The sequence below is a fragment of the Ixodes scapularis genome, unplaced genomic scaffold (assembly GCF_016920785.2).
Source record: "Ixodes scapularis isolate PalLabHiFi unplaced genomic scaffold, ASM1692078v2 ptg000312l_1___fragment_3__unscaffolded, whole genome shotgun sequence".
NCBI lineage: Eukaryota > Metazoa > Arthropoda > Arachnida > Ixodida > Ixodidae > Ixodes > Ixodes scapularis.
The window spans coordinates 840,943-913,031 of NW_024609958.1; the positions used below are offsets into that span (position 1 = coordinate 840,943).

The 72,089-nt window shown below is 46.7% G+C and overlaps 2 protein-coding genes across 2 annotated transcripts; both read left to right on the forward strand.

The window, feature by feature from the left end:
• The first annotated feature begins 8,485 nt into the window (after positions 1 to 8,485).
• LOC120850889 lies at positions 8,486 to 22,256 on the forward strand. Its single transcript, XM_040223579.1, has 4 exons — positions 8,486 to 8,558; positions 10,160 to 10,242; positions 17,656 to 17,757; positions 22,155 to 22,256. Exons 1-4 carry the CDS (start codon positions 8,486 to 8,488, stop codon positions 22,254 to 22,256), a joined length of 360 nt encoding a protein of 119 aa, XP_040079513.1.
• Positions 22,257 to 52,158: 29,902 nt separating this feature from the next.
• On the forward strand, positions 52,159 to 66,677 carry LOC120850888. Its single transcript, XM_040223578.1, has 4 exons — positions 52,159 to 52,210; positions 62,283 to 62,374; positions 66,370 to 66,462; positions 66,576 to 66,677. Exons 1-4 carry the CDS (start codon positions 52,159 to 52,161, stop codon positions 66,675 to 66,677), a joined length of 339 nt encoding a protein of 112 aa, XP_040079512.1.
• Positions 66,678 to 72,089: the final 5,412 nt, after the last annotated feature.

A 72,089-nucleotide genomic window follows, 5' to 3' on the forward strand; every position in this document is an offset into this window, starting at 1 on the left:
GTTCGTGGGAGCTACGCGATGCCGGTCCAATCTTTGCCGAGTGTCACGTCAGTATCGAGTTGCAATCGTAAAAGATCGCTACTGAAGCGCTTACCAATTCGCGGTCCAACGGCGCGAATACAGCACTTCCATCAAACGCTCGCGTCCACTCCGAGTGTGAACAGGTATTTACGTGGCTCTTGCTGACACTCTCGTTGTTCAAACGTATCTTTTTTAACGTCGGATCGCTCCTGCATCTTCGAGGCCGCGAAAAACGCCGCGGCACTTTGTTTCCATCTACGTCGCTTTGCAAACGACTGACACGGGCCGTCCTTTACCAACGATGTAAGTTGTGTTGACTTCGTAGCGATCGAGTACGTAGCAGTCAAAAGAGGCTGTTACGCATCTCGGCCTCGGCATTCGGGCGCGTTTAATTCGTGTTAGCGTCGACATATCACTGCACGGACACGAACGCCAGACAAGCGGTGGAGGAAAGGCCGCCTGTGTTTGTTATTAAAAATTCACGTGCTCCGAACTGCTCCGAGCCATAGCGAGCTCTCCGATTGGTTGTTCGTGCTGCCGAAGACGCCGTCGCCATTACAACAGCACCGGTAAGCTCTAGTTTGTCAGTACGAAAACGTCGCTTTCCTCCTCTCACTTAAGAACGCGTTACTGAATACCGATTTCTCCTCTTCTTAAGATGTTCTTAACTTACGAACTTCTTAGCTAAGTTGTCGTAAACTAAGCCGCTCTTCGTGAAGCTCTTCGCGGACCTGAGGCTATACACAAGAGGCGTATGGCCTCAAGTCACCGTCACAAGAGGCGTATAGCCTCTTGTGACGGCTATACGCCGTCACAAAAGGCTTAGAAACCGTTCTTGTCTCCCTCGGTCATAATCGGTTACAAGTATGTGAACGGGGCGTAACGTTCCTGACGTTTGAAATAGTGTAGAACCAAGATTCCGAAAAAAAGAAAAAAAAGGTATTGGACGGTCACTATTAATAAGGGGATTTATAGAAGGACATGAATCTGCCAAGAACATTTGCTTGGTTAGCACTATACAAAGGTGGGGGTAACGGAATTACAGCTAGTAATTTTATTACTTATAGAAATAATTTCTAATATAATGAACTACTCTTAGGTGTAGGTAAATCGACAATGTAACGAATTACCTAATGCCGGCAATGGTAATGAAAGTGGTGAAATACTGTTTCGGTTTCAAGTGTATTTTCCTCAAAATAAAAACACCCCAACAAATTGCCTGCTCAAAAAAAAAAAATGCTGTTTGAACGTTGCTATAGAAAAGTAAATATTAAGAAATAAAAACGGTATGTGCGACTCATGGAGACGTCTTGAAGAGTTCAAATACCTGTAGCTCGTTGGAAGCCTGCGAGAGTTATGCGTGAGTGTTAAGAAATACAAAGCCATTTGTAAAAAAAATAAAAAAAATAAAAATGGTAGGTGGAATTTAAAAGGCTTCGATCTCGAAATAGCAATGACGACCTTTCATGATAATGTGCTTAGGCTACATTATCTATTCAACCTAAAACAATAGGCAAAGTGAAGATATGAATCATCTAGATTCGTTGAGTTATCCGAATATGGACTGCCAGAAGACATCTCTCGTCTCTAAAACTCGCGTCTACATCGTCACAACAAGCTTCGCCTTGCTTCCAGTGTGGAAGACTGCAAACAACGGAGTATGCAAATTAAGTTTCTATAATATATATATATATATATATATATATATATATATATATATATATATATATATAGCCAAGAAGTAACAATTAATTTTTGTACTGAAATTAAAAAGAAAATTATTGAGCAATTCATTTCTTTTTCAGTAATTTGCAATAGTAATTAAGCACTTTTTTGCTGTGGTAATTTTCAATGTAAACTAATTGCGTTAGTTGTATCAGGCAAAGTAATTTGTAATGTAATTTTTAGAAAGCAAAAGTAATTTTGGCACGTCTGGCCGAGTGCTACGACGCGGATAATTTTCTCCGGCCCTGAAATCTCTGTTCTATTCACATTGAAACCAAGACTTTTTAAAATGTATTTGTCTTCTTGTTTGAGGTATTACTGGGCCTTTGAACAAGTTTTGAGTTTATTACTCGTGGCTGCTCCACCGAGAGAACGGCAGTGGTTTGACTGGCGTAAGAGGATAATAATTTGGAGACGTATCCTCTTTCTCTTGGTTTACGAATAAAAACAAGTGAATGTATGGCAGGTATAAAAATACACTTATCATCATTTAAATACACAAACCAGAAAAATAATCAACTAAATCTGTAATGATTATACTGTAACAAAGATGTAACAAGAAAAAAAAAGGAAAGATTTTTAACTGGTTCTTGCAACTCAGTGGCGATTGAATCATGTGGAATTCTAGTAATCTGTAATTGTTATATAATAGTATAGTTGCACAATAAAAATGAAGAAATACGAAATGAACTTTGGATGGCGATTTGCAACTTCGTTACGATTGAATCAGTTCAAACTTTATATATTTCTTTTATGGAAGGGGGGCCCGGGGGGGGGGGGGGGGGGGGGGTTGCAGCATCTTTTGTAGGAATAAGTAATTTCTTTTACATGCCATTTCTTGATGTTTTATTCGTAAAGCAAGCGGAAGTGATATGCACTCCTACTATCCTTCTTTGGCGCTTAGGCGTCGGCGTTATGTCGGTGAAGGAGCGACGACGAATAAACTAATGAACGTGTTTCAAAACACAATAACGTAAAAATTGCGAGTTTGCGTCATAAAAGTATGGCAAAAAGCAAAATAAAAATTTATAATAGAATCTGGTTTTGATGGGTAACAAACCTTAACCTTTCAGGGTTGGAGCCTACGTTTGGCGCGTGTAATTATTCAGCAAACTCGTAAATTATCTTAAAGGGTCTAGGACGTCTGATACATCACCTCATCGGACGTAACCCTTCAATAGTATTCTTCTTCAATTTTAGTTTCAGATAACTTCTACATGCAGTAACTTTACAATTGCTTCTAAATTACATGGACAACTTCAACAAAGCATATTTCACATATTTCAAGAAACTTAGCATTCTTTTCCCAGAGCTAAATCCAACTTTTACGAGCCTAGCCAGCAGGCCTTCGTGTCATTTATTTAGGTACTTCGTAGGTGAAACAAATGATGCTTAACGCGAAAGCATTAACTTTCGCATGAAGCGAAGCCGGCGTTGTCTGTAGCAGCGAAAGGAGCAGTAAATTGCTATTGGCTGCGACGCGTCATATCAGATGCCTCATCACGGAAGCTGGTGGGGCCACTTTAAGTCAAAGGGGACGCGTCTCAGAAATAAAAAGCAAAGGAAATAAAAGCAACCCAGATGCATCATTCCGGAAGCCGTGGAGCCGGCGGGGGTGCCGCGCATGCGCGGTGAGGGAGTGTGATGTCGCCGCCGGAGTGCCATGTGAAAAACGAAGACGTGACGCGCTGCTTGTAGGAATGCGCTGGGTGTTGGACTGCTTTCGCATTCTTACACATCATCAGTCCTAAATGTCTTTAGCGAATCAGTTATCTGGCAGAGTAAACAGACCCAGGGATCGTTTCTACCCTATTCTTGGGAAGCTCAAATTGTTCCCCTTCGCGATAATGCTCACTGCTTGGGGCCTTGGGGCAGCAGCACAAAACTGGTTGACAGTGTGTAGCTCACTATTAGCAAGTCCAGCCCTCTGCTCGCCCTCTCGCGGACGAACGAAGTACCAGAGGAACGGGGGCGACGGCAGTGGCGGCGCGGAGACGCTGGCAGCAACTGTCGGCCTTGGTGCCTTGGTGCTGCTGTCATTGCATGGTTCTGGTCGCCATCTTTGTGCGTGATGCAGTTTTAACAAAAAAGTGGGCGCGTTAAAATAGGAATTCTTGTGTTCCGCCTCGCAGTGGCGTTGCCCGAAGAAACCCACATGTCTAATTTCATTAGGGACTTTTCGTATGCCGCGTACGTTGCGGATTTCTGGTCTTGTGGTTGCCAGCCCAATCTGTACTCAACGGGACGGCAAACGCTCCCGCTTATGGTGTAAACCTTTAGCGTGCTGTCTACGAGAAGTCTATTACTTGCCATAAGTGCAGGATGAAACTGATCGCGCATCGGTATATCGAGCAATAGATATCGGCAATGGGTTTGCGTTCTAAGGCCGTTAAAAGGAACATGACCCTTTGCTCCAAGCACTTTCCAACGATAGAATACGCATATTTGTTTTCAGGTAATTGTAAAGGCAAATAGAGAAATGCACGGAGATTTTTAAGCGCGTCCGCGTTAGACAGCCGTTCGTGACGCGAGCTTAGAACGGGCAGATTTGGCGAGGCGGGACGCGATGTTACAATTATCACGGTACACAATAGTACGGTATATTAAAAGTTTTCTTTTTGATAGAGCAATAAATAAAACTCCTAATCACGCCGATGATAGTAATAGGCATTTTTAGTTTAGCGTTACCTTAGGCTACCGTGAGTACGGCAACGCACCCGGCGCGCGTTGAAAATTATGCTCAAAAAATGCAGCGCGAGCTTCCGGTTGCAATGCTGCTACGTACGGTATCCAGGGGTCCCCACGCTATCCCATAACTTCCTATCAATAACCAAGGCGCAGTTGAATCACGTGTTGCAATACTAAAACCACGACGATAAGCATCGAGTTGTAAGCCTGTGACACGAAGACATCAGAACTGTGAACGCTGCTCTTCCGGAGATTTGACGGTTACCGTGCGCGGCTCAACTTTTAGAGCACAATTGACCAAACAAAGCGAGAACACCACGATGTCTTCTTCACCTTCAAAAACATTCAACCACAAACAGTTACGTGGCCGGTACCTAGAACGCGATCGCCCTCCACAAAGCTTCGCAAGGTGAGGTTTTCGCAACTTTTAAATGTCAACATTTTCGTTTTATGCTCCTGTTTTGAACGCTTCGCATTTGTAGACAAAGGAATTACTTTTAGCGCGGTGACGAGCGTCAGCGAACCCGCGCACGGGAAATCCCAGAGAATCTATCCCCGTCTCTTCCACCATCTCGGAACTACCGCCCAGCCATCTATAGGGCGTTGGAGTTGCGAATAGGGTGGTTTCACTCACGTGATTTCGTTCACCATTCTTTTTTGTTGTGAGCTGTCTGGCGTGTACTAAAGGCGAGCATTCCAAGGACATACATGATTGCTCATATGCGTGCAGCATCGAAGCTTATCTTACCTCGCTGACATCTCCTCGACAGGTTGCGACGTAATCCTTCAAATTAGTAAATTTGTTTGAAAAAGTAAACTAACAACAACATGGCGGATGGACGTCAAGTGAAAACACCCTATACTTCATTTAATTTTAGGTCCGACTGCAGCCGATGCTACGAGTTTAGGGAGCCAATCGAGCAACGCCAAAATCGCACGATCACTGCTCTCGTTGTTTTCGTGGATTTGCTGTCAGCGGGCAAATCGATCGCGCACCGAAATAAGCGCAGCATCGGGGCGGCATTCACTCCGCGTAATTGGTCTTGTCGTTTATAACAAACGCGTAAGAACGATAGGCGCCGTGACGATGCACTTTCGGCGCTGTGTGATTGGGTACATATGGTCGTAGCGTCGACGGCTGTAATGGAACTCGAAGGGGAACACACTATACTTCGTTTCAGCTTCGGTCCGAGCGCGGCCGATGTTATTAGCCGAAGGGCCAATCAAACAGCGAAAGAGGCACAACGTCATGGCGTGCTCTCTGCAGTTGATAGGACCGGCCGGTATTCGCCGCCTCTCTGTGCGCGTTCCTCCGCCGGCTAGTCCTATCAAGCGCAGAGAGCACACCATGACGCTGCGCTTATTGCGCTCTTTGATTGGATCTTCGGCTCATAACATCGGCCGCGCTCGGACCGAAGCTGAAACGAAGTATAGACTGCCCTGCGTTATCTTGAAGACTACCCTGGGCCTCTCTGGAGTTACCTAACAGTTCTGTAAGACAAATCCCTGCATACTCTGCGCCGCGACTCTAGATTGTGCCGACAGCGTAAAAAATGATCTTTTAGAGGTGTATCGTACTCTTCTTACGAAAAATATTCGAAAAACCAAACGCGGTTGCAAAATTGAAGAAAATAAAAGATGCGGCAAAAAAAAAAAAGTATATATATATACGTATATGTTTAGACGCACATTCTTTGCTGTATTGTTTCTTTTTCAAGGGCGGCAAAATGATCTTCGAATTGAGTGGAAGGGTCAAGTTTACAGGTGCCGTCTTTGTCTCCTACCACCTGCTTCCGAAGCTACGATTGGCGAGGTAATGCTCACGTAATCACACGCTGCGAGGCACACGCCTACAACCAGGGATATAAATAAGCCAGCAAACTTTCAACACCTCAGACTAGCAATCGCCACTTCAAGATTCTTGAAGCAGGAAAACCTTAGGTAACTTCTCCTCGACATTGCAACGCTTTTGTTTTAGTGTTTGTCGCAATGCCGCGCTCTTAGAGGCGCCTAGATTTCAATATGTGCTCGTGAAATTGTATTCATAACACCCTTTGTGTAAAAAACGGATTCCTGTCGATGTTGTTTTTTTTTTAGCCACATTGTTATCTCATTTTTGGTATTTAGGGGATAGTTTGCCCTTTCCAACGATTAAAAAACATAATTGTATATCTTAATTAGAAATACCAATTGCGTACTCACGGACCACATCTTTTTAGGGGGTTCTCTCGGATAGCTGAGGAAATAAAAAGTCAAGATATGTTAATGAAGTGAATGTAAATGCGCAGGTGAGCTGGTGTATATTTGATCATGATAAGGAACCCCGATAATTCAGGTAAAAAGGCCGACAGATAGTTCAGACATTTCAGCTTTTTTTTTTTCGTTTTTTACCTCCATTCTCGGGTGTTTGGTCCAGAAATGTACACAATGCGTTACTAGTAACGAGTGCTACCTAGTTACTTGTTTTTGGTAACAAGTAACCTATTTAGTCACTTTTTCAGAAAAGGAGCGAGTAGCCTACTTAGCTACTCTTAAGGCCAAGTAACGAGTAACGGTATTTCTTTACTTTCGACGAGTAACGTGCACAAGAACTTGGATACAGTCTTATTTTATTTCTAACCTGAGTAACCGTTTGTTGCGACAAGGGCAGGTGGGCAACCCGAAAAACAACTTAACAGTATGAGGGCATAGCAACGTTTATCCCGGAACACGTCAGTCGAACTCTAGAGCTGGAAATATCCTTCACCCAGAGAAGACAGTAAGGTTCATTTGTCGAAGCCTCTAGAATCGTGTACAGACCGCATGTAATCCCGGAGGTTGCCAAGTTCAACACGGGAAGGGACAGGACCCATTGTCAACTTCGAACTTTAGAAGTAGAGAGAACAAATGTGAAAGGAGAATTCAGATTTCACCAGCTCTTCCTGAAGCACAACACTGCCGTTCCTTCGAGCGCGCCATGAAACGTCAGCGTCCGCGCCATGAACGTCAGCGTCCGCGTTTAGTGAGGCTGTTCCCGCTCGGGAGCTCTGCCCGCACCATCTTAGCCGCGTCTGCGCCTTCCCGCGGCCGTGTTTCTCGATCTCGCTCCGGAGTGAAGCTGTGACACCTTGAAGTTCTAAAACCTACCCTAATCCCGCATTCTCGGCTTGTGATTGTACTTCATCCGACCCGTAGGAGTTGCTCGGAACTCGGGTTCATTTGTGCGTCCCGCAGTTGTAAACGCCAACGGCGGCAACACGACGCCATGTTTCTCTTTTACCTGCTTTGGAATATGCCGTAGCAAACCGTTCGTGTTTTCTGCAGTGTGGAAATCCCTACGAGACGACGTTCATCAGAGCCAATAATTGATGAAATTTACGTGAAAAGCGTTTTTTGCTCCTTTTAATATCACATTGTTTCTCGCTTGCGGGAGGACTGAGTAGACGTGCTGGAATTGAGATGATCGCGACAGTTTTTGTCGGCGCATGGAGGGGATCTGTGTTCTGGAGTTCGAAGTCTCGCGTAAAAAGAGTTAGCGCCGAGTGCGGTCCTGAATGTAGCGCTGTGCCAATGGTGAGCCAATCTTAGAAACTAAGGTTAGCTGCTACACAGAATGTATATGCCAGTCTGGTCGCGTTAAACGCGAAATGCCTCTGCGAGGAGTTGCACCGTGGCGCCACTGTCTTGTCGCAAACTTCGGATTGCGACAACGTACAACGAGGGCAAAGGATCCGCTCTTGGATACAACATTTGACGTGAAAATTAATGCCGCCACTGCTCAGTGTTGCCAGTAGAGCGGAATATCGTGATGCAGATGCGTAAACTTCAAAAATTGTTTTCTCGAAAGAAAATAAATATATTTTGTGGGATATTTCATAGACTTATTCAGGGGAAAATATTTAGTGCACGCTGAATGCTTGATAAAATATCGATGACCATTAATATTTCGCCGGAGCTCTGCTTTAACCACGTTGACTCTGCTTTCCGAGAAAAAGATGGCGCTGTCGAGTTTCGAGGCTATATTCATATTAATTGTTCTCTTTTAGGAGGACGTTGCCGTTTGACTATGATTATGTATCGCGATATATGCAACATGCTGCTCGTACTTTTCGCCGTGGTGCCTATTCTAGTGGCATCTCAAGAAGGTAAGTCGTATAAAGATATAGATATTTAACGAATGTAACATTTTTTTCTGCTTTCTTTCGAAATATCTTTTGGCAGGTTTACTTCTTTAAGAAACACCTGTCATTGAATGCCACCGCTGCCTTCTGAACGTCGTTTGATATGGCAACAATGCTTTAGAATATCAGGTGTCTGACGAGGGTCTAACAAATAGTGATAATACACACCTGACCAAAACGAAGTCACTACATCGCATATCTTTTATAGGTGCCCTTAAAAGGTTTCTGAAATCGCCTAGATACGGCGATAACTCACTCTGCGAGCTCAAAGCAATCTAAAAATTCATAAATCATAGCGATGCGCAGCCAATTTTTCCATTAAAAAAAAGCTATAATTGAACCCACCGAAGTCAGCCCCGGCGATGGGAGGAGCATCGTTCCAACAGCCAGGACATGTGACAAAAAAAAACAAAAAACGCGACATTTAGTTAAGATTGCAAGCGCTGCTACTACAAAATGTGTATGCTGTTGTAGATGATAGAAGCAGGTAAGAGAGCATTCGAAAAATGTTATGTCTTCGCAGATACGGAATATATTGTTGGCAATAATCGTATCAAACACAGCGCACTATTTTTTTTTTCTTGTCTTCCGCGGTAGTGATGTGTCCGGTCGCAGTAAGCCGCACGCAATCGAGATATCACTCCGCGGTTCCACCGGTCGGTATTTGCCAGGATCCTTCGCTTGCTATTGGCTGACAGTGCTTCTTGTTTCGGAACATGTATACCTCCCATCGCCGAAGACGACCTGGGTGTGTTGCGATCTTTGATTGCATTTTTAATAGGGAAATCGGGCACGTATCTTCCTGATTCAGAGATGTTTAGAATGCTTACAGTCAGCAAAGTGAGTTGTTGTCATATTGAGACGGTCTCAAAAACCTCCTCAAGGCACCTTTAAGAGCCTCACACAGGCTGCACTGTTGAACCGATAATGTTTTGTCTATACATGCGTTCAAGGAATTGGATAATCTTGATGTAGCAAATCCAGCTGTTACGACACCCCGGGCTTTTGCGGTTTTGGAAGCTGCAGAGAGGGTTAAGCAATCACTTATTAAATATGCCCCTAATGTGTAGTGCTAAAAATAACGAATGATGATGTTTATCGACATCATCGGATATTTTGTGCAGGTCGCCCAACTTGCAAATCTGACAGTAAAAAGTTTAATTGAACAACTGGAAATGATTATTGTTGCGAATAAAAATGCTTGACAAAGATGAAACCTAATATCAGTGTTTACTTGGGCGAACTTGTGGCTACAATACTAGCAATGTACCCGCCTTTTACGCAATGCTGACGCGAACGCACAGTGCATGCTATGATAATGAAATTATTACAAATGTGCAAGCGAGCTGGATAAGAATAACGATAACAATCACTTGAGAAGGGGAACAAAGGGACAGAGGGTAAACACAAATCTCCAAACTGTGTTTTGAGATTTGTGTTTGCCATTTGTCGCCCTTGTTCCCCTTCTCCAGAGATTACTATCAGTGCTTGCGTTTGCTCGTATACCTAATACTAAAACTCACAATAATCTTCTTGCCTAAATGTATCTTAATTTTTTTTTTCAGAGGGGTCTACACCTTCCTCAATAGATTGCTTGCGTGCTCTTAGTGGAGGAGCAAATATATATTGCGAAATTTTTGGATATTCTGTAAGTCTTGCGAACTATGAAAAACAAATATATCTCCAAATAATCCAAAGGGTCTTTCCATTTTTTATAGCGCAAAGACTAATTATTTATTACCATTTTTACTAAAACCCGGCGTTTAGCATGAAAACCCGTAGTATTTTTAGAAACACTAACAAATTTAACAAGTTAAGGCGCGTTCACACTCTTGCAACCGAGTACGACCGAGAAAGACTTCTTGGTACCGGATGCACTGAGCGGAGCTGGTCCTAAGAGATCGCAAGAGGCTTAAAAACCGGTTTGGTCTCTCTCGGTCGCACTCGGTTGCAAGAGTGTGAACGGGGCTTTAGTGACACATTGCGTAAACACGGGGGCACAAAAAGCGAAAAAATACACGGCGGTCTTTCCATATCGTAATTTCTACTGGTGTCAGGTGGAGCGAGTAATTAGACAAGCTCAAAAGTGGTAGGTATTCAAGAGAAGGAAATTCCTGGACCTAAAAAGTTTGAAGGGTTTCATTTTGTAATCTTTACCTTGCGTAAAAATATTTTACAATTCTTGAAACGAAGAGTACCTAAGGTTTCTGGTGCTCATTTGTTTCGTTGCGCTAAGGTGACGCTTGTTCCTTCACTAGCATAATATCCCCCATTCCCAGGTTATTTAACACCTGGCGCAATCTCACGAAGTTCAACGGTGTGCTTGACGACTGCCAACGTCTCTGATTAACTCACACACTATACTCGGCGACAACCTTTCTTGGCGATGCAGAGGAAGTTGACGATAGCCCACGCACAGCCTTATCCAGCGCTCAAAATTGGATAGAAAACACGTGCCTGTACCCTCCACCCCATTGCCAAGAAAAGTTGTCGCCGAGTATAATAGCCCTTTCCTATACCCCAACATTCGGCTATGACGTCACGCAGCTGTGGTGGCGCTGCTGTCGTAACAGCACATTCGCAGAGACTGACGCGGATCTGGTTCCTGCACATGCGCAGTGCCCACCCCTGGTTTGGGCAAAAGCTAACTTGTTTGTAAAGAGGTCTCACCGGCACACCGCTGACAAACAGGTCGGCGTGTGGCGTGGGTACTGCGTGTGCACAGGAACCAGACAAGCGTCAAGTTATACATCTGCTCGTGCGCTGCGTCAACAGCAGCGCCACCTCAGCTGCGTGACGTCAGGCCACGTGCCGGTGTATACATCTTTCCACGAAACACGCCGCCACAAGAAAGAGAACCTTTTTTGAGCCCACTCACTGGGTTGGAGGCTAGTCTCTCACCGCTGTCCCTGCTGACCCTAATCGAGCCGACTGTTGATTTCCATAGGCGCAGCCTGCGTAGGCGCAATATCAAATATTGCTAGCGGCTAGGTTCCCGCCTTTTGCCGCTTTTTTTTTTTTTTAGTTTCACAGTGTTTGCATTTTTCTGTGTAAATATAGAAAGCACTTTTTCACAGCAAAAAAAAAAATGGTGCATAAATGTATGATGTTGCACAAATTTCCGTAGAACTACATGCGGGTGGCACAAACAGTGAGAGGGGGGCGGGGAGGGGGGGGGGGGGGTTCACGCTTGAGAGTCGCGTGAATTTCCTGTGCCGCCGAGGACGCGAGCTCGGCCGCTGTCTAGAGTGCTGAGCGGAGGTTATGAAATCACGAATGCCGGAGCCGGTCTACCACCGTTTCAGTTAGACAGGAAGGAGCGCGCCGCGTTGAAGCTGGCAAACGAGCAAGCCAGCAAATAAGAAATTGCTTCAAAAACCACTGTTGTTGGTTCTGTATGAATTGCGATCGGATTCGTCTAGGACAACCTCGAGGACAACGTCTAAGACGACGGCGAGGACGACGTCCTAGAGGACGACATCATGATCAAGGACGACATATAGAAAGATTTCCAGGGCGATTTCAAAGACGGCGTCTAGGACGACGTCTTTAACGACCTCTAGGGTTACCTTAAGAACGATCTGAAGAGGACGTCACAGAGGACGACGTCAAAAAGGACGTCAAGAAGGACCACTAAAACGACTCAAGGACGACCTCTAGGATGACGTCAAGGGCGACGTCAAGGTCGTGAGCTCCTTCGAAGAGGGTGCGAATGTGAAGGAGCAAGAATATGAGCTAAAATTGTCTACTGCGCATACCTACTACGCATTAGGAGGCCGGTGTTATCTGTGTGACGTCACTTCCGTGATCATGTTTTTTTGGCATCGATCTCCCAACTTTGCACCCGCTTTTATGAGCGGAGAAAGACGTAGTTCTACGTCAAAACTGTGAACTATTTTTGAGGGTACGTGCGCGTCCAAGCGAATGCTACTGGAATGTTTTTTTTGTTTTGTTTTCTTTTTAATTTAATGATGAGGTTAAACGCCGCCGCCCGTTCAGTTGTGTCAATCGAAAATGCGCTTAGCTGTCGAAAATATATTTGCAAGAAAAGATAGCCGAAAGCCATTCATATTTTTCGACCACAAATGAACTGATTAACGACCTCCGCAACAGGACTCGTACATGAAATTTAACAAATGTGACCGTTCCAACAATGCAAACCGAAAGTTCGTCTACTTTTTGCACACGGGTATTGATGACGTCAGAACGTCGAGCTCTTATTGGCTGATTGAAAAAATACAGAGGGTAGACTTCAAGGCATCTAGCACTGAGGTGTACCTACTATAGCACTATCCTTTCAATCAAAGCCAATCACAGCTCGGCGTCGTTTTGACTCAAGATCAATTGGTGGGCTAGTTAGTTGAACATCTAGACAATGATTTAAGAAAGCACTCTGTCCTTTCCCCTTCTTCTCTTCTTAGTGGTTTGCGCTTTGTAAAGGCACAGCAAAAAAAAAAAAAGAATAGGAAATTTTATTTTGTTTGGATTTACTTTTAAACTTTCATTGTACCCACCCCACACTTGCAAAAAAATACCAAACAGGCGGACAAAAAAAAAAAAAAAGTCGTAACATGTCAAGGAGAAACCAAGAGGTGATTTCCTCCCTTTGTGTTATGGGAGGGTTTGCGAGGAGGAAAGTGAAGGCCGGGTTCCTTTTCTGTGGTTGAGGGCAGGCCTTTATATTCACTTTTCATATTTTGTATTGTTTTGTTTGTTTGTGTTACGAGGTAGTAATAAAGACCCAGACAGGCCACGTCCGATGGTGTCCCAGGCGCATGCTGAACTGCTCGCGCCACCGGCTCCCGTGCATTGCACCGCTTTGTTTTCTTACGCGCGTGTGTGTCAACGGTGGCGCCAGCTTTTGTATGCAGCAATCGTAACACTCCTTCCTCCGAGATTGTTGTTCTCGGAGGATAACGACGCACTGGTTTTCTTGTGCGCGTTGATATGCGCAGAACTGGAAAGTCTTTTGTAGCGATCGATCTCTCGACAAGTTTTTGAGCAGACAACGGCGGTGGCATTGATGCTCGAGCCCCTGGGGGTTCATCTACCTGCCCCATTGTTCCTGCTTTGGCTGCTGGTTGTTCAGCAAACGAACTGAGTGCATTTTGTTCTGGCAACTCAGGCGTGACCGGTGGGAACCTGTCGTCGAGTCTGATATGGTCGCCGAGTCTGTGCCCGTTGGTTCTGTCTTCCAGTTGTACTTCGACGGACGATAAACAATTGTTGGTCTGATAACAGTGGCTGGCAACCACGCTGAACCATGGCCTAAAATTCTTCACAATGACGCTGGAGTCAGGCGTCGGCAATAAGGTACGACGTGCTCCTTTGTCCTGATGTAGCTTCTGCTTCAGTTGTTTTACTACAACATTTTTCTGAAGGTCCGGACGCAGCGCTTTGAGGGGTTCTCAGCACCCTTCCTATGAGTAGTTCTGCAGGAGATCGACCTGTCAGGTCATGAGGTGTTGTTCGGTACTGAAAAAGTAACCTGGCGATCTTGGTCTGAAAGTCGCCGGGTTAGCATTCTTCAACTTCTTTTTCACTAACTGAGCTACGCGTTCAGCAGCACCGTTTGATGCGGGATGGTACGTCGGTACCTTGACACCTCGAATCTAATTCCTTCTGAGGAACTCCAGGAATTTCGCACCTGTGAAAGCTGTTTTGTTGTCAGATACAATGATCCATGAGTTGAAAAAATGGTCCTTAAGCAGTTTATAGTTGCTTCTGAAGATGGAGAAGACACAGGCATGGCTTTAATTCACCTGAAGAAATTGTCAACGACGACCAAGAGGCAATGACCTTGGAAAGGTCCACCGAAATCAATGTGCAGTCTTAACCACGGTTTCTCTGGAAAGGGTCAAGGTGTTGATGTTCCTGTCAAGTCGCACAGGACTTCACCTTGTTTGAGATGTCTTCATCTATGTTAGGCCACCATACGTGACTTCAGGTGATAGTTTTTATCTTTTCAATGCCCGGGTGACTTCCGTGAATGAGCTTCAGGACTTCCTGTCGAAGAGACGCGGGAATCACGACTCTGGTTCCCCAGAGCACGGAGTCTTCTTGTAGACTGAGCTCGTGCTCTCGAACTTTGTAAGACATCCATTCGGCCTCCCGAGGGAGGTTGCCACTTTTCAACAAGATGTGATGAAGCCTCGACAAGAGAGGATCCCTTTTTGAAGCCTGAGCTACTATGGCTGACGACAGCACTCTTTTAACATGAAGATGTCGGCTGGCGGCTCCACGGTGATGTGCTTGCTCTTTCATGGCAATCTGCTCAATCCATCAGCGTGTCCAATGGCCTTGCCGGGGTTATAGACTACGGCGTAATGGTACGCAGCTAACATGAGGGCCCAACGTACCACTCTTGGAGAGCTTCGCTCTGGGATGGCCTTGTTTGGGCCAAGAAGTCTAAACAGCGGCTTATGGTCTGTTACTGCTTCAAAGTGCTTTCCCCAGAGGTATTGATGGAACTTAGTTACGCCGAAGATTAAGGCCAAGGCCTCTCTGTCCAGTTGGCAGTAATTATTTTTAGCCGGCTGTAGGCTCCTGGATGCGAACGCGATAGGACGTTCCACACCTTGGGCATTGCGGTGGGCCAGAACAGCTTCCAGGCCAAATGGGGACACGTCACAAGTAAGTGTAAGTTCCTCCTTTGGGTTGCAATGGACCAACACGCTGGCCGAAGTCAGAAGTTTTTTGTTTCAGTGAAGGAAGTTTTTTGTTCATTTTTCCAGCACCATGGTGGCCTACTTATTAGTAGGTGATGCAAGGGATGTAGAACAGAAGATGGGCTCGGGATTAACTTCCTGTAGTAGTCAACCAAGCCGAGGAAACTCTGCAGTTTCTTGACGTTGCTTGGTGCAGGAGCCTTGAGGACTGCTTCGACTTTGCCTGGAGCAGGGTGCAGCCCTTCTGCGTCGATGATGTGGCCCAGGTATTCGACAGCGTCCATCATAAATTTGCACATGGTGAATTTCAGCTTGATTTGTCTGTCTGAAATTCGCTAAAATACCTTATCGAGGTTGCTGAGATTGTCCTTGTCATTCGTTCCCGTCACCAGAATTTCATCAAAATAGACGACGCCATGGTTGAGACCTTGGAGCAGGGTTTGAATCTCTCCCTGAAAGATTGATGGGGCTGAAAACATTCCAAATGTTAACCTCTTTTACACAAAAATTCCTTTGGGAGTGTTGATTGTGGTGTATTTCCGTGAAGTTGGATCGATGACCAACTGCTGGTAAGCGTCCTTCAAGTCAAGCTTGGCGAATTTGAAGCCACCTGAAGGCTTCGGCAAAAACTCTTCGACTCTTGGAGTGGGATACTGGTCTAGGATTGCAACAGGATTTACAGTCACTTCATAATCTGCGCCTATGCGAATGTGACCGTCTTTCTTAGTGACTGGGACGATCGGTGCTGCCCAGTCGGAAGACTTCACGAGTTCAAGCATGTCCTCTCACTCTAATGTCTGGAGTTCTTCCAATACTTTGTCGAGCAAGGAAAATGGGACACTTCGTGCCTTGAAGAACCGTGGTTTGGTGCCTTATCGAACTGACAGTTTCACCGAGACTCCTTGGAATGTTCCTGGTTCGTCAGAAAAGAGAGTGGTGTGCTGATCTATGAGCTGCTGGACATGGTTGACGAAGTAGATATCTGAAACGTGAAATACAGTCATGTTCAATGCTTCCATCCAATCACGTTACAACAGCGTATGAGTATCGCCTTCAGCCACCATAGTGGAAGCTCGAAGTGGTGGTCCTTGAATTTCGCAGTCACGGTGACTTTCCCGACCACAGGTTTCTAGTCTCCGGTGTAACTTCTCAGACGGACCTTCGAAGGCTCGCAGGGAAGGTTAGCAAATTCCTGGTGGAATGTAGTCTCTCCTTTGATAGAGAGACACTTGCCCCGGTATTGAGCTCCATTTTTATTGGCTTACCTTGAAGTTCCAGCTCAACCACGAAGAGATTGGACGTTTTAGAAGGGTCAAACGAAACCTCTTCGCGCTCTGGATGTTTAACGACGTGTACTGGAGCTCGCTTACTTAAGTCACTCTTTTGTCCTCCCTTCTGCTTTGTTGCAGACGCACGTTGGCTAGAGCTTGCGCTTTTCGTTGTGCAGACATTGGCTATGTGTCCTTTTTTCTTGCAATGGTTGCAGATGTCCCGGATGTGCGGGCACTCCGTTGCAAAGTGACAGTCGCCACAACGATAGCAGCTCACGTGCTTCTTCTGAGGAACTTGAACAGCGTTGATACTCGCTGATGAAGATGCCGCGGCTTCGCCTAGCTCGGTTACGTCACGCTTTGCGGATTCCATAGCTTGTGCAATCCTAACAACCACGAGCTCCAACGTTGGATGGTGCTCTTCAAGCAGACGAGTTTTTATTTGTCCGTCATTAATGCCGCAAACAATTCTGTCTCGTAGGAGGTCATTGAGGAATGTGCCGAACTCGCAATGTTCCGATCTTAAGTGAGGCTACGTAGTCACTGATCGATTGTTGCTCTTAGTCGTACTCGGCTATCAAACTTCGAACGGCTCACCATGACAGACGGTTTCGGCGAATAATGGTAGCTCAGCGTTTGTAGGCTGGCCTCCAATGTCACTTCCGTCAGCTTCATTGGTGCGAACATACTTCGCAGCGTGGAATACGTCCGCGACCAACAACAGCACAGGAAATTTGATGGCTGGGACTTTATTTGCTGCGAAGAACTGTTCCATTCGTTCCAGATACTCTTGCAAGACTTGACTTTCGGGGTCGAAAGGCTCCAGTGTACCGTACTTCAGCATCTTGCAAGCCGGTTATATACGTGAATTCCCCTTCGTCGCCTGTTGTTACGAGGTAGTAATAAAGACCGAAACAGGCCACGTCCGATGGTGTTCCAGGCGCATGCTGAACTGCTCGCGCCACCGGCGCCCCCGTGCATTGCACTTCTTTATTTTCTAACGCGCGTGTGTGTCAACGGTGGCGCCAGCTTTTGTATACAGCAATAGTAACAGTTTGTTTTTTATAGGAGATAGCTTTATTTTCATTCTTATTTGTGACATTATATGTCGGCGCATTGCAGTATTTTCATATTATGCATTCTGCGACGGGCGAGCTCGGATGCGATGATGGTACCACGAGGGTGAAGTTGCCGGAGTTTGTTTGGCCCCGCGGTGCAACAATGGTAAGTCACGAGAAAATGTTCTCACTGCCTTCGCGCTTTTCTCGTTTTGTTTGTTTTACCGGCGTCAGTTTTATGGCAGCTGCCTTTTTTTGATATATTTGAAACAAATATTTATCGTTCAATTTCTGTTGTTCAGACATGAGAAAAGTGGTACTTATTAGACAGCTTTAGTATAGCGTTGCTGGAGCTTACGTACGCAATACGCAATAGCGTAAGCTAAAAATGACCTGCTTGGACCGAATTTAGTTGTGCGTTACGTTTTCGAGTGAACACTGCGCATGATCTTGGTAAAATTTGCTAGAGTCGTAGAATTCCGGGTGATTATAGCGCAACCATGCTCCTGGAAAGAAATATTGAAAAAGAAAAAGTGTCCAATCATTTTATTTAAGATTAAACCAAGCCACGGGTGCCTCGTCAAGCGCGCTTTTCTGCGGGGTACAGAGGCCACGAATACGAGTGCCTAGCCAAATTCGATCACGGAGCCTCCGTCAGTCGTTCCGTGGAAACGGCACCTTTTATCAATGCTATCGCGAAATGAAATTCATGACCCTAATATCCAGTGCAGAGCGAGGACTTCGGCGATTTCTTTTAGAGTCGTTCGTCCGTCGGCGATGAACTGTGGGAATAGGCTTAGCGATGAGCAGATCGCAGCGTCGAAGCACACTGCGAGCGGCGAACATTTCCACTGTGCACTCCTTCAGCTATAGGGCGATCTGATTCGACAGCGGTAAGTCCCAGGAAGAATCGCCGAGCTGAACCCCACGCAATTTCACGTAACACAGAACTTCGAAAACACCACGTCGCCCTTGCTGCGCCAGTCGAGGCAACCGCCATCTTGAAACTGGCGCTCTCGTTGGGTCCGAGATCTCACGAGAGCGTCCCGCAAGGCCCGCTAGCCAGCAACGCAAAATCACCAGCGTTGCGTGCGTACGCAATACGCCAGCCCATCTATTCCGTTCTGCGCATGCGCACTCACGACCCGCAATCTCCTTGCGTACGCAAAGCTATAGCGTACGGTCCACTAAAACTGTTTATTGTCCCTCTGCTTATTGTGTGCAGAGCTAGTACGCGAACCATGTTTTACAGTTGCAAGACCATGCGTCATTCCATCAAATCCCCTGGGAAAGACGTAGTCAGTCATCTTTGTTATATAAATTCAGAATAATCAGACATTTTCCTATTCCACTTTACTGACGGCATATAGCACGAAATAATTTTAACGTTCAACAGCTGCAAACATTGTTGACAATTGTTTCATGGAATCGAAAACGCCTCTTATTTTATACCCAACTCCACATGATCACGTCGACTACTAAAGAGGCTGGAAGGAACAGACAACTCACGAACCAGCCAAAATTCTGAAGGCCGCTTAGTGTTGCGTTTATGCAAACAACCATCTTAACGATGACTGGTGGACGTAGATGGGGAGGCAATGGCCACGTGCAATACCGTCAGTCTTTCAGCCTGGTGATGAGGCGAATTTCTGCTTAATATTTATGACTGGTCCTCCCTGTTGCTTTGCAGCAATAATTATTAGAATATCAAAATATAATTGTGAGAGTATTAACTGCCCATGGAACGAAGCCGGAGTTGTCTGATGTCGGTAGCAGCGAAAAACGACACCTAAATACCAATTGGTTGAGCGAAACCGCACGTAAATTTAAATTAGCTGAGCTAAACGGGCACATAAATTCCCATTGGCTGAAAAACAAACGCGCCTAAAAAAATAATTAAAAAATAAAATAAAACACAAAGAAAAGCACGCCAACGCAGATGCGTCGTCACGGAAGCCGTGGAGCCGGCGGGGGTGCCGCGCCTGCGCAGTGAGGAGCGTGACGTCACTGCATGAGTGCCGTGTGAAAAAGGAAGACGTGGCGCGCTGCTTGTAGGAATGCGCTACGTGCAGGAATGCTATGGCATTCCTACACGTAAGCAGTCTTAAGTGTCTTCGCTTATTTTTGTTACATAATGATATAAGTACTAAAGGTGATTGTATATTTATCAAAAATAGGAGCAGGAATAAAAGAAAGAGTATTAGCAGTGGTAGCAATATTAGGGAAAGTTGCAAGTAGTAATATTAGTATTTAAAATACCTTGGAACGATAGGGAAAAAACTATATAGGGACACAATACATAAAGTACAGTATTTATGAATGTGCTGTTCGTGTTGAGGTTGGGACGTGTTTCTTTTTACACAAACATACTGGAACTTGCAGAATAGAGGTTTTTTGCGCGACACAGGGGACAATTACAATCGAGTTGACACGGACAAGCGCAAACTTTCAACTACTTTATTCGTGCGCATTCGACCACGAACATCCAGAAAGAGCATGCGCAGCACGCTACACAGACGAAAAAAAAAAAAAACGAAAATAGATAATAGAGTCATCCACCAAGACACATTCCACGATAGTCATTATCGAACCAGCAACCCGGATAAAAACTGCACTTCACTTTCAAACAAAGAAACCGAGGTATCGCTGACACAGTCATGGTTCTTCTTTATATAAAAAGCTTCCATCAATTCTCTGGCTGTGCTGTCTTTGCTTCTACCCAAGATCCTAATCTCCCGAAATCGCGCATCACACCCACAGTGTGATGCGCGTGAAGTGCAGTTTTTATCCGGGTTGCTGGTTCGATAATGACTATCGTGGAATGTGTCTTGGTGGATGACTCTATTATCTATTTTCGTTTTTTTTTCGTCTGTGTAGCGTGCTGCGCATGCTCTTTCTGGATGTTCGTGGTCGAATGCGCACGAATAAAGTAGTTGAAAGTTTGCGCTTGTCCGTGTCAACTCGATTGTAATTGTCCCCTGTGTCGCGCAAAAAACCTCTATTCTGCATCATGAACCAACTAGGCCAACAACAAGTTTTAATTGAATACTGGAACTTGTGCTCTGAAACTGACCATGAAGCGTCTTTGTCGCTGCGTAATTTTGACGATACTTGTGGAATTTTTCTTCCAACTTCCCCCTCGTCAACCATAATGACGCAGTAACGCATATCGTATCGTTGTCGTAGTCGCGGGATTATCTTTAATAAATATATTCAAATGCAGCTCATAGTTTGGACACGAATCCTGCGGGGGCACACGATTTGGTCTCATGACAATCAATGCTTAAACAAGTATTCGGGTGGTGCTTGGAGTCAAATCGTTGCAGCGACGGGAACAGCCGACACCTAACACTGTCTGCAGCTTAGCACGTGCGATGTGGTTGCCAACCCCTAGTGCACGGCTGTGATGAACGTTGGACGGCACACATTCTGCACGAGATCATGTGGCCGCTCATTCTGTCCGTAATTTGAGGAAGTAATGCGGATTTTTGTATATTTTGTGGTGACTGTCATTATGAGATAAAATCTAGCCCATGTTTTGTAGGTTGTGAATGTCAAAGACTAATGCTGCGCGTTATTTACTGAAAGCCCAGAAATAGTGGCACGGCACCTTTATTAAAATAGTCAATAGGATAAAAGTACATTTTCTTGGTGCAAGTTTTGAAACGAAGCCTCCTCCCCAAATAGCCCAATCTGATTGGGAAAGAAGAAGAAAGACGTTTACAAATATCTATAATGAGAAACTAGAGCGCAGCTCTTGAGGAGGAGGGGGGGAGAGTACGCCCCTCCTCCCCCTTTCCTCCTCTCCTATTCATCTTCCCTCCTCACCCTCACCTCCTCCTCCTCCCCCTCTCTTCCTTTTACCACCTCTCCTCCTGCCCCTGAATTTGTTCATGGCTGACGTGACTGGAAGTCGTGACGTCATTTCCCTCGCTAAATTTAGGGAGAAATTGAATTGGTGTTGAGGCCACGTGACGTGAATTTCCCCGCTAAATTTAGCGAGGAAAGTTTCCCGCTATATTCAGTGGGAAAATTTTTCCGCTAAATTTTGCGGGAAATTTTTCCGCTAAGATTAGCGGGTAACTTTATTAGCGAATATTACCGGAAAAATTTCCCACTTAATTTAGCGAAAAAAGTTCCCCGGTAAATTTAACGGGAAAATTTCCCCGCTAACCTCAGCAGAAAATTTTCTCACTATATATAGCGGAAAAGATTACCCGCTAAATAAAGCGAAAAAATTTCCCCGCTAAATTTAGCGGGAAAATTTCCCTGCTAACATTATAGGGGGGAAACGTCCCATAACGCAATGCGCGCGGTTACGCCCACGCCGACGGCAACACCGACGGCGTCGCCGACGCCGCTCAACTCGGAAACGGGCTCCTAACAGCTGCGCTTTTAAAGTACATATTAGTTTCTCTTTATAGGTGGATCTTTTATCACGCATTTCATTACACAAAAATTGCAGTGGAATTAAAGAAGCGATTTCCAGTAAAACGAAGTTAATCGAACGCTGATATTTGTGTCCTGAGTGCCCTGAAACCAGAATTGCATTTTCTTTTTCAGTCTTCTTGCTCTACAACTCTGAAAAACACCCTCGAAGAATTTAGTAACACAATGCAGAAGATTAAAGAAAGCCTTAAGAAAAAGGGGTGCAATTTTGACTAACAAAGGAAGCAACTTCTGCTGCGGCGGCTGCGATAAATAAAGCAGTGTCATGTGCCCTTCATCCGTATCTATCATTTATATAAATGTATATCTCCTCTGTAGTTCATGTTGTGATATTCAGTTACTACAAGCTGGGCTGTATTGCGGTACAAGTGTTTACTGCTGTGTCCTTGATATATCTTTTTCTAGGGCATCTACTTCAACATGTAGCAAGATAAAATTTGCAGACGGTATTAAAATTATCAAATCTATTTCAAGATCTTCCTTGTTTTACACAATGCGCTACATATGGTTTCAAAAATTAGGGTTTGTAATTCAAGGGAAACAATGAACGCAATGGTTAGTTGAAGGTTTCACAGTGTCTACTTGAGAAATCTGGAACATAGCCTCGGCAAACCCCAAACAAGAACAAAAGTTCAAATAATAAAAGAAAAAAAAAAGGCTCGAAGAATGGCAGCTGAGGAACTCGGGCGCTAGCTTTAAAGTATTTCGTCGTCTTCAATTTTTTTATTATTTATGTTTTACCACACAACAGTGTCTGGGATCAGGTGATACGAAATACGCTCTGTATGGCATTTCAATCATGTGTGGAGGAGAACGGCGTTCGATTTTCCCGAAAACAATTGTTTTCTGAGGAATTCAATCTCTAGGAAGTTCGACTTTATTAATTATACTGTGGCAACGTTTACATGAATGCGATCGTCGAATATCGAATCGAAGAGGGACCAAGCGCACGCACCCTGTCTTCCCGCTTTTTCCTTTCCTACCCATTATTACCAAATAAATAAATAAATAAATAAAATAAATAAAAATTTCCTACCAGTCAAAATAGTTAAATCTCGATTTGATTCACTATGGTCGCATCCATGACTACGTTTACATGAATGCCATCGTAGCGAAACGCATCGAGTGGAGACCATTCGCACGCTGCCTGCCTTCCTACTTCTTCCTTATCTACCCAGCTGCTATCAATCAAATTAGTCGAATCTCGATTTGACGCGCTAAGGTCGCATTTATGTAAATGCGACCCGTTTAGATGCAGCCAATGATGTGCGCGGTATTATGCGGCTAGGAATGTGAACGTGCCACATACGTTCTATCGTTCGCGTGGGTGTGAGTGGTTGATGAGAAATGACGTTCGAGTTCGGAACTTAGTTCCACGATGGAGGCAGCAGGGAGACGGACCTCAGACCTTCTTGCGGTGACTCATAAGCCTACGTGAACAATGGATCATCGCCAACCCCCTCCCGAAGGATCGGCGCCCCAAAGAAGAGGCCCAAGGTTTGGTCTATCGCATACCATGTATAAATATTGCCCGGTTTCATACATTGGCGAAAGTAAGAACTTCGCAGAGAGGCTTACCCAACACAAATACGATCTCCGAAAGAAGGATCTGTAAGCCAGCGCCCTCGCGGCACACGCAGAAGCAGCTGGCCACACAGTTGACTTCGAGAGAAGCACCGTGCTGGCCTTGGAGAGAATTTGACGAAAGCGGCTCTTTGTTGAGTCTTGGTTCATTAAACACACAAAGGAGAACGTGAATCGTTGTTAGGGCTCCCTGCCCAACACCTACGTCTCGGGACTGCGTGCCGTTAGCAAAGCCTCATACATTTCTGTGTGTATTTCAGCGACGCGTGTTCTTTCCGTCACTCGCCCTTGAACAAGAGGACGAACTGGTCTCGAAACGTCTGGTAAATGTTTATTAAACTTTTGGTTGGAGTTCCTATTTTTCGCATGATGTCTATTCCTAAAAAGGCACAGGGCTGCCGAAAGTTTATCTTCAAGCGTTAGCAAGCGCTGCAGTCGCGGGCGGCTGGTTCCCTCTCCCTCCTCAGGTCACGTGACAGAAGTGACCAGAGAGGAGGGAGGGAGCGCGGTCAAGGCGCGGGACACCGGGACACCCCCGCATCATCCCCTCAGGCATTCCAGGCCTAAACACGTGACGCTCGTGTTTGGAGCCGCCGTCACTCAGCGGCGTTGAAATGGCATATAAGGACATTACAAAAAAAAATTTCACTGTAGAGTTGCGTAGTTTTTTTTTAATAAAAAATAGAAATACGAGGCCCAATTCGAAGTTCCCGCCGTGCACTGTGACGTAACAGTGTACCACAAGGTGTCGGGGCGGTCAGAAGGGAGGCATCCCAGCGAGAGGCTCCGGGAGTCAAGGGACCCAAGAGGAACGCCACGACGTCAGCTGAATGTGAGCCCTGCCAATATCTGCGTGAGAAGACGGAGGCAATAGCCTGTTGCGTCGTGTGCGGCGGACGGAGCGGCATCCCAGCGAGAGGCTCCGGGAGTCAAGGGACTCAAGAAGGACGCCACGACGTCAGCTGATGGTGAGCCCTGCCATATCTGCGTGAGAAGACGGAGGCAATAGCCTGTTGCGTCGTGTGCGGCGGACGGAGCGGCATCCCAGCGAGAGGCTCCGGGAGTCAAGGGACTCAAGAAGGACGCCACGACGTCAGCTGATGGTGAGCCCCGCCAATATCTGCGTGAGAAGACGGCGGCAATAGCCTGTTGCGTCGTGTGCGGCGGACGGAGCGACATCCCAGCGAGAGGCTCCGGGAGTCAAGGGACTCAAGAAGGACGCCACGACGTCAGCTGATGGTGAGCCCTGCCAATATCTGCGTGAGAAGACGGAGGCAATAGCCTGTTGCGTCGTGTGCGGCGGACGGAGCGGCATCCCAGCGAGAGGCTCCGGGAGTCAAGGGACTCAAGAAGGACGCCACGACGTCAGCTGATGGTGAGCCCCGCCAATATCTGCGTGAGAAGACGGCGGCAATAGCCTGTTGCGTCGTGTGCGGCGGACGGAGCGACATCCCAGCGAGAGGCTCCGGGAGTCAAGGGCTCGAGTCCGGCGGAAGGAGGCAACACAGAGGAGTCACAGAGACGTCCCGGGGAAATGTGACGGCACGGCAGGACCCTCGTTCCCAGGTAAGACCCAGGATGTTTCCTCCGAGGCTCACAATGTCCAAGAGCACAATATCAGGGGCTAAGGGCGGCTCTTCGGGGGCGGAGGACGGAGTAGGTAGCAGGTCGGCAGCTATAGCGCTTCAAATTCTTAGACTGCAACGCGAAATTAAGGAAGTAAAGCTGACAAGATTCAGGCGATGAGAAAATGGAGTTCGAAGGACCCAACAAAAATGAGAGAGCTCGCGAAAAAACCCCGCGCCGTCCTCGCGCCGATGCCGGAGTTTGCAGCCTTCGCTCCGGCATGTTTTAGGAGCGCTGAGACTGAAATGAGTCCCGAGAAAGACCGCGAGGAGAATGCATACGGCGATGACTGCGGCGGCAGCGAAGTGAAAATTGAGAGGAGAGCTGGCGCCGACAAGGCAGAGGCACTCGCCGGTGATCCGGTGGCGAAGGGAGGCGAGAGCGGGAGCGATGGTGATGGCACCGACTCCGCTACCGGCACCGTGTCGTCAACGAAGGTCAGGCCGGTGGTACATCGTAGGGTAACGATCAGGAAGAAGGCTGCGTCGAGCGCCGACGAGGCTGAGGCATTCACTGGTGATCCGGTGACGAAGGGAGGCGAGAGCGGGAGCGATGGTGATGGCACCGACTCCGCTACCGGCAATGTGTCGTCACCGAAGGTCAGGCCGGTGGTACATCGTAGGGTAACGATCAGGAAGAAGGCTGCGTCGAGCGCCGACGAGGCTGAGGCACTCACTGGTGATCCGGTGACTTAGGGAGGCGAGAGCGGGAGCGATGGTGATGGCACCGACTCCGCTACCGGCACCGTGTCGTCACCGAAGGTCAGGCCGGTGGTACATCGTAGGGTAACGATCAGGAAGAAGGCTGCGTCGAGCGCCGACGAGGCAGAGGCACTCACTGATGATCCGGTGACGAAGGGAGGCGAGAGCGGGAGCGATGGTGATGGCACCGGCTCCGCTACCGGGCATGTGTCGTCACCGAAGGTCAGGCCGGCGGTACATCGTAGTGTAACGATCAGGAAGAAGGCTGCGTCGAGCGCCGACGAGGCAGAGGCACTCACTTTTGATCCGGTGATGAAGGGAGGCGAGAGCGGGAGCGATGGTGGTAGCATCGACTCCGCTACCGGCACCGTGTCGTCACCGAAGGTCAGGCCGGCGGTACATCGTAGTGTGACTATCAGGAAGAAGGCTGCGTCGAGAGACTCCGGAAGGAGGAGTCTGGACTCAAGGAGCTGCGGGGGCGGCGGGCGCCAAATGGACACGGAAAAGAAGGGGAAGCCACTCCGGCCAGTGGCCAGAGCTCGCACGCGAGGACAGCAGACTTTCAGTTTGAGCTCGGGTTCAGCGAGTGTCGTGGAAGCGACTACTGTCCGCCGCCTCAGGCAGTTCTCAGAACGTCTTCGATGGCAATGAGCTGGACGGCAAGACGGCCAAGGTTAGGAGGGTAGATAGCAAGGCTACTGGGGTTTTGTTTCACTTTTAGGCTACGTTTATTTCACTGCCCTCCTGATTAACTTTCCTTTTGCTTTTCGGTCGGCCCTTCAGTATTTTTTATTCTACGTAATAGTTTTGGTGCATCGTCTTTATTCTCCACGGGAGACGTTTGTCAGTCCTCACGTATATTTTGAAACGTGCATGTCGAGGCACGAAAGAGTTTTGGGAAAGCGCTGGTGGAGACGCTGAGAGCCATCTGTACTTTCATTTCTTGGGGCATTTTGCATTTCTTTTTTTCAAGTCGTATAGTCTTTGTTTTATTTTGAATGTTTATTTTGACTAGTGCGACCTTTATTACGAATAGAGTGCCTAGTGGTGTCTGCACCCATACTGTAGAGCTTTAGGATTAGCGGGTTTAAATATATCTATGTGGACATTGTGGAATCTGGAATGTACGACTCTAGGTCTTGCTCGGTGCTGTGTTTCTCCGAAGTGACGAACAGTGGGACTGATGCTGTGCGAACAACAAGTGTACTTGCAACATTCTTGGTGGGGAGGTATTAAGTTTGTAGAAATCCTGCTTATTAGTTAAGGTGATTTTTGTTAGGAAAGTTTATCTTTCCAGAGTTCCGTCGGCGTTGTTTTGTTTTTTTTTCTTTTTTTTTTTTCTTTTTTGTTTAACCTTCTATGTTTGTGTCGGCGGGGCCAGAGCGGCCGCAATGCGGGAGCGGTTCCCCCGCGGTCGTTAAGAAGCGTCTCGAGTTTCGGGAGTCCGCTCGGACCGGGACCGGGAGAGCCCGCGCCTGGAGAAGCGTGCAGCTTTCAGCCGAGTGTGCCTGTATATAGAGGGTTTTGCCGCTTATTGTAAAATTGTCGCTTTTTGCCCGATGCAATAACTTAGCGGTTGGCGCCAGTCAGGCTGGGAAAATTGAGGAGAACAACTCTAAAATGAATTTAGGTTTGGGGGTTGGGTTGCCAGGCTGACAGCTCGCCGACCATTGGAGAACACTGTACCCCGTGGGAGTGGTGAAATTTGAAGGGATTGGTTGGACCCTGAGGGGAAAGGAGGCCCCTGCGAGTCTACAAAAGGATCCCCGAGAGGATTCTGGAGGATTGGCTTCGATTCGATTTTGGGAGACTGGGAACAAAAGTACGGGGTTTAATTTTGGGATTTAACTCACTGTTGAGTTGTTTTGTTTCATAATAAACGTGGCCATAGTGGCCACCGTAAAGTCAACCAACGTCGCAATGTGTTCAGCGGGATCGAACAACTTTTAGTTTAGTATTATTTTTATTATCAACTTCCCGGGAAGCTGTCATCGGGCCAGCACCATGATCGGTCGTCACCATCCGGACCATGCAGGACGCGCCCACCCCCACACCACAACGACGAGGCCCCGGCGAGGAAGTTGACGCCATGAATGTAGGGTACTACAATTTTTTGCTTAGTTGTCTTCTCTCATATCTGTGTTAGCTGATTTGTGTTACAGTTTGGTGCAGATGTTTTCAGTTGCGCTTCAGGAAACCAATCGGATACCCAGAATCACGTAGGCAGGGAAATTGCTTTTCAAAACTTTGCCCGTTATTCTGGTGACAAAATTTCTTTAAGGCCGATACAAGAGCAACATAGGAAACACTGCGTTTTATAGTTTTAGAATATCCAGAAGCAAGCAAAAGAAATCCTTTGCACAACCTTGGTTCATACTTCCAACCAGGGATGGGCAAAATACATGCAAATATGTATCGAAATACAAATACAAAATACTTCGTCAAAATAGTATTTAATTACAAATCTAATTACATTTCCAAAAAAGCATTTAAATACAAGATACAAATACAACCCAATGTATTTGGTCTCCTCCAAATACTTTTCCAAATTGTGGGATTCGACTTGCCTTACTGCACCACGAGGTCGATCCCACTCCGTAGCTCGATGTTGAGGACTGCTACGGCCGGGTCCGTCCGGAGGCTGCCGTGGACTCCAAGGAGAGGATTCACTCCAAAACACAAAGATACTGAAGAATTATAATGCAATTAAATGCAAAGGTGCAAGCGAGCTGGACAAGAATGACGAAATGAATCCCTGGAGAAGGGGAACAAGAGGGACAAAGGACAAACATGTTTGTCCTTTGTTGTCCTTTGTCCCTCTTGTTCCCCTTCTCCAGGGATTCATTTCGTCATACTGAAGAAGCGGGTTTATTTGGCTGCTGTGCCACCACGCTGTGCCCGTCGGCAAAACTAATAAAAGAAAAGAACGGAAAAAGGGTCGGCGCTGTCGCATTAGACGGATTCACCTGGAGGGGGCCCACGCTGCCGCATTAGGCAGATTCGTGGAATGGGGAAAGCTCCAAAAAGAACGAGGCTCCGTGGCCCAGAGCCTTCCCCGGACGAGCGCCCGGGCCGCCGTTCGCGGCCGCTTATCTAGCCAGCGGAAAGTGGACGCGCCCGGGGTACGCGCCCGGCGTAGGTAGTGTGGCTTATCCCGCAGATGGGTCGCGTCCACAATCATTTCCAAAGGGTGCGCCGGAGGCACTTTCACCCAAAAGGGCGAGGGAAGACACGCCCTCTTCGAGGAATGCGGCCTTACCCCCGTATCCGGGATGACGTCGCCATAACGCTCCCACGGCCTGCTTGTGCTAGGCCTAGATAGGGAGACGGGAAACACGTGGTCCCCACAAAATACATTTCTCAAAATTTGCGTCAGCGACTTCAGGGCACCTGCAACGAGTTTCTGGGTATCTCATTTTAATTTTTGCATTACACACTCAGGAGTTAGTGTGCGAGGCTCTAGTAACGTAATATAAATATAATCACAAAAAAAGTAATCAGCTTGGACGTAATAGGTGAAAAAAGTACAGAGCTTTAAAGGGGCACTAAAGTGGTTTTTGAGTTCGTGTTTTGCTGATGAGAGCTGAATTTAGACGCCCTAAGTATCCCTAAAAACCAAAAAGTATGGTCATACTGTGATTCTTTCTTTAATAAAAATGTAATTGAAGGCCGCCAAACCTCGGATCCATCCGAAAACGAAACCACTCTCATTGGTCGTCGCACGCTTATCAAAAGGATCTCGGGCTAATGGCGTTGGACGACGTTTCGTCGCGCAGTGATCCCGAGGTAGCCGCATCGGCCGAACCTCTTTTGTCATTCGAGCTTCGATCATGGCGGAGTCAGCGGAGTTCTCTACGCTCAAGGACCTGACGCCGTTAGAGGTTGAAATTCTTCGGCGGACAGCCGACCTGGGGATGATTTCCTATGACGCCACTCCGACGTGCGATGTGGACGATAGCAGCGCTTCGGAGTCATGTTCGGGTTCCGAGGACGACGAAACGCAGACCTTTTCGGGCGTTCTTCGATTTGCGGTTGGGGCTAGTCGTAACCAAACCAACGTTTGACACCGCAGCGTTACCTCTGGTACGTGATGTCAAACGATGTCGCCACGTTGACTTTCGCCTCGGGAGGGCTGTGGGAAGGCTGGTTCAGACATGAGCAACGAGCGCGTACCTACGACTGCGTCCGTTGCAACCGGAGCGACCGGAACGACCGCTCTGCGCCGCGCGTACACACATCTGCAACCACTACAACAAGCGCAGCGGGTCGTCAGCACGGCGACCGCTTCTATACGCCGCCGTCAGCTGTTTCAGCGGCCCCTCTAAAAAGGGGACGCACTGCTACTCAATGCCGTAACAGAATATAGACAGACAGTTTTCTATAGCCTAAAGCTTTATTATTATTTTTTCTTGATAGGCTTGCAGGGTACAGTGAATGAAAAAAAGAAAATAAAAGATGCAAAAGTACAAATATCGCCACACGCCTTTTCTACGATTATAAAAGACGATGTTATCTTATCAGCGATATAGCAACGTAGAAATATGATTTCGTGATCAGATAGATGTTGCGAGCGTTCAGGATTGCTAACACTAATCACTTTTCTCCGGTGATGAAAGCGCGTGAAAATTCGCATCCTTCATACGGTACGCGCCAGTAATACCTTGAACTTGAGCACACGCATGAAGTGCGCCAAATAAGAAATCCGGGCGATGTTCGAGGACGCTAATGCCAAGAAAGCACCACTGTAGTCGAAGTAAACAAACACGACGGCACGGGCGTTTCTGCTGTCTTGAGAGCGCCGCCACGACATCGCCGCACGCGTAGGTGGATCTTCCCTTCTAGTACGTGCTGGGTTATCATAGCGACACACGACGAAAATTCACAGTCAAGGATAGCGCTTTTACGCGGAACGATGAGCTTTCACCACGCAGACCACGCCGACGATCACCACCGACGCCATGTTTGCGGATAGAAGGAGCCGGCCGGCCCGCGACCGGCACGACCGGCCTGCAACGCGCGGAGATACGTGCGCTTCCGCGCATCCTCGGTGAACGGGAAATTCACCCCTCGCGGAGGAAGGCAAGGAGAAAATGTAGTCCCTTGTTTGTGAAACGATAATTGCAGTATCGCGTATTATAAACAAGAAATATTTTACGTCTTATGAAATTATCATGCACAACATATTTAAACGAACTGAAAATTGTTTCTTTAGCGAAACTTTACAAAGACCGCCACAATTTTCAAACATACGATAATTTCATTGGTCCTCGCAAGTACAGAAAAGAGTCCGCACGTATTTTATTCCTGCGCTATTAATAGGCGGATCTGCCTTCTAAAACTGAAGATACTCATTCACTGACACTTCCTTAACGCCATTGCACCAAAAAGTAGCTTCTCCAAAAACCGCTTGAGTGCCCCTTTAAGCCTTTGGCGTCTTCTTAGGATTGAATGCGCTGCAGCGGAGCTGGTTCTAAGAGATCGCAAGAGGCTTAAAAACCGGTCTGGTCTCTCTCGGTCTTACTGGGTCGAAAAAGGGTAAACGGGCCTTTATTTGAAATTGAAACTGTGGCGGAACATGAAAACCGGACTTCGAACTTTGCTCACTTGGACTTAAAAAAAATTCAAACCTAAGTTTTTTTTTTGTATTTTTTTTTTTAATTTAGCGTAAAAAGCGAGTCGAAACCTTCGACCTTTTCGACCTTTATGTAGAAACAAATTCGAAATCTTCGAATTTATCAAACTTTATGTCTATAAAAATTCGAAACGTTCGAATTTCGCGAATTTCAGATGCAAAGAAATTTGAAACAGTCGAATCTCTCGAATTACAAGTTAGGAAAGTTCGAAATCTTCAAATTTCTTGAACCTTAAGTAAAAAAGTATTAGAAATAATCGAACCCGAACTTTTAGAAACCGTGAAAGCTTCGAACTTTCGAATTCGGAACTCCGCGATTTTTGAAAGTTGCGAATTTTTCGAATTCGAATCTCCGTACGGTCGAAAATACGGAAACCTTTCGAAAGCAAACATCAGTTCGGTTAGAAAATATCGAACCTTTCGAAATCGAACCTCGAGTGGTTCGCGGCATCCCTAGTTAAAACTGCGTTCCGCGCCGTAAATATTGCTCGAAAATAACTTACATTTTCGTGAAAAACATATTTTGTCCAGCGCTTTGTATTGAGGCTGTTTGTAAAAAAGTTTGCGCTGGAGTGCCTCTTGGGCGAAGTGATCACAAGAATGCATTCAATGAATCCTTGGCTGCAGTTCCAAAGCGGACACTGAGTGGATGGAAACTTGCAAGTTTAACTTTCAAGCAAATGTGATGTGAAGTCTTGTAAGGACCCGTGGTGCTGTCAATTGCATGATACCATTTAGAAGCGTGTAAAGTAATAATATATAGGAAGAAAAGGAACTAATGTTGCAACTGACGACGATTTTTAATTAAGCTTATTACTAACTATTTGCTTTCAACTTACGAAACACTGACACTTATCATGAAACTGCAGCCTTGAAAGACAGAATCCACACAGAGTTCTAAGAGACATGAACTTCTTAGGTATAAGCATTGATATTCAACTTCGTGCAAAATTTAAGCCCGAAATGCTTACGCTCAAAACGCATGTGATGGTATAGCTTTATTAAAAATAAATACCCGAAAATACAGGGTGTCCCCCCAAAAGAAAATATTACGTGCTAATATAGCCCAGAAAAGTCAGAAACTGGACGAATCAAGTGGGAACTGCTCTCATAAATGTCAAGCACTGATCACATTTCTGTGCTAAAATCTGAAAAAAAAAGAAAAGAAGAAAAGCAAAACTTATTTTACTTGTTTTTTCGACGGCGGAAAAGGGAGACGCCAGCTCCGGAAAAGGTAAGCAAACTTGAAGCTTTAAAGTTTAAAACAAAAAGATGACTAATATAATATATTTTTGTAAGCAGTTATAACTTGATCGGCCAAGTTTTTGATTTTTGCAGGCTATTTTAGCATCTAAACTTTGTTTAAAGACACCCTGTATCATAAAAGATGCAAAAAAAAGAATGGCACCAACAACACTTGTGGGTAAGACGCATTATCTTGTCAGCCCAAATTTTAGATTCTAGATGAAATGCTCTTGTCCACGCCAGTCAGTTTCTTAGTCATCCACGCGCGCTCAAAGCCTGCCACCCCTTTTAACATACATTGCACGAGCCCAAGGGTTTGGGCGAAGGAGCTGGGGTAAGTCAGGTCTTTCAAGCAGTATATAAGGACCCATAAAACAAGAGCCCTTTCCAAGGTACACGATGAAGGTTGGATGACCTCCATTGGGTCTGCACTGCACAAGATGGTTTTTGCTGTCGGTCCAAAATATATGCGAGGACCTGGCGATCCTCTCGGTAGGATGGGCATGTCTCCCTGGAAGGCATAGTGACAATGGAACTGATCACTATCGGCCTTACATTTGTTCGGATATATAAAATGCCAAAATCTACAATCCGCCCCGATCCTCTGGTAAAATACCATCCGGGAGGAACAGAATAGCAGCTCTTTTCCCGACTGAATAAAGCTTCCAAAAGGACCCTAATAAAAAAAATTAAAAACTCTTCTGAAGCAAGCATACATTTGCCAAGGTGATTAGAGAGTACTTGGAAAACCTGCCTCTCAGATAATTGTCAATGTCGTCAAACCTTATTTAGTACCTCTACTTTTATTATTGATATTGACTTCTGCCTTTTTCGTGGTTCAGCTTCTTGAACTGCACACCATGGTTTCGCTTGAATATTACGGAGGCATCCGTCAACCGTTCTTGCACAGATTTCTATAAATGTATACAGGTTTGTATTTTTGTATTCAACCGAACAAAAAAAAAACAGGTAATAGGTACATTAAGGCTGTCATCTTGTATATACGTGGGGCTCGGCGTACGTTAGTTGAGAGCATGAGCATCACATTTGCTAATTAATCAAAAAATTATAAATAACTTCTTAATTAACGATTTAATTGGCCATGTCGCAACTGCAGTTTCGAAGGCCACAATTAATAAACCCTAACCCAATCGAAGCGATTTGCAAAGAGAAGCTTTGTGATATTCATTGTTACAATTTTCACGTTTTTCTCTTGATTCAAAACCGCGCGCTGAAGAACGCACCTGATTATGAGCGGTCTGTGTGTCCGTCACGATCTTGGAAGTGAGACACCGGCGTGTCCACCAAAGACGTGCTGCCGAGATTGTGACGCAGGGCTCGAAACAGATGCGTCACTCTTCTACGCATCAGAATCAGGCGCGCCCTTCAGCGAGAAATTTTGAATGAAGCGACGAAAGGCAAAATTTTAACGATGAATATTTTAAATATAGTTAAACGTGAGCGCGTTGGTTTAGATGACTTATTACAGAAAGTAATAAGAATATTTTAAAGCTCGTTGGTTTTCCGGAAACTGTGTGAATTGAGTTAGCCTTTAATAATGGCCCACTTTAAACCAATAGTTGGCGCTAGGTCCATGAAACCGTTAATTAAAAGAAATTAAGAGAATCTGGTTAATTAGTCAATATACCGTGACGTTTATACCCTTATCTGATATGCGCCGAGCCCCACAAATATTCACTGAAAACGGCATTCACGTATGTATTATCTCCTTTTTGAACAATTATTCTGTTAAGATAAACAAAATCTGTATATACTGTTAGGTATCGGTTTGGCCGACGAGACTCGTCGACCGTTGCCACGCTCAGCCGAGCCGCCGGGTTGAGGAGAAAGAAGTAGTAGCTCGAGGTGGTTGGTTCTGGTGATTGGAATGAGCGGCGATGATTTACGGGTGTCTTAGATCAAGTGTTTAAAAGACGTTGAAACCTAAAACGTGGGCGCTCGTCCGGGATACTAAGATGTCTCATCGACCGCCTTTCGTGCCGCCGGACTTTCTCCGTACGATGATGCAGCAAACGGATGGTTCAGCGCTCCATCGGGAACAGATCGCCGCCCACATAAGCGAGCTCTTGATTGCCGCGCCCATCGAGCTTGCAGAAGGTGAGCTCAACCCTGAACTGCCTCAGCCCTTGCAACCTTTGTTGCCTCAGCCCTTGTTGCCTCAGCCCTTGTTGCCTCAGCCCTTGTCGCCTCAGCCCTTGCAGTCCTTGTTACCCTCTCCTTTGGTAACGCCAGCCGTCACTGCGACGAACGGAACGCCCGATCAGGATCCCATGCATGCCCTGTCGATCTCCGCCCAGCCTTCCAGGTTTTCTGGCTTTGGAGATCTACAGTCACCAGAAGGGTTCATAGAGAAGCTCGAGAGTTACTGCCTAATCCACGGTCTCAAGCCAGAAGATCGCATCAGCTGTGTCGTACCCGCAGTTCTCGACGGAAGTGCCAAGCTGTGGTTTCACTTCGCGGGGGAGTTTATGAGCTGGGGCAGCTTCGTCACCGCGTTTCATAGTCAGTTTGCGCCGGTGGATAAGAAGAAGCGACTGAAAGAGGAACTGCGGAAACGAACTCAACACCCCGAGGAAAACCTGACGCAGTTCATATCTGTCATCAGCAGTTACTACGACAGGATCAGCGAGCCTGTGACAGATGCGCAGAAGGCGGAGAGGGTACTCCGACAGATGCAACCGCAGTTCCGGGATCTCGTTGAAGGAAGGATTTCGCCACGCTCAAGGAACTCGCCGACGCTGCCGATGGATTAATGGAGCGCATGTGACGACGTCTCCAACACGTACCCCCTCCCCAACTTTCAAACTAAGTGGCCCGGGACTTGGTGTTCCAAACTCGAACAGCGACGCCAGTGACTCGTCTAGTTCCGGTGACTCGAACGGCGACGCCAGTGACTCGTCCAGTCCCGGTGACGGATCAGAGTGTAGCAACCTGGACCACGCCCACCCTCGCTGCTCCGGACGTGTACCCCTGGTGCCTGCGCCCGGCGGCCCTGCAACCTTCGTACTACAGGGACCAACTCGGTGCTGTCGCGGCTCACAGCGTAGCACCGTTCCACATGGGTTTCGGCAGTTTCGGCAGCCCAGTCCGACAGCAGGCCGTGCCCCAAGAAAACAGCTATGATCGCCAGCTACCGTGTCACCGGTGCGGGGGTGTGGGACACATGTCACGCCAGTGTCCCACGAGCGCACGCCGGAGCCGGGGCCGACCTCGCTGTTTTCGCTGCAACGAGCCCGGGCATATGCAAGCGAGTTGTCCGGGAAACGGCAGACAGTAGACGCCGCACCGGCAGGCGTCTACATGTCAGTGCAGGTAGCTGCAGCAGCCGGTGGAAAACGGCCGCTTCTGGAGCTTCGCATAGGGGACAGAATCTTTTGCGCACTCCTGGATACCGGGTCAAGCGTCCGTCTAGCAGGAAATGCAGCTATTGCGACAGCAGTGGCTGGAGGAGCGGCTGTTCGAGAAGAGCAGCACTGCCTTCGTCTTGCAGCCGGTTGGTCTCAGACAACAAGCTCCGTACGATGACGAGTTCATTGGGCAGGGGGATCACGTAAGCAGCGATTCCTCTACATGCCAAGCCTTTGCAGGGACTTAGTGCTAGGCAGAGCCCTTCTCAACGCTACCGGCATCTCCATACATATTTATTTCGAGCGCTTGGACGATCGGGTCTGAACAACAGAAGCGTATTCCGTTTTCCAAGAGTGAAATCCAAAGAGAAGAGTACGGTCAGGCGAATAACGAAAAGGTGTATAGCATAGAGCGATTGTTCGCCCAGTCAAGTGAAGGCCCTTGTGTGCAGAGAGAACAGCCTGCGGATGATCAGTTCCTACGAAAAAATGGCCGGCGTCAGGCCTGCCATAACAAGAAGATGCCTACAGATGATCGACATCTGCTGCACGACGACAATCCTGACTATGACTATGCAAAGCATCCGGATGTTTTAACCATGCTGGCAAAGTTTGGCACACTATTTGACAAACGTCCTGGCTGCACGGGACAGATGGAGCACACCATTAACATTGGAGATTCCGCGCCGATTCGCTGCAGGCTTTGCCTGGTCAATGCTCACAAAAGACAGATTATGGATTCCTGCATCGAAGATCTGCTGCAGCAGGCCTTGATACAACCCAGCTCAAGCCAGTGGTCCTGTGCCCCAGTCCTGGTTGCGAAGAAGTCGGGAGGGTACCGACTAGCTGTGGATTACCGGCCGCTCAATGCTAAAACCCAAGTTCCCGTATACCCAATGCCACCAACAGACTGGGTACTGGCAGAGTTAGGCAAAGCTCAGTGATTCACAAGCTTCGACCTGTCCCAAGGTTTCCTCCAGATTCCAGTCCGCCACAAGGATATCCCCAGGACTGCATTCATATGCCACAAGGGTACATTTGAATTCAAAAGGATGCCCTTTGGCGTGGCTGGCGGACCAGCCACATTCCAAGCTCTCATGGGCAAAGTACTTGTGGGAATCAAGCACCAATTTTGTATGGCCTTCTTGGATGGTGTCTTGATATACTCCAGTTCATTTGAAGATCACTCGCGGCATATTGAAGTGGTCTTGTCTAGGATCGCCAACGCTGGGCTTACCATCAATCCGACAAAGACGCAAGCCTGCAGGCGGTCGCTGAAGTTTCTAGGGCACATAATTTCACCGGGAGAGTGTAGGCCTGATCCGGACAAAATTGCAGCTGTACGCGACTTCCCAACCCCTGAAAGTGTCGAGGACATTCAAGCCTTTCTTGGATTGGCCGGGTACTACCGGTCTTTCTTGCCAAAGTTCTCTGAAGTGGCCCGTCCTTTGACCATTCTTCTACAGGAGAATGTATCCTGGCGTTGGAGCAACCAGCAAGAAATGGCATTTCACCAGCTCAAAACCATGCTGGCAGACGAGGTGGTGGTTGCACTCCCTGATCTCAACCGACCGTTTGTGGTGGAGACCGATGCGAGTGGCATCGGCATCGCAGAAGTCCTCTTGCATGACACGGAGGAACAACTGCGGCCAGTGTCATTTATTAGTCGGTCTCTGAACGCAGCTGAAAGGAACTACACCGTGCAAGAATGGGAGTGTTTGGCCGTAGTCTGGGCCATTGACAAGTTCAGGCCGTATTTGGAACATACCAAGTTTGAGGTACACACCGACCACGCTTCTCTCAAATGGATGTTCACCACGAAACAGACCTCAAGCAGGGTAAGTCGATGGGTGCTACATTCTCAACAAAAGGGTAGTCGTAGGGTGCTACATTTGGGGTAGTCAGAACCCGTCACAGATATCGCTACCCCCCTTAGTAATACTAACGACACCATGCGTAGTCACGCGGCATGAAATCAACAGGTAGTCATAGTGAGCACCCCCAAAAGCAACATGGCGGCTGGCAAGCGACACTGGAGCAATACGAGTAAGGCCTAGCGAGCTGGACTGCTTTTTGCTAAGATACGATTCTCAAGTGCGCATGCCCGTTCGCTGCCTTCCGTGCGCACTAAAACACTCCAAAACGCTCCTCGAAGCACCGGCACCGCACCTATTACGAGTAGGGGCGGCGATGTGAGGGGGGGGGGGGGGGCATTCGAGGGGGTTTTTCCGCGACTGCTTTCGCGCGGCCGGCTGCATTTACTTCGCGGCCAGAAAACATTCAAAGAAGGAATCGTATAGCGACAAATGAAATGTCTTTATTGAACAGAGAATCTGCTTGCTGTGCTTGCCTCAAGTGATCCGGCGTTTTCGGTTGACAGCGGCAAGGCGAGGCATCACCGATTCAAGCGGCGTCGGTTTCGATCGTTGAACGCTCCCGCTCACCTGTTAGCATTCGTTATCCACTTTCAAGTCCCTGGTAATCCCCACCGCGACTGTGCACGCACTATTCACCGCACGGAACACCCATTCAACTGGCTATGGGATTTATCCACTGATCCGACTGGGACGAGAGGCCGAGAACCGAACCCTTTGCGGCTGCTCCGTGGCGCCTCCATGCTTTTCACTCAAATAAGTAGGCACATAAACGCGCGACTCCTTGAATTGGGCGGCGACACGGGCCACCTAACGGACAGTGCTCAAACTAAGAAAAAAGAAACCAACAGTCTTTGCTCTGAGCGCCTCGCCTGGCATGCACGTACTACATATTCCACACCACACTTCACACATACCCGACGTGCAGACACCATACAATACTATACATGAACGCGGTCACAAACAGCACATCGTACAACATGAGATACTGACACTCCACATTCCTACATACACAACTGGTCGACACCACCAGCTTATATGCTGCTGTATTTTCTGTGACCGATTAGCATGGTGACCACTGTCATATTTTGCATAAATCCAAAAAGCTGTGCAAGATTTATCCGTATATATTATTTTCCTCTACTGCCCTTTGGAAAGCGCTCTTACCTCTAATGTAATCCATTGAAAAAGTGAACTGCAGCTTATAAATCAAATTGAATAGTCGCTACACGCCATGTTTTGATCAGTTTCGTTTTCTCGCTTGCCTACACTTCAAGTATATAAAAGCCTGTTTAATTAATTGTATTAATTATCGAAACCAATTTCAGCTATCATAACTTTCTGAACACGCTGATGCATTTTATTTTCTCTTTTTACTTATCCGAATTACTTCAGCGGCGGTTGAGTAAATGTTGAGTACACTGAGCGCGCAGGTGATTCTAGCGAAGCCCGTCCGCCGCTCCTCCCCGAAGCGTTGTTTCAGTTTTCTTCTTTTCGCTTCAATTGTTTCTGCTCAAGCGCGTGTCTTTCAAATATGCGTTCTATGCGCTCGCACTCGCGCCAAGAGGACAGTGCAGAATTGCCGTTTTCGGGCCCGTGCCTTCACCTACGGCGAACGCGAAATACGTATGCTAAATTATCTGAAACCTGGTTCAAACAGTTGCGTTTGATTTCGTTGCGGCAGCGAGAAACCAGGACATCCCTGCTGCTTATATCGCGTGCCAAGACGATTCCTTGAATTGGATTCCACGCTTCATACGCTTCAAACGCATTCAAACTCAAGTGTCTTAACCGGCCTCAAGCATCAAAGAACGCCGAGAATATAGTTCTCTGCGCTGCACCTGCTGGCTTCTCCAGCAATCCTTTTTCTAAAAAAAAGAATCTAAACCGAATAGCGCGTGTATGTTTGCCAACGCCTTATTTTTGGAAATTTACTTGGAATCCTTTATATAGGTAAAAGGAACGCGTGCCGAAAGGCCTGAAATCCTAGTCTTCTTCAAAGTGCTCCACCTTGGATGACACACACTTGTTTGAAGCATGTTTTATCGAGTATGCTCGATGAAATGTGCCAAATGAGCCAGTGAAGGCGGATCATATATTCCAAGACAGAGAAATACTCAAATACACAGTCATGATCCCAGATATCTGTGTACGTTCGTCCTTTCCAGCCTCAGTCGTGGTGTTCAATGCTTAATACTTCACTGCACTTGAAAGCAAAAAAATTGAGTATGACAGGCGTGCAAGTTCGGCGGAACCGAGGAGGCCATTTGAAACTTATCTGCACGCAGAACTGACCGATCACACCTTTAATGAGATCACGCTCTTTACTGAACCGCACAATAAAAGATGACAAGAGTATCTCGTCCGGCGAACATTCCAGTCAACTCACGCCTGTGCGTAGCTTCCTGTGCTTTTCTAGAGATTTGGTTAAATTCTTCGAGCACGACACCAGCTGCCAACTGTTTACTAGCAGTACATGGTAAAACCCGCGACGGAACCAAAACGGACAACCGCGATACTTTTTATCTGCCTCGGGTTTTAGTAGGTGCCTACCAAGGTTGCCTGTACTCTTTGGCATGTTTGTTTTCTGCCAGTTTAGGCAAACTGAGCCACACGCCTGTTTCGACCGGTTCAAATTTGAATAAATGGTAACCAACGCACAAAGAAAACAAGTTTCAAGTACTTTTTGAGATTTTTGAAGTGACTTTTACTATTGAACAGCTGCATGTACTTGAAGGTTCAATTCAAGAGTTTATAAGACGTGACGACCCCATGCTTGTCACTTGCCAACAGGGTGGTAACGCTCAATGGCTCGAGCCCAGTGGGTAGTTAAGTAAGCCTGCGGGGTAGTTACAGCCGTCAAAACGCATGACTACTAGGGGGGGTGCTCACCCTTGCAAGGTTTTGATTGCCTCATCAGACACCGTCAAGGAGCAGCAAACATCCCAGCTGATGCTTTGAGCAGGTTCCCCGCTCCAGTCACGGTACCGCCGTCGGAAGCACTGGACACCGAAACCGATGAGTGGTTCCCGATAGAGACGGTGGAGCCAGAGCACCGACTTCGGTTTGAGGAAAATACCACAGTGGAGGAGACGGACATATCCCTCCTCCTCAATGCATCCCAGCTGGCTGATGAACAAACGGAAAGATCCTGAAATCTCCGAGGTAATTCGCTACCTACAAGACCGAACTCTACCGACCGACGAAACAGAGGCACGTCGATTACATGTTTCTAATGATAGTGAAATCGATCATGACGGACAGCTACTAAAGGTTTCAGGGGAAAGAAAACTCATCTGGGTTCGAAAACAAATACGCCAGACGGTACTGCAGTTGTCACATGATAATCCTTAAAGTGGACAATTGGGGTACTTCAAAACTCTGAAGCGGGTCGCTGAGAGGTATTTTCGGATCGGTATGGAGGTCTGACGTTTCACGCTATGTGCGATCTTGCCCGTCCAGTCAGACTCTGAAGCCTCGTCGTGAAAAGCCGGGAGGACTAATGGACAGTACCTGGGCAGAGGAACCTATGGCACAGCTGAGCGTAGATATCATTGGGCCATTGCCTATATCAAAACGCCACCACAGATATCTTCTCGTGGTCATCGACAAGTTCACGAAGTTTGTTGAACTATTTCCCCTTCGCGCTCCGACCAGTAAGGCCATCCTGGAAAAAATGATTGGGGTGTTTTGTAGGCATGGCTAGTCAAAAAGCATATCCAGTGACAATGGAAGAGTCTTCGTTTCTCGGCTGTGGAAGAACGTCATGAAGCACCTCGGCATCAAAGACCGCCACGCGGAACCGTACCGCCCTGCAGGGCAGATGGTAGAGCGGCAAAACGCAACACTAAAGCAATGCCTCGTGGCATACTGGGACCAACGTATCCCCGAAGTTTCCTTCTCGATGAGAACTTGTGAAAGTGGGACCACAGGGTACACGCCAGCTTTTCTGTGCTATGGGCGCCAGCTCCGCAAACCATGGGAACAAAACCCCGGTCAACTTCTTCCTACACCAGACAGCCGAGCTCCAGGCTTCGTGGCAGAGGTGACATCCAGGCTACAAGACGCACACGAGTTTGCGCTAGAGAACCAGAGAAGAGCCCAAGAGCAGCAGCGCCGCTACTAGAACAGAAATCGACGACAGTGTAACTTTAGTATCGGTGATCTACAGGGTGAAACAAGGAGACGGCAGGCTCTTTAAATCGACCGGAAAGTTCGGTTTCTTAACCTATCGGCTACGACTTTGTGCAGCGTTGCCCACAGATGGTGCATTTTTTTGTAAAATTTGCAAAGAGCGAACTTACCTGAGGAAAAAGTAAAGAAATAAAAAGGCTTAGCTCCTATGGAAACGCAGCGACGCCACAGGTCTGCAAACAACACGGCGCCATTTCGCACGGGAGACAAGAGATGGCGCAACCGGTCGCGACGCCAACTGCCACCAACGAACGAGCAGACGACGCCGAGAGCCGGCGTGATTAGCAGACAAGGAACTGCAGTTCCTTGTTGTTACCGCGCCTGTTTTTGTTTCTGCGACTGTCGCCACCTGCGGAACGCGAGCCGCTTTTGAGTCGAAAGGATCGTCTGCTAAAAAGGCCTGCTCCCGGCGCCGTATGCTCGTTCGTTGGCGGCGTTCGTTGCGCCATCTCTTGTCTCCCGTGCAAACCGCGCCGTGTTGTTTGAAGACCGGTGGCGTCGCTGCGTTTCCATAGAAGCTAAGCCTTTTTCTTTCTTTACTTTTTTCTCAGGTAAGTTCGTTCTTTGCAAATTTTACAAAAAAAAATGCACCATCTGTGGGCAAAGTCGTAGCGCGATAGGTTAAGAAACCGAATTTTCCGGTCGATTTAAAGAGCCTGCCGTCTCCTTGTTTCACCCTGTGGTGTTCCGTGATCTGCACACTCTGAGCGATGCCAGCAAGGGCGTGGCGGCAAAATTGGCACCGAGACGCTCTGGGCCACTCGTGGTGGTGGTGAAAGTGGGGCTGAATGACTATCGCTTGAAGGACCACAATACTGGACGACCAGCGGGACTGGCACATGCTGACCAGCTGCTGAAATTTTGTGAAGACCGGCTGAACATTTAATCTAAGGGGGGAGGATCATAAGGTATCGGTTTGGCCGACGAGGCTCGTCGACCGTTGCAACGCTCAGCCGAGCCGCCTGGTTGAGGAGAAAGAAGTAGTAGCTCGAGGTGGTTGGTTCTGGCGCTTGGAATGAGCGGCCATGATTTACGGGTATCTTAGATCAAGTGTTTAAGAGACGTTGAAACCTCACAATACATATATAGGAGAACTCGTAGTGGTGAATGAGCGGGGAGACGTTGTAAGCGAAGAGTAAGTTGATGCAATGACAGATTCTTTGAATATATTGTAAACGGTACGCCAGGTAAGCAAGGTATCTGCGCTAGCTCGACCTGTAACGTTTACTACTAACAAAATACAAATAAAAGGAAACACTATCAAGGAATAAAGTGTACGTACCAGACGTTGCGGAAGTAATTCATACGGCGTTTATTTGAGCTTAATGTCAAACAAACAGTAGACTCAATCGACGCGGGAGTGACGAGAGAGTCGGCCGCCAACGAAGCCACGACCGGCTAGCACCAAACACATTCCCCCGCACCACGGTCCACCCCACCACTCTTAACTTCAAATATGATAAGAGCGAACAACGAGGGGGAAAAACTGGCCCTCTATCCCGAAAACAGGTCACCATATATTCATGCGGGAAGAGTCCAATTCCAAGAAAGGGTCGGGGATATCCTCTTCTGAGTGAGCAAAGCGGGCCTATCGACCAACACACTGTTTACAAACAAGCCCGCCTTTGCCCACTGGGTGAGGGCACTGCGCGCGCGCAGAAACCAGATTCATCCGAGGCGAAGCATCTGCGCATGCGCAGTGCCTACAGCAGCGCCACCGCATCGGCGTGACGTCAGAGAGTTGAGTTTGTCTATACTCGGCCACAACTTTTCTTGGCAATGCAGTGAAGTGGAGGAGAGCCCGCGCACAGCTTTATTCAGCGCTCAAAATGGGAGAGTAAACACGTGCCTGTACCCTCCACCGCATTGCCAAGAAAATCTGTCGGCTGGGCTTTGCTTGTGGGCGAGGTCGAGGGAATCGCAGGCTAGTTTCGCGTGTCCATGTCTCTTTCTTCTCTGCCTGAACTCGTGATCCGTACGAACATCGCAAAGAAAAATCTTCTGAGTGCCAAAATAGCAAAACTTTGGCTTTGGATCGTGGATTAAAGTGTATTTTGAATTGTAAAACAGGGTTGCCAGACGTAACTCTGAAAATATCACGCGTGATCGCCGAGAAACCGCCAACCACACCTCGGTGCGTCTGAACGGGGTCACTCGCGAACCGCATCCGCAACCTCTTCGCGAACGCGGATCCGCTTTCAGTGTGAATGCGCCATTAAAGCCCGCCCCTTCTGGCTAAGCAAAATAACAGTTGACCGAAGTTGATTTTTGTCATATTAAAAGTGTCTACTTTTCAAAGTATAATAAAAGTCCATCCAACGAGAAGACGATGAAAGAAAGTTTCGCAGTAGACTGCGTACCATACTTTGAATATCTTCCCTACAAGATGCGAAAACAGGCATGGTTCTTCTATTGAAGAGCAATACAATGTTCCGCTGAAAAATTGTTTTGTTTTTGTGCAGAAAATTTACTTCAAGATAAAATAATAGACAGACCATCAAAGACTCATTGCAGGCAACAACGTCATGCGGTACACCGCATTTACGTCAATGCTTACGGCACTTCCTGTTTGGCAGCTGCTACTCGGTGTTTTTTGTACCGGAAATATTTTTGTTATAATCATTCGTCATGTTTTGGCGCTTTGCCCGAGAGCTTCCACAATCAAGGTGGTACTGGGCAGAAAACGCTAACGTTTAGGATTTACTAATAATAAATTCCTGCCTGAACCTCCTCTAATAAAAAAGATCACAAAAAATCTAGTTGGCAAGTACTGCGAATGTCTGTTGTCGTATATAAAAGAGAAAAATTTAACTCCACGTCGATGGCGACGCCATTTTTGTTTCAGGGGCTCTACCTTAACTAGCAAAGGTCGCAGTACTCGAACCAATGTTGTGTACTAAAAGCATAGGAATGAGTCATAAATAGACCCTGTGCTTAACAGCTTTACAACAGTATACCTCACAAAATCAACCGATACGTTGTAAAAGAGAGATGAAGGGTGGAGTTGTTAACTCTTTGCATCACTCTACATGTAACGAAATTGAAACTGCAAAAATTAAACAATTTATGTGTGGCTTAATGAGGAACACACGCTTTCGTCTGATTCGTGGACTACGCGTGTTGAATGTTCTGTTCATGAGAATCCTCAGTAACAGGTGTCGGCCACCTTTTTTGCTGCCGCTGGCCACATCGGCGGAAAACAGAGACGGAGCGGAACGAACGGAGAAACGGAGATGGGGGGAGTCAGCTTACGCAGCGCTTGAACAGTTAACGCAACCTCGGCAGGCACACCTGTGAGACATTTGCGCAACGCAACTTTAGCAAGAGCCCGTCCCTTCTGGCCAAGCAAAAGAGTGGTTAACCAAAGTTGATTTTTGTTATATTAAAACTGTCTACTTTTCAAAGTGCAGTAGGTGACTATGCAACGATAACACAATAGAAGAGAGAAAGTTTCGCAGTAGACTGCGTACAATAATTTGAGTATCTTATGCTAGCGAGCTAACACTCGGCGAGGTCTAGGAGTAGAGTTTCCCATGAAGATGCGAAAACAGGCGTTGTTTTATCTATTCAAGAGCAATACAGTTCCCGCTGAAAAATTATTTTGTCGTGTTATAGTTCAATATAAAAAAAAAAAAGACGAGCCCAATGGCGGAACAACTGACATCGTGGAGGGTCCAGTCATTCCATAAGATAGTGAACGTCGCAGCACGGCCAACGCTACGAGCAGAGGAACCAATCGAACAGCGTCGAAAGTGCAACGTCACTGCGTTCATCGCCTTTCTTTTTTTGTTAAAGTTTTTTTTTTCTACTCCAACTAAACGCGTAAAGTGTGCCGTGACATTGCGATTTCAGTCCGCCACTGTGCAGGGGTTTTACAGGTGCCTACAGAGGCCAGTCTTTTAAAAGGGGTCTATAGTGTAAAAATTGCAAGAGTCCATCATAAAAGTATTGTAAAAGGAAAAACAATAATTTATATTAGAACCCGGTTTCGATAAAAATGAAACCTGTAGTTTTCGTTTTTTAGACGATGTTACGCTCGTTTAATGACTCAGCAAACCCGTAAATGGTATTAAGGGTGTAGTACGTCTGATACATCACTTCATCAGACATAACCTTTCAATAGTAATCTTCCTCGATTTTTGTTTCACAAAATGTCTACCGGCAGTACCGTTACAAATTGCTTCTAAGCTACACGGACCCGGCATATCTCGTATGTATATATATATATATATATATATATATATATATATATATATATATATATATATATATATATGACAATAAGCACTTTTCCCGGAGCTGAATCGAAATTTTACGAGCCTTCACGACATTAATTTAGGCACAGCTTTGCAGCTCCGTGCATGGGTGAAAAATTAATTTTTAGCTGGAGGAGTAACCACTCCAAGGAATCGTTTGTATCGTCTTCCTCGGAAACTCAAATTGTTTCCCTTCCAGATCATGCTCCACCCACCACTTGGAGCTTTGGGCCAGCAGACAAAAAATGCTTGTTATTGTGGGGTTCATTATATCCGTTTCACTTTAAGTTCGCTGCAGCGGATGCTACGATTCCGCCATATTGCAGTTACTTTTTTCTACACTGGGCTCTTTTATGTGTTCCAGCTCTTCGAGTGTGTACATCATCTAGTTGTCCTTCGTTTTTTTTTTCTCGTCCAACCTTCCACCGTACTGTAGCCAATTAAGCAACGACAAAAGTGCACGAACACTGAGCTCGTGAGCTCGTTGTCTTTGTAGGTTTGCTATCAATGGCTAAATCAACCATGCGCAAAAAAAAGAACGCAGCAATGCGGCGCATTTACTTGATTGCTTCATTTGGTTATAAGAAACCCGTAGAAAGGGTAAGCGCCGTGACGATGCACTTTTAGTGAAACGGACTAAACTGCGCTGCTTTATCCCAAAGACCACCCTGGGCATTTCTGGGTATAAGCCACAGTCCTGGGGCCCTAAGCTAGACGCTTGGCGAAAACGACGGCGAGAAATTTGGCGGCCGCGATTGGCCAACGCAACACTTAACCTTGGTGCCGGCCAATCATAGCCGCCGAATTTTTCGCCGACTTTTCCGCCAAGTGTCAAGATTAGGGCCCCTGTAAGACAAAGCCTTGCATAGTCGGCGCCTTTACATGGTGCACACAGCGTAGAATGTTATGTTTTAGAGGTGTATAGTACGCTTATTCCGAAAAAATATTTGAAGAACTAAACACGGTCCAAGAACTTCACGCGAATGCAAAATGCAGTAAAAAAATATTTTAAAAAATTTCAGATGCCCATTGCTGTATTTTTTTCTCTTAAGTTCGGCACAATGCTCTTTGAATCGAGTGCCACGTGTACAGGTGCAGTTTTTGTCTCCTCCCGCCGGCTTCCAAAGCTACCATATGGCGGGAAAGGTCTGATGCAATCGCCCGATATGAGTAATACGCCTACAATCGGGGATATAAATAAGCCACCAACCTTTCCATACCTCGCACTGGCAGTCGCCACTTCAAGATTCTTGAAGCAAGAAAGCGCTACGTAAGTTGTCTATAGAATTGCAACGGAGTTTTTGTTGCAATGCCCTTCTCTTAGAAGAGCCTAGAGTACAATCTGTTCGCGAAATTGTATTCATAATAACTTTTCTTAAATAACGGACTGGTGAAGGTGGGCCTAGGGAAATATGTTGCAATATTATTACCACCGTTTCGCTGGGACAGTCTAAAAAAATAATAATTATAACTTAAGATTACTACAGAAGTTTACTTACTTGCACCACAGATCTCTTTCTTTTTTTCTCTCAAATATTCGAGAAAATACAAAATGTGATATTTATGTTACAGTGTAGCCCTTGAAGAACAAAAAATTACGATAGTAATATCTGGAAACCGCGGAAACTCCGTGTTGAAGGCAGGAATATCTGTCGATGTTTATTTTACTGGGCCCAGCTCATTATATCACTATTTTCTTTCTGACGTAAAAAAATAATCGATTGCATATTGCGGTTACAATTCTAGGAAATATTCTGCGTTAAAAATCACACATTTTCGTTTTTCTGCCTTGCATTTCTGTTCACCGGGAATACCCTGTCACAATAGAAATCTTGTATCACGTGACTTTCGCTCTACCCTGCACTCTGCACGTGTTTGTTCACCCGGGAATACCGTGTCACAATAGAAATCTTGTATCGCGTGACTTTTGCTCTACCCTGAACTCTACAAGTGTTAGTTCACCCGGGAATACCGTGTCACAATAGAAATCTTGTATCACGTGATTTTCGCTCTACGTTGCACTTTGCAAGTGTTTGTTCACCCGGGAATACCGTATCACAATAGAAATCTTGTATCACGTGACTTTCGCTCTACCCTGCACTCTACAAGTGTTTGTTCACCTGGGAATACCGTGTCGCAATAGAAATCTTGTATCACGTGACTTTCGCTCTACCCTGCACTCTACAAGTGTTTGTTCACCTGGGAATACCGTGTCACAATAGAAATCTTGTATCACGTGACTTTCGCTCGACCCTGAACTCTACAAGTGTTTAGTCACCCGGGAATACCGTGTCACAATAGAAATCGTGTATCACGCGACTTTCGCTTTACCCTGCGCTCTACAAGTGTTTGTTCACCCGGGAATACCGTGTCACAATAGAAATCTTGTATCAAGTGACTTTCGCTCTACCCTGAACTCTACAAGTGTTTGCTCACCCGGGAATACCGTGTCACAATAGAAATCTTGTATCACGCGACTTTCGCTCCACCCTGCACTCTACAAGTGTTTGTTCACCCGGGATTACCGTGTCACCATAGAAATCTTGTATCACGTGATTTTCGCTCTACCCTGAACTCTACATGTGTTTCTCCACCCGGGACTACCGTGTCACAATAGGAATCTAGTATCACGTGACTTTCGCTCTACCCTGCATTTTGCAACTGTGTTCACCCGGGAATACCGTGTCACAAGAGAAATCTTATATCACGTGACTTTCGCTCTACCCTGAACTCTACAAGTGTTTTTTCACCCCGGAATGCCGTGTCACAATAGACCTCTTGTATCACGTGACTTTCGCTCTACCCTGAGCTCTACAAGTGTTTGTCCACCCGGGAATACCGTGTCACAATAGAAATCTTGTATCACCTGACTTTCACTGTACCCTGCACTCTACAAGTGTTTGTTCACCCGGGAATACTGTGTCACAATAGAAATCTTGTATCACGTGACTTTCGCTCTACCCTGCACTCTACAAGTGTTTGTTCACCCTGGAATACCGTGTCACAATAGAAATCTTGTATCACGTGACTTTCGCTCTACCCTCAACTCTACAAGTGTTTTTTTTTCACCCGGGAATACCGTGTCACAATAGAAATCTTGTATCAAGTGACTTTCGCTCTACCTTGAACTCTACAAGTGTTTGTTCATCCGGGAATACCGTGTCACAATAGAAATCTTGTATCACCTGACTTTCGCTGTACCCTGCACTCTACAATCGTTTTTTCACCCGGAATACGGTGTCACAATAGAAATCTTGTATCACGCACCTTGCGCTCTACCCTGCACTCTACAAGTGTTTGTTCACCCGGGAATACCGTCTCACAATAGAAATCTTGTATCACACGACTTTCGCTCTACCCTGCACTCTACAAGTGTTTGTTCACCCGGAAATACCGTGTCACAATAGAAATCTTGTATCACGTGACTTTCGCTCTACCCTGAACTCTACAAGTGTTTGTTCACCCGGGAACACCGTGTCACAATAGAAATCGTGTATCACGCGACTTTCGCTCTACCCTGCACTCTACAAGTGTTTGTTCACCCGGGAATACCGTGTCACAATAGAAATCTTGTATCACGCGACTTTCGCTCTACCCTGCACTCTACAAGTGTTTGTTCACCCGGGAATACCGTGTAACAATATAAATCTTGTATCAAGTGACTTTCGCTCTACCCTGAACTCTACAAGTGTTTGTTCACCCGGGAATATCGTGTCACAATAGAAATCTTGTATCACGCGACTTTCGCTCTACCCTGCACTCTACAAGTGTTTGTTCACCCGGGAGTACCGTGTCACAATAGAAATCTTGTATCACGTGACTTTCGCTCTACCCTGAACTCGACAACTGTTCTTTCACCCGGGAATACCGTGTCACAATAGAAATTTTGTATAACGTGACCTTCGCTGTACCCTGAACTCTACAACTGTTTGTTCACCCGGGAATACCGTATCACAATAGAAATCTTGTGTCAAGTGACTTTCGCTCTACCCTGAACTCTACAAGTGTTTGCTTACCTGGGAATACCGTGTCACAATAGAAATCTTGTATCACGCGACTTTTTTCAGGTTTTCAGGTTTTATTGTGCGTAGATCAAAGGTAAATACATTAGAAATATTACAGAAGGAGGTCCCAGAGTCAGAGACTGGAAAGGGACCTCCTGTTAATGGTAGCAATAATAATAAAACAAATTTACAGCAGTCAGAATAGAAAATAAATTATGATATGAATAAGTGAAACACAGAACTAATTGCAGTGATATAAAATGAACAAAATAACAGTAAGTTAAACACTCATAATAATTATAAACGTATAAATAAAATAACACTGAATAAACAGAGCAAGGTCATAACAGTTGGAATTGCAAATCAATTTTGAGAATAAGTGAAATGCAGTACTAATTACGCTCTATCCTGCGCTCCACAAGTGTTTGTCCACCCGGGAATACCGTGTCACAATAGGGAATCTTGTATCAAGTGACTTTCGCTCTACCCTGAACTCTACAAGTGTTTGTTCACCCGGGAATACCACGTCACAATAGAAATCTAGTATCACGCGACTTTCGCTCTACCCTGAACTCTACAAGTGTTTGTTCCCCGGGAATACCGTGTCACAATAGAAATCTTGTATCACTCGACTTTCGCTCTACCCTGCACTCTACAAGTGTTTGTTCACCCGGGAATACCGTGTCACAATAGAAATCTTGTATCAAGTGACTTTCGCTCTACCCTGAACTATACAAGTGTTTGTTCATCCGGGAATACCGTGTCACAATAGAAATCTTGTATCACGTGACTTTCGCTTTACCCTGCACTCCACAAGTGTTTGTTCACCCGGGAATACCGTGTCACAATAGGAATCTTGTATCACGTGACTTTCGCTCTACCCTGAACTCCACAAGTGTTTTTTCACCCGGGAATACCGTGTCACAATAGGAATCTTGTATCACGTGACTTTCGCTCTACCCTGAACTCCACAAGTGTTTTTTCACCCGGGAATACCGTGTCACAATAGGAATCTTGTATCACGTGACTTTCGCTCTACCCTGAACTCCACAAGTGTTTTTTCACCCGGGAATACCGTGTCACAATAGAACTCTTGTATCAAGTGATTTTCGCTCTACCCTGAACTCTACAACTGTTTTTTCAACCGGGAATACCGTGTCACAATAGAAATCTTGTATCACGTGACTTTCGCTCTGCCCTGAACTCGACAACTGTTTTTTCACCCGGCAATAGCGTGTCACAATAGAAATCTTGTATCACGTGACTTTCGCTCTACCCTGAGCTCTACAAGTGTTTTTTCACCCGGGAATACCGTGTCACAATAGAAATCTTGTATCGCCTGACTTTCGCTGCACCCTGCACTCTACAAGTGTTTTAATTGCCCAAATAAGTTTTATTCGTTTTGCAATGGTATTTAATTTTATCTATTAGCAATGTTTTTGCAAGTGCTTATGACATGGGCATTTTTGTCAGATTAAGTATACGCATGCACGTGCTTTCCGCAAATTATGCATACGTTTGTAATACGACGCACTACTTTAGCAACCTTAAGCGCTTTGCAAAAAAAGTGTTGAATTTAGAGGCTATATATATATTATCTTTACTCTTTCAGTGGGACGTTGCCATTGAGCAAAATGCAGCTCGTAGTTCTCTCCGTTGTGCTTATTCTACCGTCTTTTCTAAGCGGTAAGCTTCATTTTAAATATATATATATATAGATATATATATATAGATATAAGTCGAACAAATACAAAAGACAAAAGTATGCAGGCTAAATAAAAAAAGAAATAATAAACAGGGACGCACAGAACAACACCTATGTTTATTCTTTCTGCTTTTATTTAACTTCACCGACGCGCTCACGTCGAATTATGCAGGCTAGTTGTTTAACAAACGCCATAACCTAACCTAGAGACACCAAGGAAAAACTAACAGGCAAAAACTAACAAGCTAAGACAAAAGGAACGTTCAACAGAGAGAGGAAACTCAGATGACTCGGACAAGCAAAACATCATAAATGCAGATCCATAATAAAAGAACTAATAATAAACGGACAAAATCAAGGAAATGAAAACCAGAGTCACCCGAAGCGAAAAAACAACACACATTCCTTCCTTTCAACCGGTAAAACACGGCAGAGAAAGTGAAATCGCGGGACAATGACCACGAAATAATAACACTTAAAGTCAGCCATTCGCCCATGAAACAAAGAGAAACAATTACTTCTTTCTAAGCTCGCAAAAAAAAATTTAATAGAAGTGGCGCCACAAAAAAAATATATATATATATATAAAATGAAAGAAATTAACCAGTCACTTTTAAAACGCCAAAACATAATCAAATTTTATGTCTCTACTACTTGTACAGACATACTTATCCCTATAATGGCAATAATATGAGCTTGGTTCTTTGGAAGCTTGGGTATTTGAAATTCTATAGATCGCCGCACGCATAACAGTTTGATCATCCGGATCCAATCTGCATCCTCAGTCTTTGTAGCCGCTTCAGAACCGCATCCTTAAAATTCGAAACCACATCTGACCTTTAATTTGCACATTCGGTTTACATCATGAGATCAAGAAATCCAAGCGGAAAGTGGCTGCTTCTACTTCCTTGTGGCTTGTACGTTTGCGGTTCTCTTTGCCTCCAAAACATTTTTCCCTCCATTCCCTGTCAAAACAAGAACATGCTTTGCCAGGACGATTGATGTCCCTGCATTCGTAGTTTTTTTTAAGGAAACCCCTTTTGTCGAGATGGAACGCTCTAAAGCCAAATTAGGTGAGACCAGGTCTTGGCGTAAAACACAATTTCCCTCCGATTAGTACCTTTTTTTCTAATACATCAACTTGCTCGTGCACAACACTAGACAATGCCCATCCTACTATCACTCACTCATTCACTCTACACTTTGTGATTGCACAGCAATTATGGGCTGCCTTGGCAAAAATGTTAGTACGCATTAGCGGATATCCACATCCGATCAGCATCCGCAGCCTTTGGCACCCGTATCCAATCCGTAATCCGACCAATCTGATTCAATTTTATCCGCATCCACCAGTTGACTGCAGATTTCTACGGACGATTCGGGGGTAATCAGCGGATAGGCAAAACTCTAATAATCTCATTTTAGTGTGTCCTTGCTAGTTCAAGATACTTCAGATACTTCCTAGATACTTCAGAAAGAAGCGATGACACTTATCGACATCATCAGATAGTTTATACAGATGTACCAGTTTGGGAATCTTCTGTTTAAAATATTTGTTTTGATCACCTTAAGTCAATGTTTTTTCATGTTAATCCGAATTCTTGACAGGAACGTTTATATTCCCATCAAAATGTCGTTTTACATATCATAGTTAATGTGGAGGCAAATAATAATAAAATAGAGAAACCCTTTTATTGAACGCGCACTGGGGTCAGTCGAGGCACTCTGGTGATAATTGCTATTTTGCTTAAAATAGTCCGAAATATATACAAAGAGTGATCACAAGTTTTGCCTCCTAGGCTGTAAAATTTTTTATTCATTGATGAATCTGATATATAACATTTAAATCAAACATTGGAAAATCCTTTTTCCAGAAGCACATAGCTTTTCAGTAAAGTTCGGCACCTGCGGCAGTGCACTTCCACTACCGGTGCACTCGTCTCCGAATGCCGTCCTAAATAAAATGAAGAAGAAGATGAAAGCAGGAGGAGAAAACAGACAGTAAGCTACGAGGTCTGCCTCGGTTGGCTATTCTGAGGTGGGGAAGTGGGTGGAGAAATGAAAGTAGGAGGAAAGGAAGAGAGGAGAGGAAACATGACTGGGTCTAGCCAATACACGCGTTAACAATAAGGGCAGTATCGTGTGGGCAAAGAATCATGACAGTCGTACTATCGAAATGGCACACAAACTCAAAGCACTGAAAGTACGTGGTTTGCATGGTACAAATGTTCGTGCAAAGTACGAGAGCTGTATGCACCAGCGTGAAGTTCAGTTAACGTGCTTAGAAGAATTATTTGGCTGTGTAATGCCCGTGTCCCACTAGAGCGACAGAAAGAGACAAAAGACAGCGATAAGCCTCAAAATGATGCAGCATGCTCGCGATGGCACCTTTGGCAGGCGTTCAGTCGTTCGGTGCTCGCGAAGTGAGCACGAGCGATTCCAAGCCTGCCAAAGATACCTTCGCGTGCATGAGGCTCGTGTTTGAGCATAGCCTCCTTTACTCTACAAAGCCTCTCAAATGGCGAACGACCCTGGTTTGAGGCTTGTTGTTGTCTTTTGTTTCTGTATGTCGCTCTAGTGGGACACGGGTATAACACGAAAGCGCACGACACTAGAGCTCCCAGGGAGAGAGCGCGACAGGTGAGCGCCACGACTTGAGAGCGCGTGTCAATAGAGCGTGCGTCACGAGAGCGCGTCTGCACGCCTTGGGAATGATCGATATTTGGGTCTTAAAATACATTTTATCGTGGATCTGAATTTTTGACAACAAACGCTTGATTTAATTTAATTGGATGAGGGCCCAGACCTGTGAGGAGCCTAAAAAATAGTATTGTCGCAAACTTGAAATGGAGAATTACGAGCAGAGTTTCCGAAATATAGTGTTTTCTTATTATTTTCATTATATATAAAGAAAAAAAAAACATTGAATGACTGAAACGCCGTGAGGATGTCTAGCATGCACCTTTCGTCGTACCCTTCGACTATATTGCTCAGATTCTTCGCTACGCAAACGTAGGGGGCCTTGCTGCTCCTTTGAGGCTCTCTACGGAGTACATCCGCCAGATATTGGTATGCATAGGAGCGCACGGTAGGGTGCAGAAGCCTACTGTGCGCTCAGATGTCACATCATTATCATGTTTAATACTGGCATACGTCGAGAAAACGTCGAATTTGGAGCACGCCAAAAATCGATCTGTACGTTTACACTATTAATGAAGAAATATAAAATTGCAAGAAGAGTGGTTGTTTGGGCGAGTTGGTTTGACATCTTATACAATCTTGTGCGCAGCAAGGACGAGGACAAAAGAAGAAAACAGGGCACAACAAGGCGCCTTGTTGTGTCCTGTTCTCTTCTTTTGTCCTCGTCCTTGCTCCGCAAAAGATTGCATAAGATATAATTGCAGTCACAAATCGTGCAGTGCTGGCTGTCGCGTGTCAGTTAATTCAATCTATGACAGCCCAGTAACGACAGAAGGGGATTTAATACTTGACAGCTAAGGGAAAGGGCAGTTTAGGGACCGCAGCTGTTTTGCAGCAGTCTCGTGACGCACGCTTTAATGACACTCTATCTCGCATCGCGGAGCTCTGCTGTCGTGCGTTCTCGTGTCGTACGCTCTCGTGTAGTACGCTCTTGTGGAGCGCCCCCCCCCCCCCCCCCGAACACGAATAATGGCTAATGTAACACTTCTTTTCAAACAGAGCTTAAGGCGAGCTGCAAATAAAAACATAGGAGAACGTTTGCGACCTTATCCTCTTTAAGTGGAGGGTCCCAGACCGCTAATATTTTGGACGTCGTAAATGGTCGGTCGTCTAGACGTGACAGAGTTTTCTTTTTAATTTCCTTCTCTGTGTAGGGAAGAGTACAATCGCGATACATTGAAATACGAACAACGGAGCGCACGGCTTTCTGTACATGGTTCTCAGCCTGGCCACAGACTAGGGCAACTGCGCATACGCAGTAAGGCCAGAGATACGAGTGTCCGAGTCTAACTATGATACGCCTTGACCGTCGCCCGGTGTCTAACCGCTTTGTCACGGCACGCCGCGGCGCCGTGATTAGTTTCATCCATTTTGCAGCGGTACGTATTTTAATGTATTACCGATGCTATTGCGAGTTCTTAAGATGTGATCATTTTTGTCAGATTAAGTAGACGCACACACAATACTCTCTGGAAAATATGCATACATCTGTGATACAACTCAATATTAAGTGACGTTAACAATTTGCGAAAAAGCTGTTGAGTTCAGAGGTTATATTAAGGCCAAAGCCTTACCTGCCCCAGTGAGTGGAAAAGCGACGCAAATAGCCGTAAACATACGATTAAGCGTTACGCGCCGCTCAATCGTATGCTTAGGACGATGCTGTTCCTGGCGTCGTCCTTGAGGTCCTCCACTCGTCCTAGACCTCTAGGACGACATTACTTGTCTCATTACGCGATAAAGCTGCACCGATGTGCACGAAGGATAAAAATAAGGTCATCAAGCACACGCCGCTCACGCTCACGCTCAAGTGCGGGAGCGTGATGACACCGCCAGAGCACCGCGTGCAAAATGAGCGCTTCGGACTTCATCTGTGCTCGTTGTGTGCTTCGTGCGATGGACTGTAAGGCGACCACGTCTACACCCACGGCCTCAACATCGGCAGCAGCGTCTACATCTACGGCGGCTTCCGCAGGCAAACGTAGCCAGCCGGTCACGGAAATACGCCGCGCCCTCCACCGATTTTTTGAGCTACCTCAACTAAGTATATTTTCTGACTCCCCGGCCTTTACTCTCTCCGGTATGCTATTTAGAATCGCGAAATTCATAATAGTTATTGCGAAATCGGCAAATTAAAATGATGCAAAAAGCAACATTCAAATATACGCGCGCTTTTCGGGGCCGTTACGTCAGTGGCAGGCAGGCTTGTCAGTCCAGCAAGCAGCTAAAAAATAGAATATGCCGATCATTTGCTCCGTGCTGGAGCGCGGGTACTGCAGCGAGCTTCCCAAGCCTTCTTTTGACACCATGAAACTGCTTCGAATCAGTTTAAAACAAAATCTACAGCCCAAAGAGTGAACCCCTGCCTTCCACTGACGTCACTTTTTCATTGTTGCCAGTAGAGACTTCGATCTTGAAAAACACGGTGAGGACCAAAACTGTAAATTCAATAACTTCGCGAAAAAACAATATTTTGACCTAATATTTGGGATACTATTTTCGCGATGTTTGTTGGTTAGTTTAGCAAAATTTCAAGCAAATCGGAGACAATGAAAAAATCGGTGGAGTAGCCCTTTAAGTATCCACCTCTACGCGTCGTTCTCAACGCCGTCCTAGACGTTGTCCTCTAGGCATCGCTCTCGACGTCGTCCTTAAAACCGTCCTTGAGGTCGTCCTAGAAGTCGTCTTAGACGTCGTTCTTGACGTCATCCTAGAGGTCGTCCTAAACGTCATTATTGACGTCGTCCTAGAGGTCGTTCTAGACGTTGTCTTCGAGGCGTCGTTCTCTACATCGTCCTAGACGTCGTTCTCTAGGCGTCGTTCTCGATGTCTTCCTCGACGTTCCTTAAGGTCGTCCTAGACGTCGCCTTTGAGGTTGTTCGAGACGTCGTCCTAGACGCCATCCTTGAGTTCGTCCTCGACCGATCCTAGAGGTCGTCCTAAACTTTAATACCCATGCAGAAGCATTACTCAAAAACATTTCCGCCGCGAAACTATGATTGCTTTCGCCTTCCTGCACGTAAGCAGTCTTAGGTGTATTCGTGTAATTATTTTATTTTTGGCGGGGGGGGGGGGGGGGCATGTTTTATGTAGAATAAGAAGCCTATATCGTGGTAAGCCAACAAGCAAGACCATGTAAAAGAGAACTTCGGAGCTGGAGCGGCTCTTGACCTCAATGGCGCACTACATCGCGGTAACTTCGTCGTCAGACGAACACCGTGTTCCCTTCAGATGTTCTCTCATCTTGAAGAATAAGTCTGATGGCGCGAGGTCCTGGCCGTAACGTTGGTGACGCAAAACGCCTAGGAACTGCAGCTCTTTCAGCGCGTCGTTGGTCTCGTCCACAGCCGACCTCATTCTTCTAGAACGGCATAAACAGACTAGTGCACCGGCAACGGAACTGCATCGCCGCTGGTTGAGGGTTGATCGAACAGTTGTGCACTCCTGGAAAAGAGGAGATTCCAAACTAGCATTTGAGTGTAACATCACTCAATTCCAACACCGAATAAAAAAGGACAGCCCAGGAAGAAACACTTATGAAACACCCCTCCTAAATAAAAGGGCGTAACTCTGGTCATTGTCGAACCAAATTAGATGACTGGTATCGATTTATGAAGACAAAATATGAGCACTGCCAAAATGTTACACTGATGAAAAACCGCGATCTACTCTAAAACCGATATTAAAAATGCTACCACAAGCTTCTCATATGGCATTCAGCGGCTCGGCATGCTTATCAAGCAACCTTGTGCCCTTATGTCACCTTCGTCAACGTTATTAGAACCACTCAGTTGGGAAACAGCCACAGAGACTGCTCTGAAAAAGTGTCCCCGATCTGTCCTCGAGCACCGAGCTAATGGCGAACACAACGCCGCCTTTTCTCCCGCAGCGGATACTCGAGGAACTGCAGGTGACGTCTCTCTGGCTTTAATCGGCCATTTTGGCGCCGAAACAAATACAGCGGAATGGGTTACAGGGGTGCCGCCCCGTCTCCCCAGCGGACGCGCCGCCTCTTACTACCGAAGTTAAAATGCACCTAGGTCGGGACGCACTACCTGAAAGCACCGCTGAGGCATGGTTGCATAAAAACAATATTAATTGTGCCGCTAAACCTTGCAAACTAAAGATTATAAAAACATCAGTCTCCCTCCATTTTGTACTAAACTCTAATGAATTTCATACAAAAAGAGTCTTTTCCGTTTCTTTTTACGCAAAAACAGCGCTGGGCCTGCCCACGTGCACATCCACGGAGCGACTTTTGGCGCTCGGGATGCACAACACGTAGGTGGAACTGGCGGAAGCGGTGCGCACATCTCAGATTGAGAGATTGTGCGCCACAAAAATGGGCAGGACTATCCTGGCTAAAGTAGGAATCTATCCGCACAGGGGCCCAATCCTGAAGGCAGAAATTAAGGAGGGAATCAGAAGCTGGCTAACCATCCCCCCTTTACCTAAGAATATGCATCCCGAGCATAATAAGATCAGAAGAGAGAAGAGAGCAGAGGTTATTAGTCTCCGGTATAGGGAGCTGCCCTCGGAGCAGGTAGCGTATGTGGACGCCGCTTGTGGCCACGACGGACGAGCTGTAGCCGCGGTAGTCGATGGCCGCGGAAATGCCGTTACGGCAGTCTCCTTAAGGACGCGCTCCGCTGCAGTGGCGGAGGAAGTTGCGGTAGCATTGGCTTGCGTCGGCACGGAAGCAAATGTCATCATAAGCGACAGTAAAACTGCCATCCAAAATTTTAGTGCAGGCAGAATCTCGCCTGCGGCGGCGAAGATTCTCGATCAGCGACAAATTGCGAGGAAAATTACGTTGATCTGGACACCGGCACATGCCCCCGTCCCCGGCAACGAGGCGGCTCACGAGCTAGCTCGAGGTTTATACCACCGGGCTGGTGAGGACCCCCTCTGGCAAGGGAGGGGTGAACGCATGGTAAAATATGGGGAAATTACTCAACATTACAGATTGGAACGTAGGCTGGTACCCCCCCCCCCCCCCCCCCCAGACCCGTCATTAAATAATACGCAGGCAGTCGCGTGGCGACGACTCCAAACATACACGTACCCACACCCAATCCTGGTGAACCATATGTTCCCGGATATAAGATCAGACGAGTGTACACACTGCGGGTTGAGAGGGTCCCTCGACCATATAATCTGGGAATGCTCAAATTCTCCTGGGAGGGCGCTAAATATCGCTTCTAAAGAATCCTGGGAGTGCTGCGCAGTTCGGACCCTGAGCTCCAGCTCCGCCTCGTCCGACTGGCTGAAGAGGCCGCCGGGACACAAGACCTCCTGGCCAGCATCTAAAGCGGTGCCTCCTGCCTCCCCGACCTGGTGCCGAGGGGGGAGGGAGAATGCCAATTTTGTCGGACAATAAATGTTCTTTCCTCCTCCTCCTCCTACGCAAAAACACGCTTTGTAAAAGCTCAAGGTGAGCACAGTGCAGACAGATGACAAAGAGTGGCGTTGTTGTCGTATTTAGCTCGGTCTCGCTGGACGCCAGCGGCCCAGGTTTCGACGGCGAGTTTCCCAACTGAGTGTTTTAGTAACGTTGCCTTTGTTTTTTAGAAGGTTTCTTGTGCCTATAAAGTTAAAAGGGCTAACAATAGATAAGGACACAAAAGGAAGGCAAACAGGCCGAGCGCTGAATCTCAACTGAATATTTATTTTAGAAACTGCTAAAACAAACAACCTCCGATAAAGCCAAGTTCGACCGAAATAAGGTTGTCAGTAGGCCTTTTTCATTTACCCAAATCATCGAGGAGAACGCTGGAAGTGTAATCCTACGGTCCGCGCGCGCTGGCCTTCCTCTTATAAAAGATTCGAAGTAAATAATCATAATAAGGCTTTGACGAACGCGCGTGGAAGGCAAAATTTGTTTTATAATTTTTGCTTCAGAACAATCACTACTGCAGACGCCAGCACGTGCAACGCGTGTAACTACACTCGTAGCATGCACCTCGGTGCTTGGGAGATTTAGAAAAAGGTCTCTTGGGACGCTGTCTGCTTTTATGTGCTATGAATACCCGGCCGACTGAGTCAAGACAATCCACTTTCCAAAGACGTTGCCATGCCAACAATTATCGCGTTCATCTAGGCTTAGGAATGGCCAGAATACTAGAAGACTATCTAAAAAAATGCGGCGAGGTCATTGCTCATGCTTTGCGATTTAAGTGAGGTAAGGCAAAGCGAAAGCCTCCTGCGCCATTCGTTGCTGACTAACGCGCTCAGTATTGCAGCTACAACGACGTATTAGTTCCAAAGCGAGCGGCGCTCACTCACCGGGGCACCGCCATGCATGTTTCACCCATCCCGACCAAGCCAGTCACGTGATTTTAAAGTCCCTCTCCTAGGTACTACGGCTAACTTTAGCCGCGGTTAGCGCTTCGAGCCCTGGTGTCGCCGTAAACCCGCAAAAACAAAAATTTTAGATAGAATACCTAGAAGGCTACACCTACACAAGGCATAAAAAAGGGACACATTGAAGTATATGTACGCTCTTCACTAAAAAAAGAACCGCATCTCCACGTGGTGAATGATGTTGATTGGGGCGAAGCTCTGGTGGTGCTTGTCTGCGTAGACGCTGAGCCGCAGCATGCCGAGCCTTTCGTTCGTTTTCATCCATGTCACGCTACGGTCAAATGCTCAAATGCGTATATAACCACGTTCCATACCACACATTCTCTTTCTGACATGGATGAAAACGAACGAAAGGCTCGGCATGCTGCGGCTCAGCGTCTACGCAGACAAGCACCTCCAGAGCTTCGCCCCAATCAACATCATTCCCCACGTGGAGATGCGGTTTTTTTTTTTTGGTTTTTTTTTTTTTTGCCTTACACGAGGACGGGAGCACGTGCTCACGTGCTCGTGAGGACGAGCACCCGACGCCGGACATCGGACGGACATACGGACATGGCTAGCCCCTAAGGAGCTTCGCCCCTAAAACCGTCGTTACCCTAAACTCCACAAAATGTACCGTAGTCAGCCATCAACAACGAGTATTCGCTTTTAGAAACAACTACGAAGTACACACTTAGCGAGAGCATCCTTAATAAAAAAAATAGTATCAGTAATATTGGTGATCTAAGCAGAAAAACGGTGTAACTAATCAACGTTTATACACTTCTAATAAAAATAATAGTGCAATGGCTTTGTTGATGTATTTAATCAAAAATACACTCGACAATACGATGAGCCTCCTGTATCTGGTATGTACACTGGGAAGCTGAAAGGAACGTTAAAATAAAAAAGAAAAGAAAGTTCAACTAAATCGTTTGCGTTTTTAGCTTAAAAAGAGCTGTTGACATGATCCTGCGACCTAGTATTTTCAATCACAATGTTTTATTTCAGGGGAATCCTTTTCCCATACCTCCGATGTGCACAACCAATGCGAGGCCTATATTCAAGAAGGCGGAGACCGTGAATGCAGATTGCTAGAATCGGTGAGTCTTTGACGGCATAGAAAACAATAAAATACAAAGTAGATTTTTTTTAGATAATTCAAAATTACATACTTACTTTTATAAAAAAAAATAGCTTGGGTTTCCCTTTTTTTTTTTTTGGGGGGGGGGGGGGGGGGGGGGCCGGGGGTGTACCACGTAGAAACACAAGATGTCTGTTGGACCGTAGAACTAGGTGTTTATTGACGAATACGCCAACACGTTTTGCCCGTTGGCCAAAAAAAAAAAAACACACACACAAAAACATCGGCGCTGTCGTATCAGACAGGTTCACCTGGAGTGGCCCGTGCTACCGTACTAGGTACATTCCTGGGAAGGGGGAAGCTTCAAACAGAAAGAAGACCAGAGCCTCCACCAGCGTCCCAGGTATGTTTCGAGGCGGGCTGTAAAACCTTCGGAGAATGGACGCACCCGGAGTAGGCGGTCTGGCTAACGGCGCATTCACACTGGAGGCGGATCCGCGTTCGCGAAGCGGTTGCGGATGCGGTTTGCGAGCGACCCCCGTTCAGACACACCGAGAGGCGGTTGGCGGTTGGCGAGGGATGGTTGGAGGTTTCTCGGCGATCACGCGTGATCTTTTGAGACTTGCGTTTGGCAACCCTGTTTTACGATCCAAAATCCCCTTTAAGCACGATCCAAAGCCAAAATCTGTCTATTCGGGCATCCCGGGCAATCTGAAGATTTTTTTCGGGAAGTTCGCTCGCATCACGAGTTCAGGCAGCTAAAGAGGAGACATGGACCTGCGAAATTTGTCTGCGATTTTCGGGACTTCGCCCACAAGCAAAGCCCAGCTAGGCGCGCCTTGCTGACTCAGAAAAGGATGTCCCCAACCTTTTCTTCGAAGTGGACCCTTTCCGCATGAATAGGCTGACCTTGTTTTCGGGATAAAGGGCCAGTTTTTCCCCCTCGTTGTTCGCTCTTATAATTTTTGGAGGATAAGAGTGGTGGGGTGGACCGTGGTGCTTGTAAGGTGCCTCCATGTGCGCTTCGCATAGGGTGATGCCAACTGCCTGTTTCCATTTCCCACACCCTCGTCCACCGCCATTTTGTTCCTCATTGTTTCCCCGTGCGCCGGAAAGTGGCCTTTGTGTCCATCGGTCCTCCCATCCGAGGGGGAAAATGCTAATCCTCCCTCCGTGGGTTCCACAACGCTGCTCCGAACTTCTGAGATAAGGTGCTTGTTTCCGGGAGGGTTATAAGCCCACGGATTATCGCCGAGGACCAAAATGGCTGCTGGTTTGTCGCCGAGTGGTATTACAAAGGGTGGCATCACCGTAGCAAAGCGCACATGAAGGCTCCCTAGGTGCGGGTGAATGTGCTAGGTGCTAGCCGGTCACGGCTTCTTTGGTGGCTGACTCTCCACTCACCAATCGCACGTCGATCGAGTCCACTGTTTGTTTGACATTAAGCTCGAATAAACGCCGTATGGATTACCTCTACATCGTTTGGTATGTACACTTTATCCCTTGAGTGTGTTCCCTTTATTTATTTTGTTAGTAGTAAACGTTACAGGTCGAGCTAGCGACCCTGCCCGCTCAGCGGTAGTGCGTTGGCTACGCAATCAGGCTCACGACGTCTCTAACGGCCTTTGTGGTGGTCATGCACGGTGTCGAAAGCTTTCAATAGTTCACGCGACTATCTTTGTCTCACATTTCGGTCAATCAGGGTGGGTTCCGACGTTCTACGGGCAGAGACTAACAAGGCAGCGAGCTTCGGGATCTGGCATCCGGAATTATAAACAAACGCTTACCCGAACCAAATTACCGGTGCCAAACCCGTTAAGATCACGAGTCAATTCTTTTCGAGGAGGATTCAATTTACGGACGTGAACATCACGTTTCTCCGTCGTTTTGTTTGCTGTAACGCTAAGACTACAGCGCCTTGGACACCTCATCAGGTGGAATCTTGTTTCGAAAGTCACTGACGTCCCGTCAGCATCACGTTGGGATTGGTTGCCGCCGTGCGGTTCGTGAAAGCGGTTGGCAAAAACGCGCTCCAACCGCTCGATTCTAGCCGCGTTGCGGATGAGAACGTGCGGATCCTCTTCGCTTTTGCGGATCCGCTTCCAGTGCGAACCCGCCATAAGCCCGGAAACGGGTTGAGTCAATGAACACTCCTGCGGGTGTGCTAGTAGGAGATTCACCCAAAAGGGCGAGGGAGACACCGCCCTCTTCGAGGAATGCGGCCTCACCTCAATCTGGGAAGCCGCTGCCTTTGCGGCTCGCCCGGTCTCCATGTGCTTGGTCTATACTCCGTTTCACCTTATGATGTACCGTGATGAACGGTACGAACTACACAAGCCAATTCATAGTTCGTAACTTGGCTCGTGACTTCGCACTTCGGTCGCTCCGCCAAACCGAATGGAAGGAAACAATTGACGTGTATTGAAAATGGAGAGCCCTACGCGAGTTTACATCCTAACATTCGGGTTGTCTGCTCGTGCGCCGCCGGTAGCTGGGAGCCTGGGCGAACTTCAAAGGACTCTTGCTAGTGACTATGGCTCTGATGGCAATTGTGAAGTGGATAAGGAACGATGCAGCACGGCAGGCTCAAGGTGTCGGAGGGGAGTGGTAGTCTAGATTCTGAGCTCCCCCTGGTCAACACTGCCTAGAAGACAAAGCCGCAGTGCTGACATTCTTGCGTCACCAGCTAAGGTCAACGCTGGACAAAGATCGGAAGCGATCGCTGTGTCAGCGCTTGGATTCGAGTCCAGTTTGAGCCGAATATTGATGCAATCGTCTCGCCCAATCTGTGGTCAGCGTTGACCGTCGCTGATGATGACATCTCTATCAGCACAACGGCTTTGTTATCATAGGATGTGTTGCCCTGGGACACGTAGTTCAAGAGTATTCTCAGAATCCCAGCCCTCCATTTCGCGTCCTCGGTCGGGCAGGCCCGCTCCGCCATAAACCTTGGTCTGACCGTTACTGGCAGTTTCTCGATGACGGTCTGTCAAAAGCCGCTAGGGCTTCGCACTCCCGATTTTCGTGGGAAAACCTGGGGATGGCTCCTGGCACCTTACAACGCTGGCAGTCCAGGTTAAGCGGGAAGGCGTAATGCTCTCTCTTGAGAGCGATGAATCATATATCGCAGGTCACTCGAGGGGTGATTGCCCCACCCGTCCGGATCCGGTAAAGGGTACCGGTTTCCCGACACCGGAAAGTGTTGGCTGGGATCGGATCGTATGTTGGCTACCAGGAGTCTTGTGACCCCCGTTGCGGTCGATTTAAAGAGCCTGGCCGCTCCTTGATACACCCAGTATATACACCGTAAGATGAGGGGGTGGCTAAAAGGCGTGGATTGCCTCACAGGCAAAATATTTCTGTAGTGTCTGCGGTTCGGTCGCGATTTCAGCCTCCAGCTAGCGGTCGCAACTGCCCGGATTGTTTCACTGAGCGCTACGTCATAGAGCAGTCCTTCGACTGCCGCCAGGATAGCAATCTAATGAGATATTACGCAGTTCCTGTGTTCCTGATAAGTTTCATTAGCACAGTTCTCAGTTACTTTTTGGGTGAGTAACGAGTAAAGGAATTTAGTTAATATTGCTCAGCAACGTGTAGATCTATTTCTGTAAATTACTGTGTTAAGAAAAAAAATTAAATAAACCGGCAGGCATGGCTGACGTGTAATGAACAAAATCGGCTTGAAGGCCATGATCTACCCACGGAGCCGGTCAGCTCTCCTACCAATCCCAACTGCGGCTTCTTTCCGGCCGCTTCAGACACCCGCAAAAGTCAACAACGCCTCCTCAACTGCAGTACCGAAAGCTGCCAAGTGTTCAAGGGAGAGAACCGCTGCAGTCAGCATTCCCCTTTGATCTAGATCCCGTAATTACTCCGAGATTGACGTAAGCGATGCCACTTAATGCACTTCGTATGTTCGCTTTTGTTGCAAGTTGAACATGTTAAAGATATACTTTTTACTTACATATTTCTACTGCGCATTTTTATTCGTGACATTATGTAAATGTATTTCAGGAATACAACAGCTTTGATCCAGAAGCATGCGGCGTGATGTGCAATAATGAAAAATGGCGGCTGTTCCCAGACGGGGTTTGCTCGAACGGTACAGTGGTAAGTCACCAGAAAAGCTTTTTGCTGCTTGGGAGCTTCTTTTTCTCACAGGTACCCTTGAACCGACACCCCGGCTATATTACATAAAAATAAAGTTGTTGATAATTCAGTTTTACTTTTTTAAATGCAGCATGGCAGATCAGTATCAAGATTGTTTTGTCATCGTCACGTGTTTGGCACTAACCGAGGTCAAACTTATTGTCCCTCTGTAGTGTTGTGCTGAGTTTACACGCGAAGTACATTTTTGATATCTGACAGACCATATTTATTTTTTTCGGACTCACTTGTTAAAATACGCTCCGTTAGCCTTTTTTTTTTCTTTTTGTGCATGCAGATGAACGCGTATTTGCCTATATCTCAGTAAGTAGCGAGTGCAGAGATGGCATAAAAATTATTTAAATGTGTAGCTATAGTTTTAAACTTCCATGCAAGATGTTTCACGAGAACAAAAACATCTCTTATGCTGCACATATATCTACATGATCACGGTGGCTACAAAATGCTCGTCAGCTCGCGAAATGAATCACACCAAGGTAACCCGAACCTAATATTTCGGTCACAATTCCTTAATCCTCTTAGTGTTTAAAATCGTCAAATGACCCTCTTGTCACAGACTGCTAGGCAAATATTGGGTGACAATTGCCACATTCTTCTCAAAAGTCAAGTCAGGTCTTGCCAAGTGGTTTGCTAAAATCAGCCTGCTTCTCTCGGCCAGGGGGAGGGACCCCGTCTCTACGACGCGACCATGTGTTCCTTATCGTAGGAAACAGCGTGAGAAACAGACGAGGACGAAGAAAAAAAGCACGCTACGAGCGCTGACTATCAACTATCGCGACAGCGCGAAACAACACACTGTCCTCGGTTTTTCGCGCAGTTTCCTACGATGAATTCTCACCAACTCGCCCAGCTATCCATTCTTCTAAATGTAATGTTTCCATCAAGGATAACGGAGCACTGCAGAATATGATCTTGCATGAGCCAAGGTTGTCTATAAGCGTGAGTCAACTTCTAAATAGGCGCGGTACCACTGCGTTTAAAAAAATGTAAAAAAAGGAAAGATTGTGCTTTTGTCTTTATCAAAATCATAACAATCATACTTAAAATCGAAAGAATAAAGCACGGAGGACAAGCACAGGACAACCACGTTCCTTCATTTAGCAACGACGTTTATTTTGGGCAGGACTGCTAGGCAAAGAGTGGGTGACAATTTCCACGTTCTTCTCCGTGTTTTATTCTTTCGATTTTGAGTATTCATGTTCAACTCGCTCGCATTTTACCAGAAAATAATTCTAATCTTCTATTGTTCGTTTCAGCTTCGGTCCAAGCGCGGCCGATGTTATGAGCCGAAGGGCCAATCAGACAGCGCAAAAAACGCTGCGTCATGGGGTGCTCTCTGCGCTTGATAGGACTAGCCGGCGGAGGAGCGCGCACAGAGAGGCGGCGAATACCGGCTGGTCCTATCAACTGCAGATAGCACGCCATGACGTTGTGCCTCTTTCGCTGTTTGATTGGCCCTTCGGCTCATAACATCGGCCGCGCTCGGACCGAAGCTGAAGCGAAGTATAGTCTGGTGTCCTTGTTGACTCTTACAAATTTAGATCCATTAATGTAAATTTGCCAGATTACTCTCCACGAGCAATGTGAGGAAGCATATTATCGCTCAACCGAAATGCGACCGTAAAGTATCTGATGTGCTTGATAAGGGCGCTGCCCAGACTCGAAAGCGACAGACTTAAAAAAAAAAAAAAAAAAAAACTGTTTTACGTTTTAATAACAGTACGAAAGGTGACTGTAGTCTAATCAAAATTAGGAGCGAGATTTAAAAAAAAGTAATATTAGCAGTAGTAGCTACATTAGCTAAAGTAGCACGTAAAGATTTCGTGCAGCGCTATTTGTAAAATATCACAAATAAAGTAACATCTCAGGAGAGAACACGGAAAGAATACCTATGGTAAGATATGCTGTCAGTGTGCTCTCTCTATAATTATGTTTAATTATTTCTGAAGTTTTACGCTATCCCGACGCGCTTAAATCCATAGGAAAGGTATTTATGTTGGAACCTTTCCGCCTTTACGCAAGCTTAGTGGCCCATGTTCTACGCTACACTCACGTGCAAAACCACTGACAAATAAGCGTCTTTGTTGCGCTGTTATGAAACCCTCCGAACGTCACGTGCCCATTGTTAGAAGGTCGGGATCACCGAGCAATGGCGGAGCAACCGACAGCGCTGAACGTGCAAATTTAAAACTGGAAGAAACAAAAGCACAAACGCACAAACTAAAACCGCAAGATCAAGGTGCATACCTGCGCTTGATTGGTTAAGCCGATTGTCACATGCGCACTGGCAGACAACGAACGCCGTGACGTTGCGTTTTTAGCACCGCGTATTTGCATTGGCACTTTTCTTTTTAGTATTATGCACCGACAAAGGGGTGGGGGGGGGGGGGGCTCAACTGCAGCCTGTTACTTTGCATTAGTGTTGCACCAAATACGCCACAAAAGTATTTACAATATAATACCAGACACACTTCTAAAATGTAATTAAAGTAGCATTCTATTTAACTGCGAACCATCTTGAGTACAGTACCAAAACCTTTCAGCCTTTCCACTCTGGTGAAGAAGGAAGACCAGTGGAGCTGTACAATGGAAAGTAAAGGCCGACCGCAAGTTGGCAAGCCATTGTATTGTATTGTATTGTATTGTATTTGTGTGGCGATTCCCTTTGAATCGGGTGTCTACTAAATAGACACGCCAAAAAAAATTAATGACAAAGTAAAAAAAGGTAAGAAAGCGGAGTGTATCCACTAGTTTCAACAATGTACTGCCCACCAGGCCTCGAGTCTCCGCTTCGAGCACTGCACATACGTGTTCTCCTCGGTAAACCCGAGGGCTTGCTCGATGCGAGCGCTGACGTCTGCTGCCGGTGCGAGTGCCGGACACTCAAGTACCAAGTGGTGTAGAGTTTCTTCCACTTCCCCACAAGCACTGCATAGGGTGTCGGTCACGTTGCTGTCGTATTTTCGTCGATAGAGGCGGGTACGCAAGGCACCCCCTCGGGCCTCAGCGAGGAGCCTGCTGCCCAGCGTATTACCACACCAGAGGATTGGAGCAATGGTGGTCTTGAAAGACGCGTAAAGGTGCATGCTTGAGTGTTCTTGCATGTCTGCTCTCCACCGGTTCACCTCGACGGTCTTAATTTTCTCTCTCACCTTGGCAACCCACTCTTTCTTTGTCGGAGGCTCGTCGGACATTGAGAAAGCCCCGTATTTCGTGCCCAGTCGGATGGTACGGCGTCTCCGTGTTGTGTGCGCGCCTCTTAGGTGAATGTACACGAAACTCCGCCGTGCCCAGCGATCTCCATTCATGTGTCGCAGTCGGGCGTAGTATTCCAACTTGCTGCTGGCCTTTCGTGCCTCAAAGGAGGACCAGCCAAGGTCTCCCTGGACCAGTTCGTTTGCGACACTTCTATGGCATCCGAGTGCCTGACGTCCGATTTCCGTTTGGCGCCGCTCAAGGTATTCTCGGATCTCGCTGGGGGCACATGTAACGGCATTGGCGAAAGTCAAGCCTGGCACAGCGACAGCTTCCCAAAGTTCGCGGGTTAATACATACCGATCGCAGCACCAAAGGCTCTTTCGACGTAGCACATTTCGCTTCCTCAGCGCTGACGCCTTGAGAATTTCATGGTGCTCTGCTAGGTAGTCTTCTGCACTGGTCAGGGTCACTCCAAGGTATCTGTAGCGGCTACTAACAGGAAGCGCAGTGTTCTGGATGGCGAGAGATTCAAGGCCCTCGCCCTGCCCGGAGAAAAGCACCACGGCCGACTTGTTGGCATTGAATTGCAGTCGAAGCCGAGCCGCTTCCGCTTCGCAGGCGATCAGCAGTTTCTTCATATCTGAGACGTTGTCGGCCATCAGTACTAGATCATCCGCGAAAGCGAGCCCGGGGAGCCGCCATTCAACCATGTCTCCGTGTTGCATGTGTCGCAAAGTAAAGCCAATACCTGTGTGTTCTAGCTTCTTCTCCATGCCGGATGTATAGAGCATGTACAGAACGGGGGATAACGGACAACCCTGACGTAGTCCCCTACGCACCGGAACGTCACCAGAAAAGGCTCCGTTGAACGTTGCCATAACTTGATTTCCATCATAAAGCCGCTTTATTAGCTCCACCCAAGGTTCCGGCATGTCGAGCTGCTGGAGCCGCTTGATCAGCAAGGAATGGGGAACACTGTCGTAAGCTTTAGCAACGTCCAAAAAGCAACAGATAAGGATCCGCTTTTCCAACCGAGCGATCTCAATGCATTGGGTCAGGGTGAACAAGTCATCCAGTCGACGATCTCTGCGGAATCCATTTTGTAGCTCGGTGAGAGCACCAGCACACTCGGCCCAATATGAGATGCGCCAATTAAGGATGGTTGCAAACACCCTGTAGGCTACAGCTGTTACAGTGAGTGGGCGGTAGTCACGCAGATGTTGTTTGTTGCCGCCTTTCTTAGGAATGAATGTGACTCGGCCACGCTTCCAGTCTCTTGGGATGGGTTCATCGCCGCAAACTATACGGCTAAACAGGTGCGCCATTTGGGTGCGGGAATCGGGTCTCAAATTCTTCAGCACCTTAGCCGAGATTCCGTCTAGGCCCTGAGAAGTGTTGCCATTCAACCGCGCGAGTGCACGGTCTACATGCACTCGCCCCACTAGTGATACAAATTCATCATTAGATGCTGACAATGGAACGTCCTCTATGATTCGGCTTTGAGTTTTCCAGTTTTCTGAGGAAATTTCTACATCCGCAACTCCGAACAGAGTGTAGAGCTGTGTCTCAAGAAGTTGTCCGATATTCTGAACTGGATACCCACTGTCGTAATCTAGCAGTTCTGGAGTACTGTCTTTGCCAGCCAAAGATCCCAAATATCTCCAGAACTTTTCGACGGCCCTTTTTCCTGCATCTTTGATGTCCGCCATCACCTTGCAGTCATGGGCTTGTATTTTTGCTTCCACAGTGTCCTGCGTTTGTATCTTGCACTTGCGGTATTCCTCCCATAGTTGCAAGGTCACGGGATGTTTTCCAAGAGTCCTCAGTGCTTGCCTATGTCGCCGATTAGCTTCTTGTCGTACTTGAATGGACCTCTTAATTTCGACATCCCACCATGGGACAAGTTTTCGTTTTCCTCGTGCGCTCTTGACGGTGGAGTGATTAGCGATAATGGTCCTGAGCTCTATTGCAAAGCCGTCGTAGCTTAGTGCGTGCATACGTCGGGTGCTCTCGTCAAAAGTTAGGACGACAGTGGATATGAGTGGAAATGCTGCCGCCATCTATGAGCGACAGCGGCAACCAGATATGTGACTTGCCGCTGTCGCTCATAGATGGCGGTAGGTGTCCAGAGTTCGGTGTCTTCATTTCTTTGCGGGGGACACGATCCTGGGGAAACTAGCCCTTAACAGCTCCGCTGTAATAGATTGAGAAAAGTAATTGAATTACTTTCGAAGATACTTTGCAAGCATGTTGCAAGCTGGTAATGTCAGAATAAAAAAGTAAAACCGGGGTACTGTACCTGTGAAGACTTCGCTGAAGATCACAATCTGCTGTCAGCTTTATGCCGTTCAAAAGGAGCCTTAGCTGCT

Bases quoted from the DNA above. Each gene is read 5' to 3' on its own strand.
- LOC120850889 (XM_040223579.1), top strand. From the start codon at position 8,486: ATGTATCGCGATATATGCAACATGCTGCTCGTACTTTTCGCCGTGGTG. The intron at 8,559-10,159 runs GTAAGTCGTATA...TTTTTTTTTCAG, and splicing joins TCTAGTGGCATCTCAAGAAG to AGGGGTCTACACCTTCCTCA. The intron at 17,758-22,154 runs GTAAGTCACGAG...TTTCTTTTTCAG, and splicing joins GGCCCCGCGGTGCAACAATG to TCTTCTTGCTCTACAACTCT.
- LOC120850888 (XM_040223578.1), top strand. From the start codon at position 52,159: ATGCAGCTCGTAGTTCTCTCCGTTGTGCTTATTCTACCGTCTTTTCTA. The intron at 52,211-62,282 runs GTAAGCTTCATT...GTTTTATTTCAG, and splicing joins TCTACCGTCTTTTCTAAGCG to GGGAATCCTTTTCCCATACC. The intron at 66,463-66,575 runs GTGGTAAGTCAC...TTGATAATTCAG, and splicing joins GGGTTTGCTCGAACGGTACA to TTTTACTTTTTTAAATGCAG.